Consider the following 71085-nt stretch of genomic DNA (forward strand, 5'->3'; position numbering starts at 1 on the left):
TTTCTTCTATTCCATATAACTCTTACTACTTTTCCTCATCCTGTTCCGTGGGCCAAGACCTCCAACTCTGCGTTGAACAGCAGCAGTTCAGAGGGCATCCTTAGTCTGTTACTAACATGAAAAAAGTTCTCTAAGATTTCTTGATTAAGTATATTGACTATTGTGGATTTGGAGGAGAGAGGCAGAGAGGGTATATCAATTTAAAGAGTGTTTTTCTATTCCTAGTCTTTTTAGAATTTTTCAAATAATACCTAAGTTTTAAGCTTTATCAAATACTCGTCTTCAGGTTTTGAGATAGTCATTGTGGTTTTTCTCCACGGATGTGGTCAGCCCATTGTCGGATCTGCTGATAAACAATTATTACCTTTCTGAGATAAACTCTACATGACGATAAAGTTTGTTTCTTACAGTTCAAGGCTGGAGTTTTGCATAATTATATATAGATTCTTTCTTGGCCATTGTCTACCTCAGTGCTTTTTTAATAATAACTTTACAATCTTATATATGCACCAGCAACATTTGAAAGTTTCAGCTACTCTACATCCTTTTCGACTCTTGATATGGTCAGTCTTTTTTTTTTTTTTTTTTGGTCTTTTAAGGCTGCACCAGCAACATGTGGAGGTTCCCAGCTAAGGGTCGAATGAGAGCTGCAGCTGCCAGCCTACACCACAGCCACAGCAACGCAGGATCCAAGACATATCTTCTACCTACATCACAGCTTACAGCAACACCAGATCCTTAACGCAATGAGCAAAGCCAGGGCTTGAACCTGCGTCCTCATGGATCCTAGTTGGGTTTGTTTCCACTAAGCCACAACAGGAAACTCCTCCTCAGTGCTTCTTGAACTTTGGGGTTTAAAGTCATCTGAGAGTCTTGTTAAAATGCAGATTCTGACTCAGAAGGTAAAGGGAGGTACCTAAGAGTTTGTATTTTTTTTTAATCTTTTATTTATATATATATATTTTCTACTGTACAACATGGTGACCCAGTTACACTTACATGTATACATTCTTTTTTCTCACATTACATGTTCCATCATAAATAACTTGACAGAGTTTCCAGTGCTACACGGCAGGATCCCACTGCTAATCCATCCCGAAGGCAACATTCTGCATCTATTTACCCCAAGCTCCCAGTCCCTCCCAGTCCCTCCCTCTCCCCCTTGGCAACCACAAGCCTATTCTCCAAGTCCATGAGTTTCTTTTCTGTGGAAGGTTCCTTTGTGCCATATATTATATTCCAGATATAAGTGATATCATATGGTATTTGTCTTTCTCTTTCTGACTTACCTCACTCAGGATGAGAGTCTCTAGTTCTATTTATGTTGCTGAAAATGGCATTATTTTGCTCTTTTTATGGCTGAGTAGTATTCCACTGTGTATTTATACCACATCTTCCTAATCCAATCATCCATCAGTGGACATTTGGGTTGATTCCATGTCTTGGCTATTGCGAATAGTGCTGCAATGAATATGTGGATGCATGTGTATTTTCAAGGAGAGTTTTGTCCAGATATATGCCCAAGAGTGGGATTGCTGGGTCATGTGGTAGTTCTATGTATATTTTTCTAAAGTACCTCCATACTGTTCTCCATAGTGGTTGTACCAGCTTACATTCCCACCAAAAGTGCAGGAGGGTTCCCTTTTCTCCATACCCACCCCACATTTGTTATTTGTTGACTTATTAATGATGGCCATTCCGACTGGTGTGAGGTGGTATCTCATTGTAGTTTTGATTTGCCTTTCTCTAATAATCAGTGATGTTGAGCATTGTTTCAAGGGTTTGTTGGCCATCTGTATATCTTCCTTGGAGAAATGTCTATTCAGGTCCTTTGCCCATTTTTCATTTGGGTTGTTGGCTTTTTTTGCTGTTGAGTTGTATAAGTTGTTTGTATATTTTAGAGATTAGGCCCTTGTCAGGTGCATCATTTGAAACTATTTTCTCCCATTCTGTAAGCTGTCTTTTTCTTTTCTTTTTGGTTTCCTTTGCTGCACAAAAGCTTGTCAGTTTGACTGGGTCCCATTGGTTTATTTTTGCTTTTGTTTCTGTTGCCTTGGGAGAGAGTTTGCATTTCTTACAAGCTCTGGGGACAGTGGTGCTGCTGACCTTGGACCACACTGCGTAAGGCTCTATTGCGGATCCCAACGTAGCTCTGCAAACTCCAAATTCCAGAGAAAGGCTTGTGATTAGCTCAGTACTGATTTTTGTGCCAGACTGAGGCCAGTGTGTCTGGATGACCCTTGATAACATATCTATCTCAGGCCAATCGTTGCGGCCAAGGTACCTGGTACAGGTCATAGCCCTTTGGCTTGGTTATTAAGGGTTCAAACTCTAGCTCTGCCAGAAGCAAGTTACTTTATGCCTCTGAATCTGCCTCCTCCTGTGAAAACGAGACGTAACAAAATACCTTTTCTACTGGATTATCATCAAGCTTAAATGAATTAACACCTGTGACGTGGTTCTGGAATCCAGTTCCAATGTGGGGCGGTAGCAGGGGGAAGGGACTATTTCTACACATCACTGCAGCTCTCTGGATACCAGCCGGGTGTCCTACCACCAGTGTTCTGACACTACCTGCCTGCAGAGCACATTCCACAGGTTAGGGATTCAGTCCCACAAGACCATTGTCCACTTCGGGGACCAGCCGCAAGTCCAGGCTGTTACCTGTACTTCTGACCCACTAACTATGAGTCTGAGGTTTCCATGACCCTATCCTTGGGTTCAGTTAACTTTCTAGAGTGGCTCGCAGAGCTCAGAAAATCTGCTCACTCACTAGACTACTGATTTATTACAGTGGATTTTAAAGGCCACAAATCAATAGCCAGATAAAGAGATACACAGGGTGAGGTCTCAAACCAAGAAGCTCCTGTTCTCCTGGTGCATGGGGCCCGGAGCATTAGCACAGGGAAGTGTCCTGGTTCCCCAACCTGGAAGCTCTAGAAACTCCTTCCCTTTTGGGTTTTTATGGAAGCTTCATCACACAAGCGTGACTGATTAACTCATTGGCCAGTGGTGATTGATTCAACCTCTAGCCTCTTCCCAGAAATGAGGGGATGGAGACTCAGAGTTCCAACCCTCTTTTTTTCTGGTTGTTTTCTCTGGCAACCAGCACCCATCCTCAGGTGACTTCCAAAAGTCACCTCATTAACATAAGCTCAGTTGTTTTTCATAACAAGCCACCCTGGAGTTCCCATTGCGGCTCAGCGGTAAGGAAACCAACTAGTAACCATGAGGATGCACGTTCGATCCCTTGCCTCCCTCAGTGGGTTAAGGATCTGGAGTTGCTGTGAGCTGTGGTGTGGGTCACAGACACAGCTCAGATCTGGCATTGCTGTGGCTGTGGTGTAGACCAGCAGCTACAGCTCCGATTCAACCCCTAACCTGGGAACCTCCATATGTCACAGGTGAGGCCCTAAAAATAAATAAACAAACAAACAAATAAATAAATAACAAGCTACTCATTTCACCTTTATGAATCTGAAGAATTTTTAGGAACAGAGGACAACATATCACATAGCATAACAAGAGATGTTCCCACTGCTTTTATCCTTCAGGAAATTCCAAAGGTACAGGGAATTGTTGAACCAGAAATTACAGACAAAAGTCAAATATATATGAGAAATATATCTGAATGACCAAACACATACTTCTTACAAATCACAATATCACAAATGTGATGGGCCTGTTACAGTGCTTGGCATTTAGTAAGCAGTTAATGTTGAAGATGGAGTTGGGGCAGATTCCCTTAGAATGAGCTCCTGGAGGGAAGCTCAGTGAATGATGTCTCAGATGACCAGTCCAAGTCAGAATCATACTGGTGTAAGCATCTTAAATGGGCACCAAAAAGAACCTATTTAGAAGTAAGGAAACCCTGGGAGTTCCCGTCGTGGCGCAGCGGTTAACGAATCCGACTAGGAACCACGAGGTTGCAGGTTCAATCCCTGGCCTTGCTCAGTGGGTTGACGATCCGGCGTTGCCGTGAGCTGTGGTGTAGGTTGCAGACACCGCTCGGATCCTGCGTTGCTGTGGCTCTGGTGTAGGCTGGCGGCCGCAGCTCCGATTGGACCCCTAGCCTGGGAATCTCCATATGCCACAGGAGCGGCCCAAGAAATGGCAAAAAGACAAAAAGACAAAAAAAAAAGAAGTAAGAAAACCCTCACTTATCTATTCTTTTTCTCATATGTGATGGAGAAACCTGGGGCAAAGTTGAAAACCTGGGATAAGTCCAGTCAAGCGCTCTAGGGCAAACATGACGGAGGTGGCAGAACCAGAACCTCAGATACTCAGAACCACAGGTGAAGGAAGAAGTGGAGCCAGGAGCGGCCTCTGGTCACAGCCTCTCTAGGGCTGGGTGTGCCCTGAATTCAAAAAAAGTGTAGCTTCATTACCTGGATGTCGGAGTAGGGAATTAAAAAAAAAGAAAGAAAGAAAGAAAGAAGGAGTTCCCATCGTGCACAGGGGAAACGAATCCGACTAAGAACCATGAGGTTGCAGGTTCCATCCCTGGCCTCACTCAGTGGGTTAAGAATCAAGACATTGCCATGAACTGTGGTGTAGGTGGCAGACGTGGCTCTCAGATCTGATGTTGCTGTGTCGTAGGCTGGCAGCTGCAGCTCCAATTGGACCCCTAGCCTGGGAACCTCCACATGCTGCAGATGTGGCTCTAAAAAAGCAAAAACAAGAAAGGAGGGAGGGAAGGAAGGAAGGAAGGAAGGAAGGAAGGAAGGAGGGAAATATATTCTAATTCACGGAAGAACAAAAATCTAAACTAATGAGAATTGCTGTGTAGATTATCTTTAATTTGGGACTAGGGGGCTATCACCAGTGAAGAGTATCTTGGTAAATTCTCTCCCTCCCACCCCCATTAGAAAGAAGACTTAAGAGCTAATTATCCTCATCATGACAATAAAGCCATTACCATGCCCTCACAGCAGTCTCTTTGTATAGGGATTCTGAGACTGGGTGAGTGGCCCGAAGAACCAAGCAGAAATAGCAATGAATGCACAAGTCAAGGTGCCCACCCTGCAGATGTAAAGGCTTCCTATTCCGGTCTTGGCTCAGTCAATGACTTTGACCTTTGGAAAATCACCCCCATTTGCGTGCTGCTTCTACCCCCTGAGCATCACCTTGTTCCTCATAGGAAAGGGGACCAACTTCGGGTACTTTCTTCTAACTCTTGGGAAAGCAATGACCTCATACCTTTGGGCTCAGTGAAAACCATGAGCTCTAGAAACAGGAAGACCCTGATTCATATCCTGACTCATGTGTTAGTTGTGTGATCTTCGGGAGGTTTACTTAATCTCCTTGAGCTTCCAGATTCCTGGTTTGAAAACTGGGGACAAGAACCCACCTTAGAATACTGTTATCAAAAATAAATAAGGGCGTTCCTGCCATGGTGCAGTGGCATAATTCGTTTCTGCCAGGCACGCTGTGAGTCAAGTTGTCAGTCTGAATTTTTTTTTCAGTTTCACAAGAAAACAGACCAGTACACTGACATGCTCTAGGAATTTTGTTTTTACTCTTTAAATCCTGAGTGGCTGTGAGAGTCCAGGCTGTGGTGGTTGGAATGGGACACCTCCTCTGCTCTAGACTCAGGCCTCAGATCCTAGCCTGGGAACTTCCATATGCTGCAGGTGCAGCCATAAAAAGACAAAGAAAAGAAAAGGAAAAAAAGGTAGTTCCCTGGTGGCCTAGCAGTTAAGGATTAAGCATTGTCACTGCTGTGGTGCCAGTTCAATTTCTGGCCCTGGGAATTTCCACATGCCATGGGTGTGGCCAAAACCCCACGAAAACCCAAAGCAAACAAACCAAAAAACACATGAAAAAATGACCCCTTTCCACAAGGGAAGATACTACCTGGAGAAGTGCCACCCTAAGAACGTCAATTACAGAACAGTCTGAAGGAGACTAAAAATCAGTATTTTTCAGAGTTCCTGTCATGGGTCAGTGGTAACGAATCCAACTAATACCCATGAGGACGTGAGTCCCTGGCTTTGCTCAGTGGGTTAAAGATCCGGCATTGCCATGAGCTGTGGTGTAGGTTGCAGACGAGACTTGGATCCGGCGTTGCCGTGGGTGTGGTGTAGGCCAGCGTCTACAGCTCTGATTCGAACCCTAGCCTGGGAACCTCCATATGCCAAGGGTGCGGCCCTAGAAAGAAGAAAAAAAAGAAAAGAAAAGTAATTTAGCACAAATCTCTGCTGAGAGAGCTCCTAACATTTCCCTCCCAGGAAGAGGGCAGTTCAATCCAGCAGGAAGGAGGGAGAGGCAGGAGGCAGCCATAAGCAGAGACAGATAAACATGTGAGAAGCTTAAGGAAGCACTAATTCCATAGAACAGCAATAACCGTGACTAAGTGGATGCATACTAGAGTGTGTATGAGATTGTTTTTCAGACATCAAAACTTGGAGGAAAACCAGTACAGGAAGTAAGAGTAATCATAGTTTGGCCTCATGACCAGCTGTAACTCCCTTGGACACAGACATGATAATGAACATAGTCAGCAATCAGCCAACCGATGTCAGGTGTCTACCTTGAAGGGAGGGAAAGGATGGGACGTGCGGGTGAGCGTGGCAGGTGTGCGGGTGAGCCTGGTGGGTGGTACGGGGAGGAACAGAGCTCAATCTTCCTTCTCCACAGTGGAAAATTAGAGGACCATGCCCCAAACTCATGTTATTTACAAAAAATGAAGGTGAACACCAAAATAAAAAGGACAAACGGGGACACGAGGGAGCGGAACGAGGCAGGGCTCTGTTCTCTCCGCGGTGATAAGCATTATAGATCTGCTTGACCATATGGGCAGGTGCAGTTCATAAAAAACAACTTAAAATGTGAATATAAAAAGTTTCAAATTTCAAAGAATCTGTTGAATAAAGCTTGCTGTCAACTTTCTGTACTAAGATGGCATCACACTTTTTTTTTTCCCCCTTCTTTTCAGCCACACTTGTGGCATACGGAAGTTTCTGGGCCAGGGATGGCATCCAAGCTGCAGCTGTGACCTCCACCACAGCTGTAGCAATGCTGGATCCTTAACCCACTGCACCAGGCTGGGGACTGAACCTGTGCGTTAATAGTGACTCGAGCCACTGCAGAGACAATACCAGATCCTTAACCCACTGCCCCACAGCAGAAACTCCCATCATATGCATTTATTATCACACATTTTTATTCTTTTGCAAGGGTTTTCTACAGTTTTAGAAGTATGACACTCATAAAACTCATTAAAGCAACAATGACCTGAATGCATTAATACTTGTTCAAACGGAAATGTTCCCTATTTAATAACTATTAGCTTTTAATTATACAATAATCACCTTAGAAAGTTTCAGAAATCTTTCGCTATTATATAAAAACTCTTTCTCAAAAAAAGGGTAAAAGGCATTTTGGGAATTATGAAATTATTTTGTGAAGGATTAGTAGTGTATAATTCTAGGAGATGGTTCCTATCAACCAACAAAATACATTTAACATTTCAAAAATAAGCTAGTAATTATTGTCTCCCAAGATTCAAATGTGAATGAAGAGACTTTATTATAATTAATAATGCATGTCTTATTTCTAAGAATTGACATATTTTGCATATATGTATTTAGAAAGATTTATTTTTTTAAAGGGAAAACATTGATGAGTCCACAAATGACAGTACAGGGAGGAAAAATGCTCTTTGCCATTAGTAAAATCTGTGACGTACTATCTGTAATCCTCTCTTTTCTATCTTTAAGACGGCAATTTAAAGAAAATCAAAAATAGACAAAAAATGGTCAGAGAGCTGAATGTTAGGAGGCAGAACTGAGTCTCTGTAGGTTATATTTCCTTGGGGTGCTGCTTATTTTCCAGGGAAGGACTGTGGGTGTGCCGGGCTGGAAAGGGAAGCCCCAGGCCCCACGGAGCCAGATCTCAGCGCAGGCCACCGCTGCAGGAGTGGAGAGCAAGGTGGAACTTGGCGTTGTCTGGCCTGCGTCCCGTGGGGGCTCTTCTTTGGGGACTTCCAGAAATGACAGTATGTGTGCAAGCAGAAGACAGTAAGCAAAGCTCCAGTGCTCTAAAGGACCCCAAAGGGGGACAGCAGAAAAACCTGGGCTACCGCCATCAATGGATCCTCTTTGACTGCAAAGGTCTGGTGATACGTGGGTTACAATAAAATATATGAATCCAGGCTGTTCATTCAACAAGTTTTTATTGAGCACCTACTCTGTGCCCAGCACTGCATCAGGTGCCATGGAGAATACAAGAGAAGTACAAGATATGGTTATCCGCCCTCAAAGAACTTACAAAACGAGAGGCAGAAGTCAGATGTACATGGGACTCAGGCAGCATGTGATGTGTACAAAGAGTGCAAGTTCAGACAATGCAGTGGCCAAGAGACCACTGAGATCCGCAGGGGCTGGGAACAGTCTCCCAGAGCGGGGGCGGGGCGGGCATTGGCAGAGCGCCCGGAATGGGTAACTGCTAGGCTGCAAGGTAACTGCCTGGAGCAGGAGGTTGCGTTAAACTGTGCACACGAAGGGAGCCTGGACAGACTCTGGGACTTGGGTTGGGCCCATGGACAGTGACCAACACTTTGATCCCTCTTGATGGGAAGACCTGGTGGGTTGTTGGGGTTGCTGGCTGCCTTCCTCTCTTCAGCCGGCACAGCCCTGTCTTGCCCTCCCCAGCCCCTCTCCCGGGAAAATGGAACCTGGGCGTTGAGTGGGGCCAGTGCGGAAGCTTAATACCCTGCTGGTACCCTGATCAGGGCTAGCAAGGCAGGGGCGGTCTTGCCTGACTGGATATTCACCCTGGTGCTTTTTTATATAAACTAATCAACTATCGAATATTCTGGATTCTTTTAAAAACTTTCCTCAGGAGGACCAGCACAGAGAGATAATTTATTGATCACTGATCACAACTACCCTAATGCCACATGTATCCAGATCCTTCCTCTTAAACCACAGGTGGCTTCAGGGAGTCCCACCTCCTCGTGCTAGAAACCTCACATGCTCAGCTTGGGTCCCAGAGAAGCAGGGACTCCTCTCTGGACCTTCTGAGCAGATGCTTTTCACTAGCCCCAGGCACCTTAAACGGCCTGGGAAGTCTCAGTGGACTGCCACTCAGTTCATGTCCAACATTTCCATGTGCCTTTAACTCTGAGTCAGGGCGGCAGCAGGTGTGTTTAAAGGGCCAGGGAAGGCAGGTAAAGAAGCAGATTTGGGCAAAGGGGAAGTCATGGGATTGGAGGACAGAAAAATGGCCTTGGGTGTACCAAGACCAAAGACCAGTTTGGTCTTTCCCAAGAACAGGGGGGCAAGAAAATGCTGCCTTGCCTCTGCTCGCCAAGGAGAGGCTGAGGCTGGGTTGAAGGCAGTGGGCAGGAGGGAGGAGCCCTCATGGACTTCAGGGTTGGAAGTCCGCACAGGAACCTCCGGAGGCGGGAGAAGAGGGCTGGACAGAGGGAATAGCACTGGGTGAGGTCCCAAGGGGGCCACAGCCACAAGGAGGGAGTGGCGGCCGACTGGGGGTTCCTCCCCTCGCCTGCTCGAGGTGCTCCGTTGGCCTCTCCTCCCCCGTCAGAGCCCAGAGACCTGAGGCATCGGTGGGGGTGGGGCCGGGAGCAGAGTCGGGGCTCAGGGTCTCAGCAGGAGGCGTGTTCCCGGCCACCTGAGCCACAGGAAGGGGAGCAGGCGCCGGGTGAAGGTGGCCTTGAAGGTATAGATGAGTTCTTGCGACTCTGCGTTGGTGAAAGTCACGGTGCCCCCTTCGTAATCCAGGGCGATGCCCACCCTCCGGGGCCGCTGTGCCGGGAAGAGCTCGGCCTCGGGTCTGGTGTTGGCCCAGATGCCGGAGGAGGAGAGGCGCAGCGCCCACACGCCGTCCTCCGGCCGCAGGGAGAGGTCCCCCTTCCTCTTCACCGAGTCTCTGGCCACCCCCACCATGCAGCTTTCCAGAACTTCCTCCTCCTCCTCCTCCTCCTCTTCCTCTTCATCCCCCAGCGATTCCTCGTCCTCATCCGTTCCCCAGTCGTCGTATCCGTCCCCGTAGCCGAATCCGGCCCCGTAGCCGGCCTCCTCTTCCTCCTCCTCCTCTTCCCCCTCTTCCTCCTCGTCCCCCTCCTCTTCATCCTCGGACCAGCCCTCCCGCTCCACCTCCACCTCCCAGTAGACCTTGCCCCACGTGAAGCCCTTACTGCCCAGCACCCCCGGCTCACATTCAAATTGCTGGGGGTGCAGGTAAGAGCTCTGGTACAGGCCGCTGTAGGTCACGCACTTCCAGTCCTCCGACAGCTGCAGGTACCCGCTGGCCGACTGGGGATCGAGGGTGACGCTCACTGTGGGGACAGGGAAGTAAGGATGGGTGTCACCAGTGAGCCGGGAGGGGACCCCCGTCTCTGCGGTGCCCACAGCAGGGCTCCCACACTGCATGGTCCAAGGGGTGCACTCCACACCTGCGTCAGAGTGAACCGGCCTCTCAGGGGTACAAGGTGCCTGCCCGGCGGCAGAGGCAGAGGGAGCACGGCTGCGGGGCCTGGGGCAGGGCAGCCTCTGCTTCAATACAGGAGCCACGGGATGGGGCAGAGAGGGAATTCAGTCCCAGGGAAAAGGGCTGGAGGTCTTGGGAGCGCTGGGACGCAGGTTTGATCCCTGGCCCCGCACAGTGGGTTAAGGATCCGGCGCTGTGGCAGCTGTGGCTGAGTTCACAATTGCAGCTGGGACCTGATCCCTGGCCCCCGAACTCCATATGCTGCTGGGCAGCCAAAAAAGAAAAAAAAAAAAACGACCTCTGGGGACAAAATAACCAAAAACGGGGTGGGAAGGGTCAGACTATCAAAAGGAGGCCGCTACTGCAGACCAGAGAGAGCAGACTGGTCAGAAAGTCCAAGGTGGGCCTCAGAGGCGCAGCAGGGAAATTGTGTCAAAGAGGACAGGCTTCGGAGTTCCCGTCGTGGCTCAGTGGTTAACGAATCTGACTAGGAACCATGAGGTTGCGGTTCGATCCCTGGCCTTGCTCAGTGGGTTAAGGATCCGGCATTGCCATGAGCTGTGGTGTAGGTCGCAGATGCAGATCGGATCCTGTGTTGCTGTGGCTCTGGTGTAGGCTGGCGGCTACAGCTCCAATTAGACCCCTAGCCTGGGAACCTCCATATGCTGCTCCGGAGTGGCCCAAGAAATGGCAAAAAGACAAAAAAAAAAAAAAGAGGACAGGCTTCCTGGGGGCAGCAAGCCTCGGTGGGGGGAGCATCGCTTCCGTGAGGCAAGTCTGGGGACACCCTTCGGATACTCACCTGTCTTATATTCTAAGTCTCTCAGCAGCTTCCCTGCGGAGAAAGGAAGGACAGAAATGACCCCCAAGCCCAGCAAATTTCTGAACCCGTTTCTTATTCAGACGGTATTCATTTCGTGACAAGGATCCATCCCCACGAACCCAAGAAAAAACAGCTAGGGGACCTCAGAGAAGTGAGGTCAGGGAATCAGACAGTAAGGAGGCAGGTCCCTCTTCCTGAAGCGGCACCCCATCTCCCGCCCCCCCTGGCCAGCGCCCTCCCAACCCCTACCTTGGAATTCTCGCAGGCCTCGCTGCAGAGACAGGAGTTTATCTGAGAATTCTCCTGTCCTCTTTTTAACCACCCGAGCAATGGGTTTCCCAATCCAGAACTTCTTCCGTGGATATCTGAGAAGATGCCACATAGATATAACCTGTTGGTGCTTTTTACATTTCTTTCAATTCTCACAACAATTATGACAATTATGAACAGGGAGGAAAAGGTATGACTTTTTTTCTTTTTTTTCTTTTTAGGGCCACACCTGCAGCATATGGAGGTTCCCAGGCTAGGGGTCGAAGTGGAGCTGTAGCCACCAGCCTACGCCACAGCTACAGCACCACCAGATCTAAGCTGCGACTGTGACCTATACTGCAGCTCACAGCAACGCTGGATCCTTAACCCACTGAGTGAGACCAGGGATTGAACCCGCATCCTCATGGATACTAGTCAGGTTCGTTACCAGTGAGCCACAACAGGAGCTTCCAGAAAGCTATGATCATAACAATTAACAGAAAGGAAAACAGAGACTCGGAGACACTCTGAACTGCCCAAGGCCGACCAGGACTTAGGACCAGCAGACTCAACATCCAGAGCGCTTTTGTCTACCAAGGTATGTTCTCACACCACCCTGTCCCGGCTCAGGCAAGAATAGTGGGCCCAGGAGCTGGGGTCACGCAAAGAACGGACTCCGGTGGAGAGCAGGTCTCCAGTTGTCAAGGATGTGCTCTTGCTTCCCAGGAGGGAAGGTCATGAACCTGGGGATGCGGATACCTCTGGCCCCACGTCACACGCCATTAATTCAGATGGACTGTAGTCAAGAAACAGGGGAGGAGACAGAGGGACAGGAGAACGAAGTGCACCATTGAAAGCAAGTTCTTTTACCTGGTTAAGAAGTCTCTGGTATCCTGGAAGGGGAGAAAGCACAAGCATCAATGGGAATCCGAGACTTCATTCATATGCACCAACACTATCAGGGAAGGGGACGCGGCGATGAGGAAAACAAATGCAGTTTTTCCTTATGATGCTGACATTCTAGTGACAGCAATGGATAAAGCAAGAAAACAAAATAAAATAATCATGACAGAGCAAAAGGGGGGTGGGAGAGGCAGGGGATGACGACAGGGCCAACTTCTCTGAGAGAATGACACTTGCACCGAGATTTAAAGGACAAGCCGCTGGCTGGGTGAAGAATGGGAGGAAGGCAAGGTGGAAAAGCAGGCAGGGGCCAAATCATGCAGGGCTGGGTGGGCATAGCTCGGAGGTCAAATTCTGTCCCATGTTTGGGAGAAAGCCACCAAAGGGTTTCAAAGTTGGGGAATGATATGTGTGATCTGTTTTATGTGTGGCTGAGACGGCAAAGTATCCCCCAGGATCCATTTTCCCCTTCTTCCTTTTTTGGCCACCCTATGGCATATGGAATTCCCGGGCCAGAGATCAGTTCCAAGCCAAAGCTGCAACTGCAAGGCTGCATCCTTAACCTACTGTGCCAGGCTGTGGACCGAACCTGTGTCCCAGTGCTCCACAAACATCACTGATCTGTTGCGCCACAGTGGGAACTCCTCCCTTTCTTCCATTTTTGGGGGTCTTTTTAGGGCCACATCCACGGCATATGGAAGTTCCCAGGCTAGGGATCGAATTGGAGCTGCAGCCACTGGCCTATGCCACAGCCACAACAGCAACCTGGGATCTGAGCCAAGTCGGCGACCTACACCACAGCTCAGAGCAATGCCAGATCCTTAACCCACTGAGTGAGGCCAGGGATGGAACCTGCGTCCTCATGGATGCTAGTCAGATTCGCTTCTGCAGCGCCACGATGGGAACTCCCCCTTTCTTCCTTTTAATGGCAGAACCTGTGGAGTAACAGCTGGGCAGAGGGCCACCCAGCAAAAGACTACATTTCCCAGATTCTCTTGTAACCAGGTCTGGTCCTGTGACTAAGCTCCAGCCAATGTAACATGAAAGGAAGGAATGACTATGAGGTCACATCCTCTGAAAAAAGAAACTGCTTTCTACTTCCTCTTTTCCCTTGGCTCAGTCCTGGATACAGTGGTGGGGAGCTCAACCGTGATGACACAGTTGGGGACAACATCCCCTGGGGTTAGGGAAACAACCAGGTGGAAGTAACTGGCTCTCTGGATGACCTCACGGACAGCTGCCCTGCCGGCTCTAGACCCCTCAGGTCCCAGCTGCTGTTACTGGGAGAGAAAGAACTTGTTTGATACAGAAGCAAGCCCAAATCCTAGGTAATAGACTAAAGGAGGCAATGCCAACACGGGGCGGGGGAGGCGGCAGTCTGGAGGCTTGAGACAATGATGGCCTTGACCGGAGCAGTACAGGGAAGTCAAGGAAGCAAGCAGCACACTCCGGTGTGTTTGAGACAGACTCGGCTGGGCATTCTGATGAAGGACAGTCAAGGACAGCCCATGGTTTGAGCAGCAGGGAGGATGGTGGGATCCGGGTGACAGGACAAGGAGGCACAGGGAGCAGGTTTTTGGGAGATGCTCGATAGCTCCCTTTTGTGAGTCTAAGCCTCCATAAGAGTCTATATTAATTTCTGCCTTCCTCTCACTCATCCCACAAATATTAATTGCTTCCCGTGTGTCAGGCATACTCTAGAAGCCTGGAATAAGGGCAGTGAAAAACGAGAAAAAGACACAAATCCTTAGCAAGGGGAGCAGAGAGTAAACAGTCAACATAACAAATGCATTATATTATGCCATTAAGGGATGAGTGCTGTAGGAAGAAGAAGGTAGTGGGGGGCGGGTACTGGGTGAAGAGGGTAGGGGTGGTGTGGCCCCTTTGAGAGAGTGAGATTGGGGAAACAAATGGAATCATCAAATTGTGGCGATGTGTCAGCAAGTCTCAGGAAGAAGGCGGGGCTCTGCTCAGGGGGAGGCCATCCCCACCCCCAACATGAAGCAACTGCCCAGAGACTGGTCGTGAGTTGCTGGCAAATCCGTCTAATCTGTCCCTCAAAACAAGTACGTCCAGGCCAGCTTCAGAGGACACAGTGTCAAATCTTGGGACGGTGTATGCGAACAACTCTGTCGAGACAGGTGACATAAAAGCGCGAACAAATGGGCAGTGGGCGGGGGTGGCTAGGAAGCCGAGAGGGCATATCACATGATGCAGGAGTTGCTAGAACAGAGAGGGAATGAATGAGAGGGTTGACGGCTGTGAGCCGCCCAGAGAGGGAGGGACCTGGAGCACCAGTGCAGGAACCCTTCTCCTAAAGGCGCAGAAGGGGAGCCCGGGGAGTCCCAGGCGACCTGCAGCCACACACACAGGAGAGAGAAGCAACCTGCCCAAGGCTCCCAGAGGGCCTCGCACCCCTGAGACTCTGGGGCTGTGGGGAGAGGCAGTCAGAGCAGAGTGGCTGGGGCAGGAATCACAGCAAGGCCGGGTATGAACTGAGAGGCACTCTCGAAGGTTCTTCCACGGTGTGAATGACCGACACTGAATAGGCAGAGGTGTGACCTGCCACCCGACCCTGCAAGGCCTGCGTGAGGCTGAACCCCGGGGGATCCAGAGGGGCTCTCCTATCCCCTAGTTCCCGCTAACATCTTCCTGATGTTCCTGGTCCAGAAATCTTTCCTTTTCTATCATCTTTGTCAAAAGGCCTCTGTTTTTCTCTTGTCCTGCTGCTCCTCCCTCTCGCCTGTATTTCTCTACCAGACTTTTGGATTAGGGCCCCTATCTTACCAGGGCCTCGTTTTTACTGTTCACTGGCGGTCAAATAATCTCTGGGAATTTTTTTTTTTTTTTTTTTTGCTTTTTAGGTCCACAGCCTCAGCATAAATAAATTCCCAGGCTAGGGGCCGAATCGGAGCTATAGCTGCCGGCCTACACCACAGCCACAGCAACGCCAGATCCAAGCAGTGTCTGCGACCTACACCACAGCTCACAGCAACACCGGATTCTTAAGCCACTGAGCAAGGCCAGGGATCGAACCCACATCCTCATGGATACTAGTTGGGTTTGTTCCACGATGGGAACTCCATCTCTGGGAAAATCTTCACAATTCAGGAGTTAGCTGCCCAGTTCCCTTGCAGCAGAAGCAAACCCAAAACAGAGGCAAAACCCAGCAGCAGCACCATTTCCTGTACTGGCTCTAAGCAGATACCCACTTCCTCTCCCTCACAGCCCCGGGCACGCCTCCAGTCTGAGTGGTCTCGGGGGCACTGAAGGCCGGGCCTCTGCTGGCCCACAGAGCTCTTCTGGGTGGACTGGGGCGAGGCTCCCCTCTGGGCAGACACAACTGGATCCTGGCCCCACAGCACCCCAGCTGTGTCCCCCTCTGTTCCATCAACAAGTGCAGAGTCATAGGGTGGGGGGGGAGGGTGTGGGGGTGGGAAAAGGGTTCACATCCCTGAAGGGGAAGGAGGGGGTGGCGGGAGGAGGCAGCAAGTGACCCAGTCAGAGTCTGAGAGAGAAATTCAAGGGAACAGAACAACATTGGGAGGAAAGGAGGGAGCCAGAGAGCCATTCTGGACAAAGTGAGAGAAACGATGAGCCAGAGCCAGGAGGCCAGGGAGTCAGGACACCCGGGCTGGAGCTCTGACTCCTGATTTGCCCCACAGGCCAGGACAAACCCTTTCACCTTCCAAGCCTCAGGGAACTTCTGCAGCAGGAGCCAGACCAGAGTTCTCTGTCCCTGCCAGTCGAAGGATGGGTCGGAATCCACACGATGGAGAGGCAGGCAGAGGCTACCTGTGTGGCGCATGTACCTGGGGGACTCGCCATCTCTCCCCGGTGTCCTGCTATCGACTTGCCCTGCCACTGGCCAGGGACAGCACTTCCCTGGAGGAGATCCGGGGCTGCACTGTGGCTGACAGTCAGGCCCAGCCCCCTGCAACCATGCAGGTGGAGAAGTTCATCGCTCAGTTTTCCTCCTGGCCGGCGGGGAGCGGAAAGATGGAGCATGTCCCCCTCCCAGGGCTGCTGAGCCCTGTCCAAGGCAGCACGACTCCTCTGGGAGGCTCCGAGAGGAAGGACCTGTGGCGTCATTTCAACTTGGCAACCCGTCCTCCAGCCCATGTCCCTCCAGAGGCACCCTGTCTGCTCTCCTCCTTATTCTCCCAGGGAAAAGCTCGGTTACCAGCTGCCCAGTTCCTCCTGACCCTCTAGGTCCTTGAGAGAAGCTGCTGTTGAGCTGTTCCTCAGCCAGCCCCGCCCCCAGAGGCTTCTTCACCTCCAGAACCAAAAAACGCTTCCCCTGGACCAGTGTCTGCCAGGGACTTGTTAAAAGACAGGCTCGTGATGGCAGAGATGAAGGTAGAGGACAGAAAAGAAGATACGAACAGCATTCCCTTCCGTTTCTACACCACTTCTCAATACATTTTTTCTTTTTCTTATTTAGGGCTGTACCTGCGGCATATGAAAGTTCCTGGGCTAGGGGTTGAATTGGAGCCATATCTGTGACCTACACCGCAGCTCAAGACAATACTGAATCCTTAACCCACTGAGCGAGGCCAGGGATTGAACCCACATCCTCATGGACACTATGTCAGGTGCTTAAGCCCCTGAGCCACAGTGGGACCTCCACTTTTCAGTATTTTAAATACTTTCCTGTAGAAATTGTACTTTTTGGAGTGATGCATGCCCGTTATCTCACTGTGTGCTCATGCAACCCTTGCAGTAAGTGGTGGGGACAAGGATTATCATCTCCATGCTCCAGATGAGAAAACTGAGGCCCCGCGAGGAAGTGACTCTCCAAGGTCCCGAAAGTGAGTGGCAGGACCAAGACCTGCCTCCTGGTCTCACGGCTCCCTGCCCCAGGGCGGTCTCTCACCTGCATGAGCTCTGCAGCCGGCTGCTGCGCCTTGCCCTCCAGCTCAGAGATGACCTGCGCCAGCCGGGCAAGCTCCCCGACGCCCCTGGTCTTGTACTTCTCCCTGCCCTCTGTGACCTCCTGCTCCAGCTTCGCCAGCTGGTCCAGCAGGTGCTGCTCCCGCTCCCACAGGAACTGGTGGCCCTGTTCAAACGCAGCCAGGATGCGCTGCCTCTGGTCCTGGAGCTTCTTCTGCAGGGGTGGGAAGGGGGAAGAAGGGGGTGATGCCTCCGCTCCGGGGTGGAAGATCCCTACAGGATCTGGTGTTAGGGGTGCACAGGCCAGCTCTTTGCCCTGAGCTATACCCCCATTAGGGCTGGAAGGGGCTTTAAAGCCCTCCTGCCACAACCTCCTTTCTGTAAAGAAGATACGCTCGGTCAGTCAGTTCCCTCAGGCACCATGGGACTAGAACCCTGACTTTTCCTGCCATTATTTATAAACCGGGATGCTCTGGGGTCCTCTGAGGAACTCTGTGAGCCAACGCAGTTTTCCCTCCTTGATGCCAAGTGCTGTGTGTCACCTCTTCCGGGAAGGTTTCCTTGATTAACTTCACCCAAGCCTGACCGATCCTCTCTTCAGCACCCATTTCCATTGTGTATAAAATATCTCTGCCATGTTGGACTATATCCTGTTCCCTGTACAATATCTATACTCAGAGACCGTGTCCTTTCTTGACTCTGGAGCTCCCTGCCGAGTCCAGGCTGGGAGCTGGTCGGTGTCCTCACACACTGAGGGCCTGGAGGCCCTCCTAGGGCTTGGCCGTCTCCCAGGGCCTAACTGCTCACTGCCAGGACTGGGCCCAATATCCTTCCACCCTCCAATGCCCACTTCCCCAACAGGCTTTCCCCCAAAAAACTGCAGTGCTCTTATCAGTTCTTACCCTCCTGATCCCCTCTATTCAGCACCCGCATGCTGCCTCCGTTCCTAATGACCAAGCAGCAGGGGCGCAGGCTCACTAGACACAGCGCCCTCAGAGCTGGCTGGGCCTGCCTAGCCCACCCCTGCCAGTTCCTACCCTGGAGCCAGCCCCCTCCTTCCAACCCCTCTGGCTCCCCTTCACTCTCAGGAACCATGTCTTTCTCCCTCTCTTTGAAAGGAGGAACGAAGCCAGGCCTTCCTCAGTGTCCTACCCTCTAGCTCTGTGGGCAGACATGGCCCTGCAGCTGAGGTGAGTCGCAGAAGGAGAAGGGCCTTAGGTGACATCTGGGCAGTCCACTCACTTGCCGAAGGAGGGAGCAGGCCAAAGCCAAAGAGCCCAGCCTGGCAGGGCTTGGGCCAAAACCTGGGTTTCCCAGCTGCCAGTCCAGTCGGGGCTCCCTCTCCCGGGGCGCTTGGTGCCCCCCAGCTGGGTCTCCACCAGCTCAGGAGCTCCTGCTCCGCTTGGCCAAGCGCCTGCTTGGGGCTCTCCCTCAACAGCCTCACTTACCAGCTCAGCCAGGATATCAGCTTCTCCCTTGGCCTGAAAGCCCTGAATTTTGTCTCTGTCTCTCCTTAGGGTACTCAGGTGGTTCAGGATTTTCTCCTGCAGAAAGACAAGCAGTGGGGAAAGGTGGACGCTCTGGGCCAGGGAAGGAGGGAGGACTCGGGCCGAGTCCTCAGCCAGCGAGGAGCCTTCCAAGGGGTCAGAGCCGGGCCTCGCCTCCGGCTGGGTGCCAAGCGGAGCATCCCCCCGCGGGGGTGAGTGGGTGAGTGGGGCTTACCCTGTGGGGCTGGGCGGCCTTCTCCACCAGGACGGCCGTGTGGGGCCTGTGCTCCCGGGACTCGCGGCACATGACGCACAGCAGCTTGCCATCGTCCTCGCAGTAGTAGTGCAGTTTCTCCTGGTGTCGCTCGCACAGCCTCGTGTCCTGCTGCTCCCGGGCCACCTCCCCCGGCTGCCGGCCCGTGTCCACCTTCAGCCGCTCGATGTTCTCCACCAGGCTGGCCAGCTGCCACACAGGCCTGATATTCTCCTTTGTAAAAGGTTTCTTGCACAGGGGGCAGACGGGGCGGCCCCCCGAGACGGGGTGGATGTCGGTGGTACAGCTGCGGCAGAAGACGTGACCGCAGTCAATGGTCACCGGGTCCCGCAGGTAATCAAGGCAGATGGAGCAGGTCACCTCCTCTTCCAGGCTCCGCAGTGGCGCTGACGTGGCCATGGTGTCCTGAGCTCAGAGGGGTCCCTGTTCACTGTCGGGGACTTCTCCTCCTTGGAGACCAGACACGGAGTCAAGAGGACGCACAGCAGAGGGGGGAAGAATGTGGCAGCCTTGCACAAGGCTGCCGGCCTCAGTGATCAGTCAATCTACAGACACCTAGCAGCTTCTACAAGGCTCACAGAGGGCCAGAGCAAAAGGACCTATGGATCCTCAAGACCAACCCCCTCATTTAATGGATGAAGAACCTGAGGCCCAGAGAGGGGAGCTTGGTGGAAGGGAGAGCAGGGCCGCCACCGGCCCATGCTGTGCTGCTGGGAAAGCACCCCTAACTCAAGACCCTCTCCTTCCACCTGTTTGCAAATGGCTCTAAGGTACCAATTACGGTGGAACAAGACACGAGATAACCACCTGCTGGAAAACTGTCACAGTATACAAATCTACAAGGTCTCCTACGTGCATGGTGCTGCCCCACTTGTGCAGTGCATGGACTGCGCAACCGCATGGGAGCCCTGACAGAGTCAAGAGGCTCCTCTGCTTGCCCTCAAGATTTCAGGCCTCAAGGACTAAGCGTATTGAGGTTCTTTACCAAGACACAAGAAGCATCTAGAGTCGGAGTTCTGGTGTCCTCTTTTATACATTCTCTTGGTCTTTGCTGAGGTTTTAGCTTAGTCTCTTCCCCTAGCAAGCTGGTCTCTACCTAGACTCAGCCTGCAGGCAGAGCCCAGGCTGGCCACACGGGACTCCTTCTCAGCTGTGACCCCCCAGTGCCGCTGGCCTGACTGCTCTACTGCTTACAAGGGCGACTGAGACCAACATGAGAGGCACCCTCAGGCTGGTGACTGTGCAGGGTTGATGAGGGCTTGGCCCTCAGAGGGAGCAGAGAAGCTGAGCACATAGAGGACTTTAGAACTGTTTACCCTGGCAGCCTGGGCGCGCTTCCTGCCTGAGGTTAGGGAGCCTCAGCACACCTAGCTGCCTCCTGCCCTGACAAGACAGAACTCATTTAAGTCCTCGGAGCCTCAGGTCACCCATCCATAAAATGGGGAGAGTGATACGTACCTTCAAGGGTTTCTAAGCGGGTTGAGTAAACGAATTATGTTGAAAATACTAAGCATAAGCGCGGCACAGAGGGGAATGGAGGAGAGAACCTGGAATCCTTGGTTCCCAAATCCAGTAAGTAGTCAAAGCACAGGGAGAGCAAGAGCAGAGATTTAAAGTGGCAGCAAAAGAGGAAGTGAAGAGGAATCACCACAGTGAGACACGCGCTCCAGAGTTAATGCCAACAAGAGCCCTGTGGGGCGGGGCGGGGAACCTGGCTCTGCCCTGGACCCACGGAGGAACCCATGGAGGGACCCACGGAGGACCCGGGGAAGGCAACGGGAGCAGTCACTAGGTAGACAGTCGGCAAACAGGACACACAGGCAACCGTGAGGCTGCAATGAAACCTTTGGAACCACCGGCAAATCAATACAATTACTGATTTTGTACGTGAAAGTCCATTACAACAGGGTTCAGTGGCCTTTGAGTTCTTTCCCTGCAGCCACATGAGTGAGCCAGAAATAACGCCCCCAAGAGAACACACCACACAGGAATACAAAGTCTGCTTCTTGAGGATCTGAGCCATATAAAAAGCACTTTATAAAATGAAAGTACTGTGCAAACGTAAGGGATTTTACTGCCGACAATTCCAACCAGAACCGCCAATGGATTTAGAAATGAGTGATTTAAGAGAAGTAACGTGTGTGGAAGAGACTGTAGGTACAAAGTTCAAATGAAAGAATTAAGGAATTTAATTGGTAAATGAAGGTAATAAGAGTTTTTCGAATGTTAATAAGGCGAGTAAAAAATCCTAGGGCATGCCTGGTCCAACTCCCTGGTCTGAGTGTTGAGGAAGTGAGCCTGACCCAGCACCCTGAGGGTGGCACAGGGTTGGGACAGGTTGGCCACGGTGCTGGTGATGCCCACGGGCATTGGAGCCCTGCACCAACTCACTCTGCTGAGGGGCTTGGAAGTTCAAAAGCTGAGGGTATTTGTCTCTTTTGTTGCTGTAGGTGGATGGCACATGCTACCTTTGGGGCTGGGAATTTAATGACTGGATGAAAAAAAAAGGGCTCGGGAGAGCTCAGCTACAGCTCCCCATTCACACGAGCAGGCGCCTCATCACTTGGAGCAGGTGTTCTTAACCCCTGGGGTCTATGCTGGGCCTTCATGGGTCTTTAAACCCCCAAACTATAGCAAAATGGTCACATACGTAGTAGAGGAACAAACCTGTCTAAGGGTTTCAGAAGAGCACTGGTGAGTAAGTGTAGGAGGGATAACAGAATTAGAAAAACACCATCTTGCAGCCCCCATTATAATAAGACAAGGATCATCAACGGATGCCAAAACCATGACATTAGGGGACAGGATGGTCCCACGGTGCCAAAGTACCACCAGCAGTTACTTCCTAATGTGCCCTTGATAAGGGAGCAATCTGGTGATGGCTTAGCCAGTGCCCAAATCCAGCAGCCCGAACAGAGGGACAAACCAGCCTGTGTTTCCCATTGTGGCGCCACATGAATCGCACAACATCACCTTTGAGGCAGTCCTGCCCAAAATGTCTGATGTGACAAGCCTTTCTTCCTAACTTCCAGTTTATGGAAAATACGAGGGATACAGGAATGAGCTAAATCACATCATCAGGAAACAAACAGATAAATCCAGAATACAAGGTATTCCACAAGACAAATGGCCTGGTCTTCTAAAAAGTCAATGTCATGAAAAATAAAACAGGACTGTTCTTTTTTTTTTTTTTGTCTTTTGTCCTTTTAGGGCTGCATGTGCGGCATATGGAGGTTCCCAGGCTAGGGGTCTAATCAGAGCTACAGCTGCCGGCCTACGCCAGAGCCACAGCAACACCAGATCCGAGCCATGTCTGCTACCTACACCACAGTTCACAGCAATGCCAGGTCCTTTACCCACTGAGTGAGACCAGGGATCAAACCACAACTTCATGGTTCCTAGTCTGATGTGTTTCCACTGCACCACAATGGGAACTCCAAAACAGGACTGTTCTTGATTTAAGACTAAAGCAGGAGTTCCCTGGTGGCCTAGCAGTTAAAGATCTGGCGTTGTCACTGCTGTGGCTTGGGTCACCTCTGTGGCACAGTTTTGATCCCTGGCCAGGGAACTGCATGGCACAAGCGTGGCTAAAAAATAAAAATAAAAGACTAAAGAGAAACAATAACCAAATGCAAATACTCTGACTGCACTCACTTTTTTTAAAAAGCTATAAAAACTGGGGGAGTTCCTGTTGTAGTTCAGTGGGTTAAGAACCCAACTAGTATACATGAGAAAGGGGGTTCAATCCCTCCCCTTGCTCAGTGGGTTAAAGGTCCAGCATTGCTGCAAGCTGCAGGGTGGGTCGAAGGTGTGGCTTGGATCCTGTGTTGCTGTGGCTGTAGTTTAGGCCGGCAGGTGCAGCTCCTCTGATCGGACCCTTAGCCCAGGAACGTTCATATGCTGCAGGTGCGACCCTAAGAAGGAAAAAAAAAAAAAAACTGTTTGGGGACCCTTGGAGGAAATTTGACAAAAGACTGGGTATTGGATCATATTAAGAAATTATTATTGATTTCTAAATAGTATTTATTGAAGTTATGTACAAGAATGTCCATATTTTTAGGCATGCATGCCATAGTATTTAGGACTGCATAACTACGACTTCCTTTCAAATGGTTTAACAAAACAAAATAAAAAAAAAAGAGAAATTTTCTGAGGAGGGGGCTAGAGTTTTCCATCTTTCTCAAAAGAATCTGTACAAGGGTCTGTACCTACTGAAGATGTTGAAAATCACCAATAGGGAGACGATGGTGCTTGACACTTGCTGAATAAATGAATGGATTCCGAGGAATGGAAGGCAATGCTAATTGCATATGCATTTGTTTGAGAGTCTGCTGAAACTAACAAACAAAACAGAGTACGTTTCTATGTTCAACCCCACTGCTCGGTGACACAGGCTCCATCTTGCACATATTTCAAATACTGAAGATGACTAACTATGGCACTGCTGATTATACATAAGACCGAGGCGTAAATCTGTGGGTGGACTCCAGGTTCAAGATGGGGTCAAACCCAACAGCCAGGTGACTGACACCTTCTTGGTGACCGCATTTATGTAGGACCCACCCTAGCTGCCACTGACACTCTTATGGTATTTAATGCTTAGGACACTCTTCTGAGAAAACTGAGGCTCAGGGAGGGAAGCGATTTGCCCAAGAGCATGTGGCTAGGAAGCAGCGTGGTGCTGATACCTCGGCCCAACCCATGACGCTCTCTTCTCTACCCAGGCCAGCGGTAAAACGGGGTGTAATACCAGCTCCTTTGTCAGGAAGCTCGGATGAGGTCATCTCAATGGAAGGGCATTGGAAGCTGAAGAGCGCTGACAAAAGTGAAAGGGCAGGGTTACTGCTGACACCCAACAAAAGCGCCCTTGCCTTAGGCCAGGCACGGGCAAACCTGACCAACTCACCCCACACCCAGCACTTTCAAGCCGACACAAACCTGACCCTCTCACCCAAAAGCCCTCCCGACTTACCACGTTCCCCGTGATCCTGCTCTTTCTGTCATCTGTGCCTTCGGCGTATCCTGATGAGCTCAACAGGTTTCCACAACAGGGGGTAAAACTAGCATTCTCTTCTCCACTCCTGGCTCTCAGGTGCACAGAAACCACAGAAAGCCAGAGCTAGAATAATCCACCTCTACTCCCTTCGCCCAAATGAGAACTCTGAAATCTGAGGAAGACACTTCATGAATTACCTACCTTGTACCAGAGGCCACACAGCCCTGCTCTGGGGTGGACAGGTTTTCTGTCCTTTCAATAAGCTGGAACCTGGTTGTGATTCCACAGAGCCAGGCAGACCTGGAGACACTCCTGACCCTTCTGAGTTCCTCTGCCCCACAATCCACCTGTCCCTACAACACCTTGGATCTCATAAACACCTACTCTGCTTATGTCAAGAGACTGGCCAAGGTGGCACCACATAGACGCACGAATGGGACACATTTCAGGACGAGGATGCCATGCACAAGTCTTGGCTGTGAGAACCACTGGGAGCTGCAAAAACTAGCTGAGGGAAGCACTGCCCACGCCTTGGAAGGGACAGACATTACACGCCTCACTCATCCCTGCCCCGGCCCTGGTCCAGGGAGAAAGGATCCAACTCTAGCCCCTGCTTCAGAACAGTTGCCACCTCCGCCCTAGTGGAGACTAAACCTTCCTGCTACTTTCCGTGGCTTCTGATGCCCCATGTCTTCCTCCCTGCCTCCTGCTGCCTTGGCCTCCTACATGCCACAGAAAGGGACCCCAGAAGACACCAAATCCCAGAAGTGGACTCCGCGGCCCAGAGAGGTCAGTGGAGGGGCCTGATTTGCACCCCGGCCTCCAGGCTGCTTCTCAAGTCCACGCGTGCATCTCCAAACAAAGCCCTTTTTCCTTGGAATCCCAAAGCACGTAGCTAGGGCTCTGTGCCCTGTGGGGACCCCATTTAAGAGCTCTTGGGGCTCCAGATTAAGGCTCATTTCTTAATCTGAAATAAGCAAATTCTCCTAGAAGCAAACTTCCATGAGACACCTCTAACAAGCCCGGAGAGGACAGAACTCAGGGCGAAAAGCAAGTGATCTGGACCTGGATACAGAGGAGTGGCCATGCCCTGACAGCACCAAAGGCCCAGATGCCCCGGGCTGTGGCTGTGGGCTGGGTACCAGGCAGTCTCGGGGGACACTGATTCAGTGGACAGTGAATTGCTTTTCCCCCACAGGTAAGCATCAGACCACTGGGGCCAGAGTGGGACATGGAGGTTCCTGGGAGGTAGATGGGACAGGTTTTAAAGTGCCGCCAAGGCTTTTAAGTAGCAGGATGTCAAAATTCATTTAAGAGCTAATAGATACTTCTTGCTGGCTGTCTACTATGTGCCAGGCCCTGAGGATACAGCATGGAACAAAACTGGAAAGTCCCTGCCCTCCCAGGGCTTACATCGAGTGATGTAATCAAGTGATCTTTGGAAGCTGAAATCAGAGCTAACTGGAGGGACTATACAGCCCTCAAGGAGTTCCTGGTCTGCTTAAACCTCTTCTCTCCCCGCTTAGTGTTCCAGCCATCATGGCCTTCCTTTAGCCCCTCACACACACCCCACCACGTGTTAAAATGCAAGTATGCTCCTGTTGATTAACCTCCTCCATCTGGTGAATTCCTGTGCTCCAGAGAGGTCAGTGGAGGGGCCTGATTTGCACCCTGGCCTCCAGGCTGCTTCTCAAGTCCACGCATGCATCTCCAAACAAAGCCCTTTTAGGAGCAGGACGCATCCTCAACTTGCCTAGATCAAGTCAAACTGTTTCCAAAACTACCCATGCTCTGTGAGGCCCCAGATAATCTAGGCCCAGCCCTTGTCTCCAGGCTCATTTCCTGCTACTCCCCACCTCAAATTCAAGTCCACAGCCAAACCAAAACCCTCTCCAAGCTTCAAAAAGTGCCATGTTCTTCCCTGCCTGAGTCCTCTGAAAATTCTGTGCCCTCTGCACAGAACACTGTTTCTTTCCCGCTTAGTAAACTTTTCCAGCTTGACGTCTCGGCTGAGAGCCGAATCCTCGGGCAAATCTTTCCTGACCTTCCAGACTGAGTCCATAAACTCGCTCCTTATACAGCCCCCAACACCCCTACCAAGCGTGGGATACATCTCTACAATCGTGAGTCCTGACTTGTAATTTCAGCTTATGGAACATCAGCTCTTCCCACCATGTTTGGATAGAGGCTGTGTCCACCTTATCCCCAGAATCCAGCACAGTGCCCCATACAGAAGAAACAATAAAAACTGTCTAAGGAAGTGAATAAAGCACAAGCACAAAGCATCTGACACCTGCAAAATGCTTACCAAGTGTCTGCTCCAATGAGTCCAAGAAATCTCAGCCACTAGCCTTTCCCCTCAAGCAAGACGGCAAAGTACTAGAGTGATATTGGCTCCTTCCCCTTCTTTAGTTTTATGTTAGGTATGCATCCGTGAACAAAATAGTTTCATTTTCCTGATTTTGAGCATTTCAAATGAATGCAATCATACTGCAATTTGGGAGGTGGGAGGGGCTATTAGCAGCATGTCTGTGAGGTTCGTTCATATGACTGTGAGTTGATTTTGTTCATTTTCATTGCTTTATGACTATAGAATTCTACCTTTTTTTTTTTTTTTTTTTTTTTAGGGCTGCATATGGAAGTTCCCAGGCTAGGGGTCGAATCAGAGCTGTAGCTGCCAGCCTAGGCCACAGCCACAGCCACACCAGATCCGAGCCATGTCTGCGACCTACACTGCAGCTCACAGCAACACCAGATCCTTAACCCACTGAGAGGGGCCAGGGATGGAACCTGCGTCTTCATGGATACTAGTCGAGTTGGTTACCACTGAGCCACAATGGGAACTCCCTAAAATTCTACTTCTGATGTAGCTTACTTCTGATGGTCTCCTGAGTTGTTTCCAGTTTGGGACAATTATAATTACAAACACTGCTCCGTGAACACCTCTGCTCGCGTACCCTAGTACATGAGCAGGACGCATCCTCAACTTGACTGTTTCCCAAGCGGCTGTACCAATGTATGTCCCCACCAGCAGGCTCTGAGCACCCACGTTGCTCCACGACCTCACCAACACCCGATACTGTCATCTTTTACAATTCCTGCCATTGTGACTGTAGTTAATGATACTGTATTGCATATTTGCAAGCAGCTAGGAGAGTAGGTCATGAAAGCTTTCAACACAAGAAGAACAATTTTTATAACTACGTATGGTGACAGAGAGTAACAGGACTATTGTGATCATTTTGCAATATATACAAATATCAAACCATTATATTGTATATCTGAAACTAGTATGTCATTATACCTCAGTTGAAAACAATTATATAATAGATGTTTTACATTCTAAAAAAAAACCCTGCCAATCTGGTGAATAGGAAATAGAATCTCATTTTGCATGTGTGTGTGTTTAACTCTTTTAAAAAATAATAAAAAGAAACAGCATGAGAGAGTCCCACTAACAGGCCAGGCAATCAATCCTACAACAGCAGATGAGATACGGTGCTTCCTGCTCCAACTGGTAAGTGTTGTAAATGTTTATCTTTTGAGGAGCTGGGAGGGCTCCACCCAGCTTCCATTCTTCCTTCCTTTGCCAGCTTTACCCAGTTGCTTCCCAAGGACAATGTGCTGGGGGTGGAACTCTCTCAGCTCCCCCTGCCCCGCATCAGGGATGAGAACATGACTCAGGTGCAGCCAGTCACAAGGAGACCTAGTTGGGACACAGGGGAAGAAAGATGCCTGAGAACTTTTTCTAGAGAACTTGCAAGAAGTGAGGTCATGCGATTTGGAGCTGCTGGAGCTGCTAGCCAGAGGGTTAGCCTGTTTGAGAATGTAGCCAATCCAGGGATGAAGGGAAAGAAACTAGGTCCTCAAGGCATTTTATGACACCTGCAGCAAGCTGTGCTGGAAGCTAGCCTATCCTTGAACTTTCTGTCCCAAGAACCAACAAATGCCCTTTCTGCCCAGTCAGCTTGTCTGAAACCCCTGCCCCAAAGTCCTGCAAGAAACATTAGAGGAAGTTATTGAAGGTTACTAGGCTGAAATATACAAAGAGCTAGTAAGGAAAATCAGCCTTTTTATCCAGACAGTCTTGTGGCAAAGACACCAAGGTGCAGTTCGGTCTTCCCTCTGGGCCCTGCAGGTAGAACACAACCTGCAAGGACCACAGACTCCAACCTGCTTTCAGCCACCACAGTCCCTCCCCACAGCACCCAGACATTGTCAGTGAGGAAACAAGCAGAATCTTCTTCCACCCTAACTGTCATTCTAACCAAAGCCCAAAGTGACAAGTGCTGGGTTAGGATGAAAACTCAAGATTATCACCCAGCCTCAGCTATTCTGCTGTGCAGCCCAGGGCTAGATTCTTGACCTCTCTGTGTTTCAATACCATCATGAAGTACCGGGGGTGGGAGGTAATATATAGGCTATTCACAGGACGGATTGAAATAAAGTTCCGGCAAAGTGCACCAGCATGTTTACTGGGCAATCTAAAGTTGCTGCTGTGATCAACAGCCATGAAATCTCTGGATCAGGCATCCCAGTTTTATCGTGCCTTTTTTTTTTTTTTTTTTTGATAATTGGCTACCAGACAGGAAAGGCCAGTTTACCAAACACAGTTTCTTCGCGATCATAAACAGAGTTAGTGAAATCAACATCTATGTGTTAGTGAGAGGGAAAGAATCTAACCATTCATTCCCCTGAGGAAGGAGCGCCCTAAGCCACCAGCTAGGGAGTTACCGCTTTACATCAAATTTGTCATTACGTGTTTGCATCTCTGAAATGTGATCAATGGGCATGCCATAATTTAACTAGCAGAATGTTTCTTCCAATATAATCATAAAATAATTGATGACCTCTTAGACGTGGTGAAATGCAGCCTATCTTGTACAAAGTGCTGACAGGGTCATCTACCACATGGGACTCATCTGTCATTCTCCTGCTTCAAAACTCCCGAGCTTAAAACTGCATGGCAGGGCACACAGGCCCCTATAATCTGGCCCCCACTTACTCGTCCAGCCCTGAATCCTGTTTCAGCCTAATGCTGGATACACTGAAGCAGAATGACAGCCCCTTTTTCACTGCCTCCCCCCCCCACTCCCCTCCCCTTGTTCTTGTACATGAGTTTCTCAGTCCCAGCTCATCCTTGAAAGCTGGAATCAGACATGCCCCCTTCTCTGCGAGGTCCTTCCTGTGCCCAGTTCACCTCTGCGCTGAAGGAATGCCTCTGTCGGGAAGCTCCTGCAGACCCTGCGTTTCCATTACAGCACGACCACCCCACTTCTTAACTGACAGCTTTACCCATCCTTCTCCCAACAAGAACGTGAACCCAAGGGTCACGGCTCACTGAACTTTTCATATCTCCAGCATTAGGCGTTTGCACAGTGTAGGGGTTATCGCGTTCGCCTCATATCTCCAGTGCTGGGCACAAAGTCTGTAAATGTTTGTGAGGCTGAATGTTACCCCATGAGTCCAGAGCCCCATATCTTCTTCATTCTCCCCAACCACACTCCCCTCCCCCCTCTACAATCTCACTTCAGCAGGAGGCACCAAGGGCTCCCCTTAGATTAGACAGTCTTGGCCACAAATACTACCCAGATCACCTCCCTCCACACACAGCTTTGGGAGAAAGGTCACTGCATTTCTGCAAAGGTGGTAAGTTTTAATTCGCCCTGGATGCCAGCCAAACTAAGGCTTTGTTTTCCAAAACCAATTTCTTCCCATTCTCCATGTCTTTTCTATTCTGACCCTAGGAGGTGGGTTGGGGGTGGGAGTGGGGTGGAGGGTGGGGTGGGAGGAAGGGTCTTAAGTCTGAAGTCACCCCATGAAGCCTCAATTAAGATAATGGGCTCTCTTCTGCAGGTCACAGTGACTTCCCAGTTTGTATCCAGCCTATCACTTCCTTTGCAGGAAGTGACATTTTAGATGTCACCTACTGCTCCTGGGCCTCGGTTTCCTTTCCACTTAAAAAGGTAAGAAGAACAAGATCTTGTCAGGTTTGCCTGGCTGTCTGAAGTTCAAGTGAGGTCATGTAACTGAAATTGTTCAAAAGCAAACAGCTCTATAAAAATACACGCTAGAAAGGAGCACAGGAACTAACTTAGCACTCCCCGTGGCTAAAGCGGCAACAGAATGAAGTAGTATCAGATTATAACCCAAAGTATAAAATAAATATCCCCAAGTTCATACTGATAAGAATAAATGACTTCTCCCATGCAGAAGAATTCCAAATAGTATAGTATGGAGCTGCCCTTAAAGAGGGAGGAACATACTCCCCACTCCTTAGGTGTGGGCTGCACATAGTTTGTCTGCTCTGCAGAGATACAGTATTGGGGCGGGGGGCGGGGGATAGGGTAACTTCACCCTGGAGAAGCCTGGCAAACACTGTCTCAGCCAGATGATCAAGACCAACGTCAAATCATAAAGCTTGTTCCCTGGATGTGAAGTGATGAAAACAGCAATCTACCTCTGTGGTCTTTCTCCCAGTAACCCACAAACCCGTCTTAGGGGACAAACAACAGAATCCAACAGAGGGGCATCCTATAATATACGGAGCAGGTGTTCCTCAAAACTTTCCTGATCTCAAAAACAAAGTCTGAGAAACTGCCACAGCCAAGGTAAATGTAAAGAGATTTAACGGGAATATGGTAACCAGGGTGGGATCATGAAACAGAAAAAGTACTCAGGTAAAAACTAAGGAAATCTGAATATGTTACGTATGTTGGCCAAACTTAATGGGTCAACAGAGGTTCACTAACTGTAACAAATGTTCCCTATTTAAGCACGATGTTAATAAATGAATGGGGAAAGGGTTTAGGGTATATGGGAACTCTACTATCACCATTTTTCTGTAAATCTAAAAATGTTCTTAAAAATAATCTATTTTTTAAAAAGGGGAATTTGAGAAACAGTAAAAAAGTACATCTATTTATTTTTGCTTTTCAGGGTGGCACCTCCGGCACATGGAAGCTTTCAGGCTAGGGGTCCAATCCGAGCTGCAGCTGCCGGCCTACACCACAGCCACAGCAACACCATATTCGAGCCCTGTCTGCAACCTACACTGGATCCTTAACCCACTGAATGAGGCCAGGGATGGAACCCGCATCCTCATGGATACCAGTAGGATTCTCAACCTACTCAGCCATAACGGGGAATTCTGTTAAGTCTATTTTAAACTTGAGGTGGGGGGATTACAATTTTTAGCGCAGGCACAGTCCCTGACACTGGTATTTGTTGTATGCATGACGGAATGACACTCTCTCGAAGCGCATACAAATTGTCGTGGTGTCAAAATCGAGAATGTACTGGGACTTTGTAAGTCTTGGCCCGCATTTGGTCCACAAAAATAAATTTTCATACTTTTCTAAGGCCATATAGGGTGAAAAGCAGCAGGGAAAATGCTGCTGTGCTAATCGGGTGAATGCACAACTTCAAGTGTACGTGGTTAAACCGGTTTATTCTGATCAAAACCAAAAAACCGTGACTTTGGTCCTGGAGCCAGACTGGCCGTCTACTCGGCTCCAAGCAGTGAGACTGTCATCTGGGCCCCGCTTACTTCTGGCTGTGGAGACAAGAATGGATTGGTGCCTGAGTTTGACACGGAAAGCGAGGAAGAACCCACGAGGAAGGAGCGAATGGAGGCCCAAGCAAGCAGGAGGATTAAGCCGGGAGGGAAGACGCAGCGAACTTCACCCTTCTCCCGAGCCTGCCCCGCTCGGCCCGGCCTCGTTCCGTTCGCGCTGCCACGTTCGGTCGCCTGGACCCCGGGGTGTGACGGCTGCTTTGCCGCATTTCTCACCAGGTCTGCGCTACTCACCAGCCCGCAGCTCCCGGCTACGAATCCTGGGCCAGGGTCGCTTCTTCCCCGCGGCGGTCAGTTCCGGGTCGGGCTGCTCTGCCGGCACCCAGCGTAACCGCGAGTCCCGGCCCGGTAATCTCCCGGCTCTTCGGAGCCCTCCACCGAGATTTCCCCCGGACCAGCGCCCGGATTGGCCCCTGCCGAACGCCGCCTCCCAATAGGAGCTTTAGTCCTGTTAACGTCACGAGTCACTGGGCGAATCCCCCGGCCGCCGCTGGGGCAGAGAAAAGGAAACTGAAAGCGTGCCAAGCCGAGGCTTCGCGGCTGCTGCAGCCTGGAGATTGGCTCGTGGTGCGCACTCCTGCGCCACAGGGCGGAAGGAAGTCCAGGTTTGAGGCCTAATGAGACTCCTTTGTAGGACTCTGTGATGCCAGAATCCCTACCCTCCTCCCGATTCCCGCCTGGGTCTGGACCAGGGTCAGAGGCTGCTTGACTGCGAAGTGGCGCTTGCCAGGCGCTCAACATTAAATAGGATTTTCTGCCCCCAGCATGGCCTAAATTTGCTTCCTGGACCAGGTAGGATGTTAAGCAAACAGATAGTCTGAGGGGGCTATTTGAGAAAATTAACTACCGTTTCCGAAGTGCCTGCGATGAATACGGCGCTTTACATGAAATATCTTTAAACCAGGAAGGCATTTTTGTCCCTATTCGACAGAAAAAACTGAGGTTCCATGAGCTCAGGGGTCTGAGTTGTTTCCTTCCGTGGTGCTGGATCTAGAAACCACAAAGCCGAAAAGCAGACAAGATCCTGGGGCGGGGGGTGGGGGGACGGCGACGGGGGGGAGCTTCCTAGAGGCTCCTGTGCATCCTCACCACCTAAGATCCGGGAACCTGAGTATGCCAAGTGTCACAGGCCTCTTGCCCGAGGCCATTGCTCTGTGCAGTCGTTGCTGTGTCCCAGGCATCGCCGCAGGAAAATTCTCCAGTCTCCCTGGACCAGCGAAGCAGTCTCTATGTTCACCACATCCTAGGCCCTCCAGCTACCTGCCCCTGCAGTTGGTGTTTTGGAAGAAATGTTTAAAAGACTCCTTAAATGACTTCATGCAACTAATTTGTCTTCTCCCTGCCCCTAGGAGGTACATCCCCACTCTCAGGCCATTTTGTACTTCCAGACACAGGTCTTTTCCCCTGTTTAAAATTATCTGATGGGAGTTCCCACTGTGGTTCAGCCTGTTATGAACCTGACTAGTATCCATGAGGATGCCGGTTTGATCCCTGGCCTCGCATGTTGCCGTGAGCTGGGGCGAGGAGGGGCGGGCACAAGGATAGTTGGGGGTTGTACACAGGAGTGCCCTACTTAACTCTCAGCCTTCGCTCTTGCCACAAAGCCCCTGTTCTTCATCCCCTGCGGTCTAGCCCCCCTCCCATGACTGCCCCCTTCTTGTCGGTCTTGTCCCTGCTCCACTGGCATCTCAGAAAGGCCTTCCTCTACCATCCAGCCTAACTCAGTTCTCCATAAAGCATCATTCTCTTTCACTTTCTTTGTACATTAGTCCTTTGAAAGCATCTTGTTCATTTCTTTGTCAATGCGTTTGTACTTCCCACTCACCACTGGTACCCCACCAAGGTCAGCCCCATGAGGGTGGAGACATCACCTGTCTTCCCTGCACAGACTCATTCAATAAATGCATATTGAATGAATGGGCTCTACTTGGGCATTTCTGGAAGCCTTCTAAAGTCCTGTGGCCCTGCTTGGCTGCAGTGTCAATTATGTACTCCCCTCTCCTACCATACTGCACCTTCACTGATACAGCTCTCAAGCCCAAGTGAGAGGAGTGGGGACTCCAAGGCTGGGTGCTCAGACTTAGTGCCCCTGAGTTTCTGAAAGCAGAGCCAAAAGTCCTTCCTCCAGCTCTCCAGCCCAATGTCTGTACCAGCTGGAGACCAGAGCATCACCTGGGGCTGGTTATGAGTTTGGCTTTCAAGCCCGTGTTTGGCTCTACATAGGCTGGAATCCTCTCCTCTGCCACTTTCTGTGTGACTCTGGGATGTTTCTCAGCCTCTTTGTGCCATAGATTCTTCCTCTGAAAATCAGGGATAATAATTATATCCACTTCATAGAATTGTTGTGAGGATTAAATGAAATAATACGTGTAAGGCCTTTGAAATTGACTAGCCCAAAGGGTATGATGTAATTACTTGCATTTAAAATGAGAATCTTAAATCAAGCAAGAAAATTTAGTAGCTATGTTCCTGCTATTTAGCATATTTATTGAGTTAAAATATGGCATTCAGAAATCTCAAGGTCTTAATGTTAGAGTGCTTGGAGAGAGGCCTCCAGACAAAAATACTTAAAAATACGGATCTCCCATTGGCAAAGATGCAAAGAATTTGTTTGACCCTTTCATGTGAAAAACACCATGCTATCAGGGCCAGAATAAATGACTATCTCTAACGGGAAAGGTAAAAGTTACAATGAACTGAACTGCATTTTAAGTCTATATGTCTGTTTTCTAGCAAAGGTTTGACTGATTCAGAAATAACTGTGTGCTACTAAGAATTGACTGCTTTTGTGTTAAGACCTGGCAGCAGGCTAAAAAATAACAGTCCTTTTTAAAAGGAAGAAAGGCATTTTGAGTGCTAACAGCATGAACTGCTGGGTTTTGAACGAAAAGGAGGCAAAGCCTGAGGCAATCTCATATGGCTTGGGTTGTTCTTTAAAACTGAGTTCCTGCCATGGCTCAGTGGTTAACGAACCTATCTAGTATCCATGAGCTTGCGGGTTCCATCCCTGGCCTCGATCAGATCCAGCTTTGCCATGAGCTGTGGTTTAGGTCGCAGATGCAGCTCGGATCCTGCGTTTCTATGGCTGTGGTGTAGACCGGCAGCTACAGCTCTGATTCAGCCCCTAGCCCGGGAACCTCCATATGCTGAAGGTGCAGCCCTAAATAGACAGAAGACAATAAAATAAAGTAAAATAAAATAGTTTGTATTCCAAATTTAGGGACCTTTATATAAATGTCTTTTAGTTCAAAGGTTAGTGAAAATATACTCTATAGTAAACAACGAGAAAGTAAAATTTTAACTTTAAAGTGAAGAATTCTAAACCTTATGTGGTGACGTGCAGTTATCCTAGAGTGAGAAGGGAAATACTATCATGGCATTTTAAAAAATTATTATGGAATTTTTCAAACAAACCTACACAAAAGTAGAGAAAATATAATGAACCACTTGGCCTCAATGATTGTCACATGTTATGTTTCATCTCTTCCCTTCCCCACTTTCTTTTTTAACTGGAGTTTTTAAAGCAAGCCACAGATATCTTTCACTTCATCATAAATACTTCCACATGCTTTCCTAACACATAGGGACTTTGTTTGCTTATGTAACTAAAATACTATTATCGCACCAAGCAAAATTTTTCATATAATTATTCAATATTTTCATAATATCATTTAGTATCCATACCATATTCAAATTCCTTGATTTTCTCAAAGATGTCTTTTTCCCCCCTTTTTATGTCTGCATCTGCAGCATATGGAAGTTCTCCCAGCCAGAGGTTGAATCAGAGCTGCCGCTTCCAGCCTACGCCACAGCAACTCTAGTTCCTAAGTGCCATCTGTGACCTATGTTGCAGTTAGTGGCAATGCCTGATCCTTAACCCACTGACGGAGGCCAGGAATTGAACCTGCATCCTCAGAGACACTATGTTGGGTTCTTAACCTGCTGAGCCACAAGAGGAACTCCTCAAAGATGTCTTTTTGGCATTGAGTTGTCTGAATCCAGATGCAAATAAAATCCATGCTATTAAAGAAAAAATCCTGAACTTGGACATAAACAAAATGATGACTGTGTGTCCTTTTTTATATTACACTGGAACATTTTCCAACAGGCCCACAAAAGAATTTATCTCATTCTCTAGAGCAGCTTTACCTTGACTTATTATTTTAGGATATTTAGCATAGTCTTTAAGGTTGGTGTGAATTTATAGAGAAGTGATAGAGATGCGGATAATTCTTGGTCAATAACAATGGAAATGAATATTGGTGTTACTCCACTGGGAGAGGACTCTTGAAAACTTGGACTTCTGATTTCCCCGGCTTCACCCCATGCTTATTTTGCTGATTTTACTTTGTAAGTGCTTGCTACGTTGCATTATGTAATATACGTTATGTAATAAACCATAATTATGAACATAACTTTTGGTTCTTACGAATCCTTCTAGTGAATCATCAAGGCTGAGGGTGCTCTTCTGGACCCCCATCACAGCATCTTTGTCTGTGAAGTCTAAGTGACACCCTTCCATGAAGGAAGGAGCCCAATAAAATTGACTTAGCATCAATTAGCTAGCTACCCCCTCTCAGGAATGATGCTATATTGGGACCTCAGAGTTGACCTAGAGGTGGAGAATTCACCAATGGTGGAAGTTTTGGGGTATGGAATTCCTTTTGTTTTTTTTTTTTTTTTTTTAATGGCCGTACCTGTGGCATATGAAAGTTTCTGGGCTAGGGGTCAGATTGGAGCTGCAGCTGCAGGTCTGCATCACAGCCACAGCAACACTGGATCTGAGCTTGCGGCAATGCCAGATCCGTAACCCACTGAGCAAGGCCAGGGATTGAACCCGTGTCCTCATGGACACTATGTCGGGTATTTAACCTGCTGAGCCACAGTGGGAACTTCCTGGAAGTCCATTTTTATTGAGCCTTGTGTAACCTCCATCCTTGCCACATGGTTATTTTGTACATGGACCTATTGATCAGGCAGCACAGTGATTGAAATCTACAGAATGGATCAATGTAATGCACATTAGCATGCACTTACCAGAATTGACCTCTGTCAAAATTAAGCTCTTATTCCCCTAGCTGTTGAGAGGCTTGGTGACCAAAAGTTCATAGCTCTCCCTTCAAAGATTGCCCTCTACTAAAGAGAGCTCCCTTGGCTTAAGATTATACCCCCTTCTCAAGGGCTTCTTGCATGTCACAACTGGTCTGCATGGGGTTATAAAGACCTAGTGTCTTTGTCCCAGTGATGCTATAGGGCCATTCTAGCTCCTTAGCTCCTTATAAGGTAGACTGAAGTCTTTGCTGTGACTCTATCACAGCTCAATGTCTCGCTCTGCCTAGTCCTTCTTCCTTCACTTCCTCCAGGTGTTGATATGGGAGTACTCCCTATTAACTTCCTTCACATTAATCCCTGTCCTAAAGTCTGCTATTCAGGGGATCACATCTGCAAAAGAGTCCAGCAGAAGTGGAGTCTGAGAAGGTAGCCCCTAAAATGGAGTTTGGGAGCTTTACTAACCACTTGCTGGCTGTCCTCATTACTGGTGGTAGGTGGAAATTATTGATAGTCTTCACCATAGGTGGGAAGGCTATTGTTAAAATTTCCAGCACCGGAGTTCCCGTCGTGGCGCAGTGGTTAACGAATCCGACTAGGAACCATGAGGTTGCGGGTTTGATCCCTGGCCTTGTTCAGTGGGTTAAGGATCTGGCATTGCCATGAGCTCTGGTGTAGGTTGCAGACGCGGCTCGGATCCTGCGTTGCTGTGGCTGTGGTATAGGCTGGCAGCTACAGCTCCAATTGGACCCCTAGCCTGGGAACTTCCACATGCCTTGGGAGCAGCCCAAGAAATGGCAAAAAGACAAAAAAAAAAAAATTTCCAGCATCGGTAAACTGGGGTGAAGAACCAGAACAAGAAAATGCACTGGAGATTCAGCATATGAGTCATTTGACAAATACAGGGGAAATATAATATTTTTAAACAAATGGAATTGAATGACTGTATCTGAAAGCAATTACTCTATTGGGGAAATATAATTAAAAGCTGAGGATAATAAATCAGTGGTTAAAGACTAAGTGTAAAATCCAGAGGACCTCCTTGGAACATAGAGAAACTCTTAGCTCCTACAGCAGGAAGGAAGAAAACGCTGAACACCAGACCCAGCACCTAATTATAAGAGAAGCAGAGCTCTAGAGGAGGTTGAATTCTCAGCACCTACCCGGTGTGTTATGTCAAATTTGGAGCCATGTTTGGGAAATAATAGAATCCTGAGTTATAGGATGGGGACTATGTGGGCCAGCACACTAAAAAATCCTGACTACTGAGGTTCCTCTGCATTCTCTGGGCCTAGAGAAATGGCCCACTCCTTCTAATCATGAACTGTCCTCAGTAGTGGGTTGAGTGGTGGTCCCCAAAGGCTCTGTCTACATGTGAATTCCTAGAACCTATTAACTGAGTTGGGAAAAGAGTCTCTGCAGATGTAACTAAGCATCTTGAGATAAGACCCTTCTGGATTATCAGGGTGGACCCTAGATCTAATGACAAATGTCCTTATGAGAAACACACAGAAAAAGAAGAGACCACGTGAAGACAGAGACAGAGCTCAGAGTAACGCAGAGTAATGCAGTCAAGGAATGCCTAGAGTCTAAAGAAACTGGAATAGACATGGAACAGAGTCTCCCCTAGAGCCTCTGGAAAGAGTGGCCTCTGCCAGTACCTTGATTTTATTCTGATTTCGGCCTTCAGAACTATGAGAGAATACATTTGTGGCTTTAAGCTACCTAATAGTAATTTGTTACAGGAGCTCTCAGAAGCTGATATGTGCCCCCTTACCCAAAGGCAATGCAGTGACCTTTGCCTTTCCATATAGTGGGTACTCCCCTCGGGACCAAGGGCCAACTTCTCTTCCTGCCCATTAGATCAATAACTATGGTTATCAAAAAATATTGAGTTGGAGAATTATGGACCTGCTAAGGGAAGAAAGGTATTTATTCCCAAAGAGCTGAAGGATCTGGCCAAGGTGTACCAAGAGCCAGAAAAGTATACATGGAACTGGATTCTGGGGTTGCTGGATCAAGAGAACAGAGCAGAACACAAGGTGGGAAATGGAATATTTATTGATATGGGAGAATTCTTCTGGCAATCAGGATGAACATGCTGAGAAATCTGAGGAACCATGCGAACATGCTGCCAGAAAGGCTCTGAGAAGCTCGGAGGCAGTGATTGCCAACATACGCAATGTAGAAACGCCAGATTTGCTGTGGCAGATGCACAACGAAGCCATCAAAAGCCTCAGAGAAGTGGACCCATTGGAGTGGATATACTGGATAAGTCCACTGTGATCCTCATTACTGTGGAGTGACTTGCGCTTCCTGATAAGGTTTTATAGAGCCCAAATTATTGTTTCTGTAATTTTGTCTTCTAGTTTAGAATAAACTGTGATGTAGCAACCCAACACATATGCTTTTTTTTTAACATTTTAAAAATTATGGCTAATATACATATAATATCTATTATTTTAACCACATGTAAGTATGGAATTTCACAATGCTGTGTACTATTTCCAAAATTTTTTCATCTCCCCCCCACCCCCAACATAAACTCTGTTGATGGCAACTCTTCCTTCCCCCATTCCCAGGCCCTGGTAACCTCGATTCTACTTTCTGTTTCTATGACGATGCCTGTTCTAGGTACTTCGTGTAATTGGAATCACACATTTGTCCTTTTGTATCTGGCTTATCTCCCTGAGCATAATGTTTTCAAGGTCCATCCTGTTGAAGCATAGATCAAAATTTCATTCCTTTTTATGGCTGAATACTATATATATGCCACATTTTATTTAATCCATTTAAGAAAATTTAGGTTAGATTTGCTACTAAGTATAAATTCTTTTTGATGCTATTGAAAATAGAATTGCTTTCTTAATTTCCTTTCTGGAATGCTCATTGTTGGTGTATAGAACACAACTGATTTTAGTGTGTTGAGCTTGCAACTTTGCTGAATTAATTATAATTTAATATTTTCTTGTGTATTTTCTTTGGGATATTTGTGGGAATATTTGGGATTTTCTCTATACACGATCATGCCATTTGCAGATAGAGATTGTTTTGTGTCTTTTTTTCCAATTTAGATGACTTTTATTTATTTTTCTTGTTTAATAGCTCTGGTTAGAACTTCCAGTACAATGTGGGATGGCAACAGTGAAAGGGGAATTCTTGTCCTTTCCTGATCTTAGGGAGAAAGCTGTCTGTCACTGTTGAGTAGAATGTTAGCCATGGTTTATCATGGAGGTGAATTCTAGTTCTAGTTCTAGTTTTCTGAGACTGTCTATCACGAGAGTGTGTTAGATTTTGTCAAATTCCTTTTGTGTGTCAAGTGAGATGATTATGTTTTATTTTTTCCTTTCACCCTATTAATGTATTACATTGACAATTTTTCTTATGTGGGACCAATCTCATCTTCCTGGGATCAATCCCACTTGGTTATGGTGAACGATCTTTTTAATATCTTGTTAAATTAGGTTAGCTAAATTTTGTTGAAGTTTTTGCATCTGCAGTAATAAAAGATACTGGGGAGTTCTTGTTGTGGCTCAGCAGTTAATGAACCCAACTAGCATCCTTGAGGACATGGGTTCCATCCCTGGCCTTGCTCAGTGGGTTAAGGATCCGGCATTGCCATGAGCTGTGGTATAAGTCACAGACTCAGCTTGGATCCTGCATTGCTGTGGCTCTGGTGTAGACCAGAGGCTCTGATTAGACCCCTAGCCTGGGAACTCCATATGCTGCAGGCATGGTCCTAAAAAGACAAGAAAAAAAAGAAAAGATAGTGGGCTGTCATTTTCTTTTCTTGTGATGTCTTTCTCTGGATTTGGCATCTGGGTAGTTAATGCTGGCCTCATAAAATGAGTTAGGAAGTGTTACCTCATGTGATGATGAATTTTACGTATCAGCCTGACTGACTGAGCCATGAAGTTCATAAATATTTGGTCAAACATTATCCTGGGTGTTAACAGTGTGGATGTTTTGGGAAGAGAAAAACATTTAAATTGGTAGACTGAGTAAAGTCGATTACCCACTCTAAAATGGGTGAAGATGAAGATCTGAATAGAGCAAAATGAATGTTTCTTCTCTGAATGAGAGAGAATTCCTTTACCTGTTTTTGAGCTAGGACATTGGCTGTTTCCAGTCTTGGACCTGAACTGAAACATCAGTCCTTCCTGAGTCTTGAACCCGCTTGCCTGAGGACTGGAACTACACCATTGGTTATGCTGGTTCTCAGGCCTTTGGGCTTAGCCTTAAACTACACAATCAGTTCTCCTGAGCCTCCAGCCTGTCAACTCACCCTTGCAGATTTGGGGACCTGTCAGCCTTCATAATCACACAATCCAGTTCCTTAAAAGAAATAAATAAATGAATGGATGAATAAACACACACACACACACACACACGCATGAATAAAGTGTGTGGTGGAGTAGGAGGTGGAGTGAATGACTGTAGATGAAAAGATGAAAGAAGAGCTAGCTAGTAACTGTTGAGGCTGAATACTTGGGGTCATATCCCCTATGTCTCCTAGAGCATCATTTCTTGCTCTTGGTACTATTGATGTTTTACTGTATAGGGATTATCCTGTGCATTGGAGCTCAGCAACCTCCCTAGTCTCTACCCACTAGATGCCAGTAGCCCTCTTTCCTCCAGTGTGACAATCAAAATTGTTTCCAGACATTGCCAGGTGTTGGGAGATGGCATTAGAGGCTTCCGAGGGGCAAAGACTTTGGGCTTCAAGGTAATGAGCCTAAAAACTTGTCTGGTCTTGCAGCAGAAGGGATATAAGTTCCATGCAAAAATGTTTTTCACAACTGCTTGATCTTTTTCATCTTTTGTGCTCTTATTTGGTTTGGGGATTCAGATTTGTTCCCATGGGTTGGTTGGTTATATGTGACCTTGCACTTTGCCAACACGCAAGCCTAATCTGAGTTAAAAAATAAGGGGATGCCTGGCATCGCATGAAGAGTCACTAAGGCCTTACCCTCTAGGGAAAGCATCAAAGAATTCTGGGATACCAATGGCTACGGCTGTCCAGATTGGTGGAACTCCGGTGGTCCATGACCTGCCCCAGAGGCTGGGGTCGGGGTGTGGTGGAGCCTTTGGAATTTTCAAAAGGGCAAAAGCAAATGCATAGCGAAAATAGCAGAAGCACCGAACTCCGGTTGGGTAAACTCCCAGGACAAAGGGTAAAATCTCTGCCTTTAACTCTGAGAAACCAGAAGCCGGCCTAGGAGCTTGAGTGCCCCGCGTTGCCAGGCAACAACAGGCCTCACCGCCCAGGGGCGGCCTCGGGGACCTGGTCCAAGGGAGAGTCGCCATCTTGGACGATTGGTCTTGGCTGTTGCCTCACTGCCTCTCTCTGATTTGTGAAGTGGGCCTATCAGCATCTTTGTGCCCTGCCTCACAGGCTTGTTGAGGATCACAACACGGTACTGACAAATTATTTTAAAAGCTTTTGTAGCTGCTGATCCCCCTGGAGCCACTGGGCCTTCCTTCTCCCCAGCCGACCTGGGCACGAGGGGCTCAGACGGTGGCCTCGCGGGTCCCCAAGCAACGGCTACAGCCCTTAGGCTGCTTGGTAGAGACCTTTCCGGAGGGTACAGGGGGCCGGACTGAGGGGCTGGGGTCCCAGAGGCGCTGGCAGGGCTTGGTTCGCCTAGAGGGGCCTGGCACGTGTCGCAGAGGCCCCAGCAGATCCTACTGACCGGGGCCTCTTCCGTGACTCCTTGAGGTCCGGCGGCCCAAGTGAGTTCGGGGCTGGATATGACGGGCTGAGGTTGGGGGTGGACCAGGCGCTGTGACAACGGGTCCACTGCAGAGGAGAGAGAAACAAAAGGGTCAAAGCAGGGGTCCCTGTGCAGCTCAGGATGGCAGCTAAAAATGATGTATTAACTCGGATTTCTTGGTATGGAAATAATAACGAGCATTCCATAGGGTATCTTCCCTTGCAAAATGATTTTCATTTTTTTAACCTGATCTCATCAGATCCTTTCCACAGTCCTCTGAAATGTGGGGTTTATTATTATCATCCTCCTTTAAGGGGGTGATGGTGGTGGTGGCGGTGGGGAGCTTCAAGGCTGGGTGAATGCCAAACAATGCCCTATGAACAGCTCTCCAGTGGTGCCCCTTGGCCTTTCCACAGTTTAACATAATATCTTAAGAATACTGTCTTCCAATCCATTTATAGCATATGTCACCATTTATGTAGATCTTCTTTCATGTTTTTAAAATTTTTTTTAGTTTATGGCATAGAGCTCTTACACATATTTATACCTATTTCATGTTTTGTGGTACTGTTGTAAATGGTACTTTCATTTTGTTTTGTTTGTTTGTTTTAATTTTATGGCCATATCTGCAGCATATGGAAGTTCTTGGGGATGGAATCTGAGCCACAGCGACTGAAGCAGCAACAACTGGATTTTTGACCCATATGCCACAATGGAAACTCCTAAAAATTACTGTTTTTTTAAACTTTCAATCTCCAGTTGTCATTTATTTGGGTGTATTAACAAACAAATTTTAAAATATTTACCCTGTATTCTGTGGCTTTGTTAATAAACTCATTTATTAGTTCTGCTTACTTTTTGTAGAATCTCTGACATTTTCTTTTCCCCCACAATTTTACTGAGATACAATTGATATAAAACATAGTATGTTTAAAGTGTATAACATGTTTATTTGAAACACTTATAAATTACGATATAACTACCTTTGTGTTATCTAACACCACTATCACATCATTGCTATTTATTTTTGTGATGAGAACCTATACTGCAGCTCACGGCAACAGCGGATACTCAACCCATTGAGAGAGGCCAGGGATTGAACCTGCAACCTCATGGTTACCAGTCAGATTCGTTTCCGCTGCACCACAACGGGAACCCCTCCAACATGATTTCAAGTTTGTCTATTTTTTTTAAAAACCAATTTGACAGTCTTTTTTAATGGGTGTATTTAGACTATTTATTGAATGTAATTATTAATATTGTTGAACTTGGGTCCACCATTTTATTATTTCTATTTTGTATCCTATATTTTTACTCTTCTACTTCATTTTTCCTGCCTTCTTTTGATCTATCCTAATATTTTTTAATATTCTGAGTTAATTTTCCTATTAGCTTTTGGCTGTATCTCTTCATATTATTATTATTTTGGTGGTGGTCTCTGGGTTACAATATACTTACCTTACACTTAAAAACCTACTTAAAGTTAAAAGTTAGCAACTTCAAGTAAAATGTAGAAGCCTTATGACTATATAGGCTGCTTTCCCTATAGTTGTCTTATGTGTTACCTCTTCATACATCATCTTTCTAACAATATTATAATTTTTGCTTCCAACAGTCCTACATATTTTAAAGAACTTGTGAGATATAAAGTAGACTACTAGCTCAACGGAAACGAATCTGACTAGTATCCATGAGGATGCAGGTTCAATCCCTGGCCTCGCTCAGTGGGTTAAGGATCCTGCGTTGCCCTGAGCTGTAGTGTAGGTCACAGATGCAGCTCCGATTGGACCCCTAGCCTGGGAACCGACATATGTCATGGGTGCAGCGCTAAAAAGCCAAAAAAAAAAAAAAACAACAACAAGAAAACAGACTACTGTATTTATCCAAATGTTTACCATTTCTCTCGCTCTTTCTTCTAGTCTGTTGCTGTTCCTGAAGTTCCAAATGCCCCTTTGGAATTTCACATCAGCCTGAAAAACTTCCATTAGCTGTTCGTTTGGGGCAGGTTTGTTGGTGACAATTCTGTCAGTTTTTCTTCATCTGAAAATATTTATATTTTGCTTTTCTTTCTGAAGAATGTTTTACTGGTATAGAACTCTGGATTAATTGTTGTTGTTGTTTTTCCCAGCACTTACAGATGTTTTCCCCACTGTCTGTTGGCCTCTATGGTTTCTAATGAGAAATTTGCCAACATCTGAAACAGTCTTCCCCTCATTGTGGTATTATTTTTTTCTGATTGCTTTCAAGATTTTTTTTCTTCATCTTAGATTTGTAGCAGTTTTATTATGATGTATCTGGGGGTAGTCTTCCTTAAAATTATTCTCTCTGGCATTTGCTGAGCTTCTTGAACCTATAATCTATGTCTTTTCCATATTTGAGACATTTTCAGCCATTTTTTTTCTCTAATTTTTTTTTCCTTTATCAATTCATTTCCCTTCTCTGGGAATTTAGTGACAAGAATGTTAGAACTTGAGATATTTCATAGGTCACTGAGTTTCTGCTTTTTTAAAAAATTTTTTTCTCTCTATTATTAAGATTTGATTATTTTTATTTATTGCAGTCTTCAAATTCACTGGCTTTTTTTTTCTATCATCTATATTCTGCTGTTAAGGCCATGCAATGATATTGTATTATTTAATTCAGTCACCACATATGGGAGGTGGGAATAAAAGAGAATGAAGTGTCTTGGGTAATAGGATGGTTGTTGGTACTTCTCACTGAGGTACAGGAACAATGAGGAAAATAATGCATTTGGAGATGTGAATTTGAAGTGCAAGCAGCATATTCAAGTGGTGATGGATGCAATAGGCCTTCATAGCTCCCTAGAATTTGCACTCCTGGGTAGAGGTCAGGGTTAGTGATAAAGTTACTGTGATTTAAATCAGTGTTTTTCAAAGTCTAGATTATAATACCTTGCATTATGACATCAAATTTGTGGGTTATAATCAGAATTTCAAAAATGGCCTACTATAAAAAAATCAGCATATTACACATAATAAAAAGTAAATGATATTTAATGACATGCTTTCATGTGTATGCATGTGCATGTATATTAGACTGCGATGTAAATGCATTTCTTGCTGTGATGTTTCAAAATATGTTTGAAAACCATTAGTTTAAACCACAATGATGAAGTTTCTCAGACAGTGTATGAATAACAGACCGATGGACCCCTAGCCTGGTTTATAGTAAGCTAACTCTCATGTTCTTAGATGAGTTTTTAAATATACCCCTAATTTTTTGTAATTCTTGTTTTCTACTCTTGTAATATTTATAGCAAATATTTTTTTATTGAGCTGATCTACTAAGAGGGAGGGAAATTCCTTAGACTTTATTGGGGATTTATTTTCCCATAATTCTCTAGAATAGCCCCCACTTATTTACATCTATAAGTAGCCTTGAAAATGTTTATAGCAAAGCGAGCTACCTGAAACTAATACCCATGTACCGTTGCAGACTGGAATCTGTTGTGACCAGTGCTCTGGAAGGAACTTTGGATTTGGAGGAAAAAGGTTGGGAGCCGTCTAAAACATAAAAACTATTATCTCATGGGTTCCATCTCGATGTTGATGAAACTCACAGTTTCTGTTCTTCCTTCATGTCTTCTTAGAAAGTCACTCTGCAGGGCGTGAGCATAGCTGTCATGGCTGCTGCCTCCCCGCTGAGAAACCTGGAGGACGAGGTGCTGTGCTCTATCTGTCTTGACTACTTGAGAGACCCCGTAACCATTGACTGTGGTCATGTCTTCTGCTACCACTGCATCATGAAGGTCTGTGAATCTGCTAGGCAGCCATTGCATTGCTCTCTCTGCAAGACAGCCTTTAAGACAGAGAGTATCCGCCACGTGTGGCAGATGGCCAGCCTAGTGGAGAGCATCTGGAGGATGAAAGCAGATGAGGAGAGACAGCCCAGAGAGGAAAGACAACATGAACAAAGAGCAGAGGAGCTGTGCAGTCAACATTTGGAGAAGCTGCATTACTACTGCAAGGACGACCAGCAGATACTGTGTGTGATGTGTCGGGAGTCCCGGGAGCACAGGCACCATGCTGCGGTCCTCCTGGAGAAGGCTGCACAGCCTCATCGGGTGAGAATCTTGCTGGACCCCAGCTCTGCTCTTGTAGCCAAAAAAGGTCTGTGGTACTTTCAGGATAAGGTCCAAATTTTTTAAATAAACACTTTATTAAGGTATGATTGACACGTAAAGAGCTGTTCATATTTACTGTATACAACTCAGTGAGTTTGGGGATTAGTATTCACCCGTGAAACCATCACTGCCATCAAGGCCACAGGCACATCCATCACCTCGAAAAGTTTCCCCCCACCTGCTTTATAATTATTATTATTTTGTGTGTGTGTTTGTGTGTGTGCGTGAGAGAGGGAGATAAGAACACTTACATAAGATCTATCTTGTTAGCAGATTTTAATTATGTAATACAGTATTGCTGTCTATAAGCTGTAGAGTAGGTCTTCAGAACTTATTTATCTTGCATAACTGAAACTATTACCCTTTGGCCATCATTTCCCCCTTTCCCTTGCCTCCAGCTGCTGGCAACCACCATTCTGCTCTCTGCTTCTGCATGTTTGACTGTTTTTAGATTCCTCATATAAGGGAGATGAATACACTATTTGTCTTTTGTGTCTGGCACATTTCACTTGGCATACCTCCAGGTCCGTCTATGAAGTCGCAAATGGCAGGATTTCCTTCTTCGTTAAGGCTGAGTGATATTTCATTGGATGTATATACCACATTGTTTTTTTTTCCATTCACCCATTGGACATTTAGGTTGTTTCCATGTCTTGGCTACTGAGGATAATGCTGCAGTGAACATGGGAGTGCAGGTGTCTCTGAGATCCTGATTTCAATTCCTTTGGATAAATACTTAGAAGTGGGATTGTTCGATCCTATGGAAGTTCTATTTTTAATTTTTTGAGAAACATCCAAAGAGTTTTTCATAATGACTGTGCTGTTTCCATTCCTGTCAATAGTGCACCAGGATTTCCTTTGCTTCACATCTTCACCAATATTTGTTATCTTTCCTTTTTTAAAAAATAATAGCCATTCTAACAGTATAAGGTGAAGGTCCAGATACTTAAGCATGGAGAATTCTTGTCAACGTATTATCCTTTGAATTTAGATAATAAAACTGGTTTGTTTTCAGGGTTCCCTGGTGGCTCAGCAGGTTAAAGACTCAGTGTGTCACTGCTGTACTTGGGTTGCTGCCGTGGCATGGGTTCAGTCCTTGGCCCTGGAACTTCTGCATGCCATGGGCACGGCCCAAAAGAAAAAGAGAAAAAAAAATGGTTTGTTTTCATATCATTTATAAGAGCAAGTCTGCCGTGATGTTTTAGTTTGAGGCGTTTGATCAGGTCTCAGGCAGCAGCCTAGAATACCAACACTCTTTTTTTTTTTCGTCTTTTGTTGGGCCACACCCATGGCCTATGGAGGTCCCCAGGCTAGGGGTCGAATCGGAGCTATAGCCACTGGCCTACACCACAGCCACAGCAATGCCAGAACCGAGCCGCATCTGCAGCCTACACCACAGCTCATGGCAACACCCGATCCTTAACCCACTGAGTGAGGCCATTGATACTAGTCAGATTCGTTTTTGCTGAGCCATGATGAGAACTCCTAGAATACTAGCACTCTTGGTAGTCCTCTTGATATATAGCTTCAAATTGTGTGTTTTTAGCATGAAAATGTTGTAAAAATATTTTTTAGAATATTGCATCTTGTATAAATTTTCTTTCAGAATTTAATCTCAGGGAAAATTTTTTTTTTCTGACGTACTAGTATATTTCCTCCTGCAAGCTAAAGAATTATGTGATTCATTGTTTTCCTCTTCTCCTTGGTTGCCAGGAATCTTAAAACCAATTTAGTCATTCTCTCAATGATTGGAGTTAATAGATATACTTTGCCCTTCACTTTTCGTGTTGATTTTCTTTACTTCTCTGTTATCAATTAAATTTAAAATAAGTTGTCTATATTTGCAGTAGAAAGAGACAATGTAAATATAAATAAAAACTCTACTATAGGAGTATCTGCTGTGGCACAATGGGATTAAGGGCATCTCTGCAGTGCCAGGATGCAGATTTGATGCCCAGCCTGGCACAGTGGGTTAAAGGATCTGGCGTTGCTGTAGCTGTGGTGTAGGTCGCAACTGTGGCTTGGATCTGATCCCTGGCCAGGGAACTCCATATGCCAGGGGCAGCAAAAAAAAAAGAAACAAAAGGAAAATGATGAGGTCAAACACTGATTTCACTGATTTTTGATCTCTGTTATTGAGGGCATTTTCGTTTTCATCTTGAGATTATTCATGTTTATTTCCACAGGGTAAAATTCTGAATCATCTGAAGGTCCTGAAGGGAGACAGGGACAGGATTCAGAATCTTCAGTCTACGGGAGAAGATGAGATTCAGGCTCTGCTGGTAAGAGAAGTCTCAAGTGAATGTACTGTGTACACGTGCGGGGTGGGGGGTGGGAGTGTGTGTATGGGCTGGGAGGGGGGGCGCAGGGATATTGAAGGATGGGGAGAGGGAAGGTGTGATGGATGGGATCCTTGTTCTGAATTCATCCCCAGATCTCACAAATGTTCTGGTGTTTCCTAGCCTGTCATCTTTCTCTTTCTGCCTTTAGGCAAAATTCCAGAACCACAGGCAAGACATAGCATCTGTGTTTGAGCAAGGCCATCGGTTCCTGAGAGAAAGGGAGCAGTACCTGTTGGAGTGTCTGGAGGGGATGGAACAAGAGCTCACTGAAGGCAGGAACAGCCATGTCACCAAGGGCTCCGAGGAGGTCATCCGGCTTGGGACCCTGATTACTGAGTTAGAGAATAAGGCTCGGCAGCCAGCACTTGAACTTCTGCAGGTGAGGGACCAACTAAATGGTGCCTGAGTCCTCTGGCTCCAGGCTACAGTGTGGCCCCTCCATTAGCATGAGATAGGGACAAGGAGTCAGGAGAGACAAGGTTTTATTCTCATGTATTGAATTCCTTGATAAGTTAATCAGTAAACCAATAGGCTTTAAGTCCCAAATTGCAATGGGCCAGGGACTGTAATATGCACAGATCATACAATGAGGTAGGAGAAGCTATACATTTATAATCACGATAAATAGTTCAGACTGAAACCACAGGAACTCCGGAATAGGCTAGGATTTAGTCAGGAAAGCTTTCACAAAATTAGCGGTCCTTAAGGGTAAGCTTAAAGAAAATGTAAAGATTTGAATTAGCAAGAAGGAGGAATTGAACATTCTGTTTGGTGGAGGTGCATTGGTTAAAATGAAGTAAATGAATGTGATAATAAGCTTAATGAGTGTGATAATAAAATGATGGGTGAAGGTGCAGAGGAAGATGGTTTGGAAGATGTGAAGGTGACATAGAGTGAAAGGGGCTACCTTTCTGGAGGCATCAGCCTAAGTGAGGAAGACCTTTCAGGGGAAGATGAGGTAGGGAAGATGAGGCCAGCCGAGTAGAGGCCTCCCAAGCCAGGCTGAGACTTCAGTCTCATCTTGATAGACAATAAGATTCTTAACAGATTAAGGAAGGCCCCTGGGAGTTCCCACTGTGGTACAATGGGTTAAGAATCCCACTGCAGTTCCTTGGGTTGCTTCGGAGGTAAGGGTTTGATCCCCAGCCTGGCACAGTGGGTTAAAGGATTTGGCATTGCCACAGCTGCAGCATAGGTCACAGCCGTGGCTTGGATTCACTCCCTGGCCTGAGAACTTCCATATGCTGCGAATGCAGCCATTAAAAAAGAAAGAAGAAGAAAAGAAAAAGGAAGGTCCTGGAGGGACTAGTCTAGAACTCAAATGGAGAAAAAGAAGGGGAAACATATGCCCTCATAAATGGATATTATAGGGGAGCACAGAATAGGACCAGGCCCTGTACAGAATAATTCTCTGTATGGTCTCCCCTGTTCCCCAGCAAGCTCATTGTAGGGAATGGTGTTGGCTCCTGGGAACCTTGTTTCCATGACAGTCTGTGTTCTCTTCCTTTCCAGGACCCAAGTGACATAATAAACAGGTAAGCATTGCCTTTTTTTTTTTTTTTTTTAAATCACTTAGGTGTCCCTTTGTTTTTAGTTTCTGTCACCTTATTGAAATCTGGCAAGGGCGGGAAAGGGATTCTTGGGAGGAAGAGAGGTTCTTTTAGAATGGATAAGTTGAAAGATATTCCATGGAATGGGGGAAGGAGTTCTGGAAAAATTATGGTCATGGAACTTAGGATGGTAATGGGATAGGGAGAAGGGAAATGGGAAGAGATTATGGGAGGGTATTAGAGAAAATTTAGCATACGTGTTTGTTTATCAAACTCAATTTCTTTTTGTTCTTTCTATTCCTACTTGGTTCCCTACCGCCTCTCCTGGCACAGCTTCCCTCATATGCTGTACAGCACGTTTCATCATTGCATTGTCCTCCATGCTCCATAGTGATGGTTTCCTGCTCTCTGCCTGAACATAAGAAGTGGACTCTCGGAGTTCACGTCGTGGCGCAGCGGAAACAAAGCCGACTAGGAACCATGAGGTTGCAGGTTCGATCCCTGGCCTCTCTCAGTGGCTTTAGGATCCGGTGTTGCTGTGAGCTGTGGTGTAGGTCGCAGACAAGGCTCGAATCTGGTGTTGCTGTGGCTCTGATGTAGGCCAGCAGCTATAGCTCTGATTAGACCCCTCGCCTGGGAACCGCCATATGCTGCGGATACAGTCCTAAAAAGACAAAAGACAAAAAAAAAAAAAAAAAAAGAAGTGAACTCTCATATGGGTCATAGGGATAATGGTTTCTGTGATAGTTTGACAGGAATTATACCTGCCTAATATCAGAAGCTTTGAACAGAGATACAAGGCTGGTATTTTACTAAGAACACAGTTCATCCCAGAGACATCCAGGATTATCGGCCTATACTTAACATTTACTGTGGAGCAGGAGCAGTTACTGGGTAGAAAGGAGGATGATGAGACTCTGGCTGGGGAGACTAGACAGAGATAATTACAGATGAGTAGTCATTCAGTAAAGGAGAGTGATGCCGAATGGATGGTACTTCTTGCCCCAGAGTAATGTGTCTAATGTTAGTAAAATTATTCTAGTGTTTTTTTGATTAGTGTCTGCATGCTATTTAACTTTTTACCCTTTAACTCTCAACCTTTCTGTGTTCTGTCTTTTTTTCTTTCTTTCTTTCTTTCTTTCTTTCTTTCTTTCTTTCTTTCTTTCTTTCTTTTTTTGCATTGGTTTGGTGGTTTTTCTTTTTTTCGGTTTTTTTTTTTCTTTTTTCTTAGGGCCACATCTGAGACATATGGAGGTTCCCAGGCTAGGGGTCGAATTGGAGCTACAGCTGCTGGCCTACACCACAGCCACAGCAACTCCAGATCTGAGCCACCTCTGCGACCTACACCACAGCTCACGGCAATGCTGGATCCTTAACCCACTGGGTGAGGCCAGGGATCAAACCCACAACCTCATGGTTCCTAGTCAGATTCGTTTCCCCTGCACCACAACAGGAAGTCCGGGGCGGGTTTTTTTGTTTTTTGTTTTTTGTTTGTCTTTTGTCTTTTTAGGGCCATAAATTTTTGTTTTCTTTTTAAATAAATTCATTCTGACACTTTTAAATTGGAATGTTTACTATTTATAGTGCCTGGAAAATCACCATTTTCACTTATATTTTTAAAAGTATTTGCATAGTTTGCCTAATAATGTCCTTAAATTTAATTTCTTTGTATCTGAATATATTTGTTTTGTGTATTTCTACTTTTGACTCCTCTACTTGCCTCTCTCTTCTTTTTTTCTATTTTAAATAATTTTTTTTTGTTTTTGTGTGTATGTCTATGAGCCCTGCTTTTGTCATATGCCATAATTTCTATGATATTTTCATTGTTTTCTAGATATTTTGTTTGAATTTGCTTTGCTATTTAACATAAAATTTGTTTAAGAAAGAGGATACCTGGAAGTTCTCATTGTGGCTTAGTGGGTTAAGAACCCCAGAAGTGTCCATGAGGATGTGGGTTCAATCCCTGGCCTCGCTCAATGGGTTAAGGATCCAGCACTGTCACAAGCTGCAGTGAGATGTGACTCAGATCTGGCGTTGCTGTGGCTGTGGTACAGGCTGGCAGCTGCAGCTCCAATTTGACCCTAGCCTGGGAACTTCCATATGCTGCAAGTGAGGCCCTAAAAAGAGAAAGAAAGCAAGCAAGAAAGGAAGGAAGGAAGGAAGAGGATATCTGTTAGTGATGCTGGTGGTTTTTTCCTAATAATTGTATGTTTTGTAGTTTTTAAATCTTGTGATCAGACAAGTTTGTTGCTATTCCTACCATTTGGGACATTATCGATGCTTTTTGTGTTGTATGCTGTAAATTCTTGGACAATTCCAAACATTTGAAAAGGAAGGTACATTCTCTGTGTTCTTGGAATAAGATTTGATATAGCTCTATGAGGTTTTCCTTAGTAATTTTGTCATTTAGATATTTTGTATTGGTACTTATTTTTTGACTTTTTTTATGGCCACACATGTGGCACATGGAAGTTCCCAGACCAGTGATTGAATCCGAGCCACCTACACTGCAGATAGGACAACATCACCCACTGCGATCGGGCTAAAGATCCAACTCACACCTCTGCGGCTACTCTGCACTCAGATTCTTAACCCACTGCCCTACAGTGGGAACTCATTTTTTGACCTCTTGATATGTTATGAACTAAAGAAATCACTCAAAGATTCTTATTAGCAATGAGTTTTTACCTATTTTTCTTTATTATAGTTTTTGCTTTTTATATTTTGATGCTTTTTTTCTGTATGACCATTAAAGGAGAGTTACATCTTAATTGTGGATTATAATCTTAGTAACTAAAATATCCTCTGTTGTCTAACTTAATTTTTTTGCCTTGAATTCAGTCCTGTTTGATAAAAAGATCAAGACCTCAGATGTCTTTCATTTTGTATTTAGCTCATATATCTCTGTCCAGCTGTACTTTAATTTTAAATTTAAAGCTTTTTAGGAGTTCCCGTCATGGTTCAATGGAAGTGAACTTGACTAGTATCCATGAGGAAGCAAGTTCGATCCCTGGCCTTGCTCAGTGGGTTAAGGATCCAGTGTTGCCATGAGCTGTGGTGTAGATCACAGAAGCAGCTCGGATCCTGCGTTGCTATGGCTGTGGTGTAGGCCCACAGCTACAGCTCCAATTGGACCCCTAGCCTGGGAACCTCCATATGCCTCGGGTATAGCCCTAAAAAAATTTTAAGCTTTTTAAAAATATATATTCATAGCTTAATTTTAATTTGTCTAGTTTATATGCTCAGGTAATTTCTTCAGGTGTCATAGTATTAGTAGCATATTTCGAAGACTTTCAAAGGCAGAAAATGGCTTGCTTTCTTTTTTAGCATTGCTATAAATGATATATTGGTGGGTAGAGAATCCTGGGACCATGGCCCTTTCTTCAGAACTCTGTTAATCTACGCTTTGACCCTAATGTTGAAACTGACCCTTGAAAATGCAGCTTTTACTCTGCATCCCTTTGGTCCTTTGTTGGGTGTTTGTGTCTGTGCAGGTGGTGAGGGTGGAAATCACACCTTTCTTTCACTAGTTCTCACTGTGACTTCATCTCTAGATATCCCCGGAAGAAGTTCTGGATTGAAAAGCCTATCAGTCCTGCAATCAAAAAGCGGGCAGAAGAATTTTCAGATAAACTTCTTTCTCTAGAGAAAGGACTCAGAGGATTCCATGGTAAAGGAGGGGGTTTCTGAGCCTGGAAAGCCTTTCTTTCCCTATAATGTTTCCTTGGTTTTGATTGTGGCCATGGCTTCTCAGAATTCCTGGCTCTTGTACGTGTTATTCACACCAAACAGGGACATTGGGGAGGGACTCTGAGTCCAATCCAGGGAGTCTTGCCACGTGATAGTCTAAAACTATTATCAAGAGTAAAATAGAATCATGGTCAGTAGGCCTCAGGGTTGGTAAAAAGATATTTCATATCAAAAGAGAGGTAAAAGACTGTTGGGAGGCTATGGAACACAGCATGGCATTTCCTCAAAACATTAAAAATGTAATTACTGTATAATCTGGCATTCCCACTTCCCAAAGAATTGAAAGCAGACTCTCAAAGAGATATTTGCACATTCATGTTCATAGCAGCATTATGCACAGTAACCAGCAAGTAGAAGCAACCCAAATGTCCATCAGTGGATGAATGGATACACAAAATGGGGCATAGACAGACAGTGGAATATTATTCAGCCTAAGAAGGATGGAAATTCTGACACATATATTACAATATGGATGAACCTTGAGGACATTATGCTAAGTGGAATGAGCCAGTTGCAGAGACAAATACTGTATGATCCCATTTATATGAGGCCTCTAAAGTAGTCAAATCCATAGGAATGAAAAGTAGAACAGTGGTTGCCAGAGGTTGGAAGGAGTGGGAAAATGAGGGCCTGTTGTTTAATGGGTATAGAGTTTCAGGCTTTGTTGGGGGTTTTTTTGCTTTTTTTTTTTTTAGGGCCACATCCATGGCATATGGAGGTTCGAAGTCTAGGGGTCGAATCAGAGCTGCAGCTGCCAGCCTACACCACAGCCACAGCAACGTGGGATCCAAGTCTCATCTGCTACCTACTCCACAGCTCATGGCAACATTGGATCTTTAACTCACTGAGCAGAGCCAAGGATAGAACCCACATCCTCATGGATACTGGTCAGATTCATTTCCACTGAGCCACCATGGGAACTCCCTAGAGTTTCAGTTTTGAAGAATGGAAAAGTTCTGGAATTTTTTTGCACAACAGCATAAACATACTTAACATTAAAATATGGTACACTTAAAAACTGTAAAGGTAGTGACTGTGGGGTTTTTTTTTTTTACCACAGTTAAAAACTTCTAAAGTTTTTTAAATCCTGGGAGAATTAATCTAAAAGAGGTATCTTTGAGAATGGAAAGAAACAATGTGATTTAGGACTAGAAGTTTAGGACTTAGTTTAAAAACAGGAAATATGCCCAAATGTACTCTGTAATGAAGCACCACATGGGCTCAGCAGATGCTGGCCTGGATACCTCCTTCAGACCGGATAACCTAGTAGGTCTAAACCTACTTTAGACGTGAACCACTTCAGACTGGATAACTCTGGGTGGCTCCTGAACTGATTTCTTTATTTCGCTTGAGCTTTTGTGGTACCCTGTCATCTTTTAAAGTTATATTAGCCAACAGTGAGAGAATTTGACCCAGAAGATGTGGTTAGCAGAATTGCTTACTGGCTTTTTCTTCTTTTACTCTAGGAAAATTGATGAGGGATCTGGAATATAAGACAAGTGAGTATCTGGAGAGGACAGTGGCTGAAGCTTGCTTCAGAGTAAAGTCTTCAAACTGCAGCTTTCCTGTGAGGCTCCATTAGTTCTGGGTCAGGAAGACTGTGACTATTTTTTTCCAGATTCTTCATCCCGAGAATTCAAATTTCAAAACCGCAAACCTTTCCCCAGATTTCCCCAGCTGCAGTGATCCCGGTCCTTATCTTTTTTTCCTCTGAAGTCTCAATCACACTGTCTGTGCCCTTGAATTTTCCCTCTGCGTTCTCTTTATTTTCTAGACATGGTTGCTAATAGTATGAGCATGAGATCAAAAGCAGTCTCTGTGCTGGTCCCCTGAGGAGTCTCCCACCCTTGGCATAAAAGCCCCCAGAACCTGGAATAAATCTCATTTGATGGCTTTTGTGATGCCACAGCTTTGTCTCCTTGTCCCCACAGTGAGGATCAGCCTGAATTCCCAGACAGCCAATGGCTACCTCTCAGTGTCTCCGAATGGAAAGAGTATGATATTCACTGGCTTGTGGATGAACAAATACCAACACGGGCAGCGATTTGACCCGGAGCCTGGTGTGCTGGGCAGTAGGGGCTTCACGTGGGGCAAAGTGTATTGGGAAGTGAAAGTGGATAGGATATGGTGGGGGGCAGAGGAGGAAGAAGAAGCAATGAAGTACAGGGGTGAAACCAGAGGTGTGTTTGGCAGTTATCTTGGTGGATTCATAGGCATCACTGATGGGTATAGTTCTCCTGGATACAGAGATGAGAATGAGGAGCTGGAGGAGGAATGGTCTCAGGAAAATGGAATATGGCCAAAATTCTGCCTGGTGGGAGTGGCAAGAGAGTCCGTGGTGAGACGAGGATTTCTCAACTTCACCCCCGAGGAGGGATTCTGGACTCTGCAGCTGTCCTCAGCTGGGGTCTGTATATGTACCAGCCTGGAGCCTTTCCAGATCCTGTCCTACTGTCCGAGGCAGATTGGCGTTGCTCTGGATTATGATGGTGGGAAGGTAGCCTTTACCAATGCCAGAACTCACGAGTTTATCTATGAGTTCTCCTCTTCCTTCAATGGGAGAATTTTCCCTTTCCTGTGGCTTAACTGCATGAGATCCAGACTTACGCTGAGACCCTGAGAGAAGACCTCATGGGCACAGCCCGAGGTTTCTTCCTTTATCCTTTGTTCCTTTACATCATGCCCAGCTCTCTACCTCAGCTAGATGGTCCTGCTGGGTTGCTAAAGGCACTTCGGTGACTGGAGCATTATGGTAGCGTCAGGAGTCTCTCATCCTCACTGCTTTGTCTCTAAAATGGAAATAGTAATATATGATCTGCTTTCTCTGCGGGGGAATGGTTGAAACATCTTTAATGTACTTATTAAACTGTGTGTTATTATTAATCTTTCTATTCTGTTGCCTTTGATTGATTCTTCACCTGCCACTGAGACAAAGTTATGAGCACGAATGACTGTATCATAGGATTGCAGGCCCTGCCACTAAGAGTAATTGATTACAACATCCATGTCAATTTCTAAAGCACCTTTTCTGTCACATCATTTCTGCTGCCATCCTTCTAAGCAGCTGAGCAAACAGTAACTCTTTTGTAATTCTGAAACTTGAGTATCTGGAATGGAAATTGGTTTAGTTCTTTCTGCTCCGTTCTGATCATATTTGCAATAAGAAGGGAGGAAGGGAAGTTATATACGGTTCCTATGTATATAAATCTTTGGAAGTCACTGGTCCTGAAACAAGTTTTTGTCAGCTGTGTTTTGCGATGGGAAAGATAGATTCTTAATGTTAAATTTGTAGTCTTAGCTATAAGCAGCAGAAAACAAATCAGGCTAATTTTAGGAAAAAAGGGAAATGCATTAAAAGTTCCTGGGTATGGAGAGCACAAGGAGAGAAGGATATGTGTGCCCACCTGCTTGCAGTTTCTGGAGGTCCTGCCACGTTGCCATAGAGAGCTGGGAGTCAGTGTGGGAGCTGCAGTAAGAGGGAGAAGGAGGTGGGGGTGGAGAGCGGATCGTCACTACATAAACGGAACACATGCGTGAGAACAAGCTAGGCAATAGTGGAGCTGAGCTGGTGGGGAGCAGAGGAGGAGGAAGCAATGCACACGGATGGGGGTGGAGTCAGGGGTGTTCTTGGCAGTAGCCATCTTGGTGGATTCAGAGACCCAGCTGATGGCCATAGTTCTTCTGGATATAGAGATGAAGATGAAGAGTTGAGGAAGGAATAGTCTCAGGAAGTTAGTAGATAGAACAGACCCTAGTTCTTTATGTAGCGAACTCCTAAAGAAAAATATGGCATAAGTGCACCAGAAATTGCCAGAGTATAGGGTGCCTCCCTGGGCTGCAGCAACGAAAAAGATTTGGAAAGTATGTTTTCCGCTTCTGGTTTTTTTGGTTTTGGTTTTGGTTTTTTTGTCTTCCTAGGGCTGCACCCGTGGCATATAGAGGTTCCCAGGCTAGGGGTCTAATCAGAGCTGTAGCCGCCAGCGTATGCCAGAGCCACAGCAATGCAGGGCATCTGCAACCTACACCACCTCTCATGGCAACGCCGGATCCTTAACCCAGTGAACGAGGCCAGGGATCAAACCGGAGTCCTCATGGATGCCAGTCGGGTTCATGAACCGCTGAGCCACAATAGGAACTCCCTTCAGCTTCTGTTTTAAGAGGTGGTCTCATCAAGACTCATGTAGTTTAACATTTTTAGGACATGGGAGCAGATGCTAGTTGCCCAAAAGGAGCTTAAACTCCTGGATTCATGAGATGTGGGGAAATTTGCTCGGATAGTTCAGTTGTATAAGAATGTTTTGTTGAAAAAAATATGACGAAGCAGTACAAGATTCCTATATCCTCCATCTGTATCTATCAATACCAGCAGGTACAAGTAGATTTCTGACATAAGTTCAGATCCTCATTACAGCAGGAGCAAGCAATTTGCAACCAGATTTTTTTCTACATGGTGAGTGGCCAAAGATTTTAACTATTATAGTCTCAGTCCATGTTTGACTTTTAAGGCTGAAAGGAACAAATTTTATGGGCTAAGGATACAGATCGTTCCAATGATTTTGGTTAGAAATAAATGTGAAACTAAATACAAGAAATTACTAAAGAACAGGGTCAGAATTTAGCAAGATAATGGTGAAACTGTTCCTCTATAGAATATTTTTTAAGACAAAGATTAATGTTAATGGGATACTTATTAGATAAATAGGAAAAAAAAAATTCCAGAAAAAAGAAGCCTAAAAAAGAAATTACGTCTGATTGCTAGAGCCATAGTTCACAGCAGCTCAGAGCCAATTGCCTGTTTCAAGTGTCAACATTCTAGTCTTCAAAAAATAAATCAAAAGCCATTTTCTTCTGTTGTATATATTTTGTGAAGAATTTATATTTTATATTGGCTTGTATTGGTTTACTGCAGAAAAAAATTTGCTGTGTATATTTCTCTTTGAAAAGAAGACAGTAGAATTTCTCCTTTGAAAGAGAGGTTATAACAGATGTGCCAATGAAATACTTAACTCTAACATGATTATTATGAAGAGAATAGATGCATTTCCACTGTTAGTAGAAATAATACAATTTCTTTTTTTATTACTCAGTGAATTTTATTACCTTCATAGTTGCGCAACAGTCATCACAACCAAATTTTATAGCATTTCCATTCCAAACCCCCAGCACATCCCCCCACCCCCCCAACCTGTGTTATTTGGAAACTGCAAGTTTTTCAAAATCTGTGAGTCAGTATCTGTTCTGCAAAGAAGTTCAGTCTGTCCTTTTTTTAGATACCACATGTAAGTGATAGCATTTGATGTTGGTGTCTCACTGCCTGACTGACTTCACTTAGCGTGATAATTTCTAGGTCCATCCATGTTGCCTCAAATACCGTTATTTCTTTCCTTTTAACGGCTGAGTAATATTCCATTGTGTATATGTACCACATCTTCTTGATCCATTCCTCTGTCAATGGACATTTAGCTTGTTTCCATGTCTTGGCTATTGTATATAGTGTTGCAATGAACATTAGAGTACATGTGTCTTTTCGAGTCATGGTTTTCTCTGGATAGATGCCCAGGAGTAGGACTGCAGGATCAAATGGTAATTCTATTTTTAGTTTTCTGAGGAATCTCCATACTGTTTTCCACAGTGGCTGCACCAATTCACATTCCCACCAACAGTGTAATAGGGTTCCCTTTTCTCCACATCCTCTCTAGCATTTATTGTTTGTAGACTTTTTTTTTTTTTTTTTTTTGGTCTTTTGTCCTTTTAGGGCTGAACCAGCAGAATATGGAGGTTCCCAGGCTAGGGGTCAAATCGGAGCTACAGCTGCTGGCCTACTCCAGAGCCACAGCAATGCTAGATCCAAGCCTCATCTGTGACCTACACCACAGCTCACAGCAATGCCAGATCCTTAACCCAGTGGGCAAGGCCAGAGGTCGAATCCGCAACCTCATGATTCCTAGTCAGATTCATTTCCTCTGCACCACGACGGGAACTCCTGTTTGTAGACTTTTTGATGATGGCCATTCTGGCTGGTGTAAGGTGGTTTTGATTTGCATTTCTCTAATAATGAGTGATGTTGAACATCTTTTCATGTGTTTTTTGTCCATCAGTATGTCTTCTTTGGAGAATTGTCTGTTTAGAGGAGAATTGTCTGTTTAGATCTTCTGCTCGTTTGTTTTTTTGGTATCGAGCTGTAGAAGCTGTTTATAAACTTTGGAGATTAATCCCTTGCCAGTTGCTTCATTTGCAAATATTTTCTCACATTCTGTGTGTTGTCTTTTCATTTTGCTTAGGGATTCCTTTAATAAAATTTCATATTAACCTTTCATCATGATTTTTACCTATCACAAACGAAAATCTTGAAACATTATATTTTCTGTCAAACTCATTGTAGCAGGTAACTTTCTGGAGTCGTTGAAACTAATGATTAAGAAATATCATTTGGTTTTATGTTCTGATTTAAAGTGTGCATAATGCTTTAGAAAATGAAAACACAAAACACCCAAACTTATGGATGCCATGAAACCAGCACTAAGAGGGAAGTTTATAGCTGTAAGTGCTTATACTAAAAAGAAGAAATAGGTGTTCCCTGGTGGCCTACAAGTTAAGAACTTGGTGTTGTCACTGCTGTGGTTTGGGTTTGATCCCTGGCCCAAGAACTTCCATATGCCATGGGCATGGCCAAAAAATAAAAAAAAAAGAAATATCTTAAATTAACAGCCTAATTTTACAACTTAAGGAATTAGAAAAAGATGAGCAAATTAAAACCAAAGATGGTAAAAGAAAAGAAGTAATAAAGATTAGAGCAGAGATAGAGAATAGAAAAACAATAGAGAAAATCAGTGAAACCAAAGGAGGTTCTTTGAAATGATGATTGAGGAAATGGACAAACTTTTAGCTACATTAATGAAGAAAAAATGAGAGAAAACTCATGTAACTAAAATCAGAAAACAAGGGACACTAGGGCTGATTTCACAGAAATTAAAAAAATTGTAAAAGCATACTATGAACAAGTATACCAACAAATGAGGTAGCCTAGAGGAAATTGATAGATTCCTAGGAACACACAACTTAATGAAGACTGAATCACAAAGAAACAAAATCTGAACAGATCTGTAACTATTAAGGAGATTTAATCAGTGATTTAAAACTTCCCAAAAAAGAAAAGACTAATACTATATGGCTTTACTGGTAAATTCTATACAATATTTAAAGAATTAGCACCACTCCTCCTCAAACTCTTGCAAGAAACCTAAGAGGAGAGAACACACCCAAACTTATTCTATAAGGCCAGCATTACCTTAAAACCAAAGCCAGACAATATAAGAAAACTATAGACAATACTCCTCATGAATATTGATGCAAAAATTTTCAACAAAATACTAGGAAACAATTCAATAGCACATTCAAAAGATTATGCACCATGATTAAGTTGGATTTATTCCTGCAATGGAACGCAATTCCTCCAATGATGGTTCAGCATGCTGAAATCAACCACATTTACAGAAAGACAACAACAAAACCCCCGTGTTTATCTCAATGAATAGAGAAAAAGCATTTAACAAAATTCAACACCCTTTCATGATAAAAAAAAAAAAGAAAAAACACTAAGAATAGTAGGAAACTTCAGCATAATAAAGGCCATTTATGAAAAGTGTGCAGCTAATATCATAAAGGCCTGCCTTGACGATATTGCAGGTTTGGCTCCAGACCACAGCAATAAAGCAAATATTGCGATAAAGAGAGTCTAATTTTTTTTTTTAGTCTAACTAATTTTTTGGTTTCCCAGTGCATGTAAAAGTTATGTTTACACTATACTGTGTCTATTAAGTGTGCCTTAGGTCATGTACATACATTAATCAAGAATACTTTATTGCTAAAAAGTGCCCAGCCATCATGTGAGTCTTCAGTGAAGCATAATCTTTTTGCAATAGTAACATCAAAGATTATTGATCACAGATGGACCACCATAACAGATATAACAATAATAATAAATGTTTGAAATATTGTGAGAATTACCAAAATGTGACACAGACACATGAAGTGCAGAAATACTCTTGGAAAAATAGTGTCAACAGACTTGCTTAATGCAGGATTGCCACAAACCCTCAATTTATATATTAAAAAAATAAAAACAACAACAAAAAAACCTCAGTATTTGCCAAGTGCAAGAAAGTGTAGCAAAATTAAATGAGGAATGCCTGTACTTGATGGTGAGAGACTTAAAACTTTTGCTCTAAGATCAGGAACAAGACAAAGATGCCTGCTTTCACTATTTTGTTTAACACAGTACTGGCCATCTTAGCAGTGAGATTGGAAAAAGAAATAAAAGGAATCCAAATCAGAAAGTAAAAGTAAAATTACTTCTGTTCATAAGCGGCATTGTCTTATTTGTAGGAAACCCTAAAGGTTTCCCATGCACAAAAAATGCTCTTAGAACTAACAAATGAATTAAGCAAAATAACAGAATACAACATCAACACAGAAAAAATGGTAGTATTTCTATACACTAAAAATGAACAATCTGAAAATGAAATTAATAAAATGGTCCCATTTACTATATCATCAATAAAATAAAGTTAACCATGGAGGTAAAGAAAACTGAAAAACATGATTGAAAGAAATAGAAGACACAAATAGTCTATAGCCCCACCACCTTGAACGCACCCAATCTCGGTTGATCTTGGAAGCTAAGCAGGGTCAGGCCTTAGATGGGAGAAAATACAAGAAAATGGAAAGACACTCTGTGTTCATAGATTGGAAGACTTAATATTATTAAGACATCAGTACTACCCAAGGCAGTCTACATATTTAATGCAATCTCTATCAAAATTCCAACAGCAATTTTTTTTGGGGGGAGGGCAGAAACAGAAAAATCCATTCTCAAATTCATATGGATTATTAAGGGACTCAGAATAGCTAAAAACCATCCTGAGAAAGAATATCAAAATTGGAGTCTCAATTTCTGATTTCAAAACTTTGTATAAGGCTGCAGTCTCCAAACTGGTGTGGTATTAGCAGAAAGACAGATATACAGGCTAATGGAACAGAACAGAGAGCCCAGAAATAACTCTTGCATATATAGTTAAATGATTTTTGACAAGGGTGCCAAGACTATTCCATGTGGAAAGGACAGCCTTTCCACAAATAGTATGGGAAAACTGGATATGCACATAAAAAAGAATGAAGTTGGAGTGCTGCCTTACACCATATATATGCAAATTAACTCCAAATGGACCAAAGACCTAAACATAAGAACTTAAATTATAAAGCTCTTAGAAGAAAATATAAAAGAAATATTCATAATATTGAACCTGGCAATAACTTCACGGATATGACACCAAGAACACAGGCAACAGCAATAAAAATAGGTAAGTCAGACTACATTCAGATTTAAAGCTTCTTTGCCTCAAAAGATACAATCAACAGTGTGAAAAGCCAGCCTGTGGGATGGGAGAAAATATTTGCAAATCATATATCTGATGTTGATTGAAAAAATGCACAACTTAGGAGTTCCTGCTGTGGCACAGTGGGTTTTAAGGATCCTGAGCTGCCACAGCTGTGATGTAGGTTGCAGCTGTGGTTGGGATTGATCCCTGGCCCTGGAATTTCCATGTGCTGTGGGTGCAGTCAAAAAAGAAGAAAAAAAAAAAAAGCACATCTTAAAAGTCGAAAATTATTATTTATTTTGTGGACAAAACTAAGGACTTAAGCCCAGGACACATCATCTCAGATAACTCTGAGAGATGGCTCCGAAGAGGCAAGAGGGGGAGCCAGGATGCGTAGGAGTTTTTGGAATGAAGACCAGGTAGTCGGAACACTGGAATTCCTTGATTGACAGCCTAATATTCCTATAGTTTTTCTCTACGCTGCCATCACTTTCCCATTTGCACTAACTAGTGGGCCTATTTCCTTAATATTCTAGTTAATCTATAGCATTACTCATGTCTATATTCATATATTTTATTTCCAAGGGTCTTTCTTATTCCCTGATCATACAGAACGTTGTTCTTGTTTCATAAATGCCATGTTTTTTCTTACATCATCTAGATACTGTTGGTAATAGCGGTAGGGGGCCTATTAGGTGTCCAGGCTACCTGCTTTCATGATATCACGAACGTTTTCCTAGCTCAGTAGGGATTTTACATTTATCTTTATAATTTTTTGCTAAATATTAATTTCCCTCATGAATAGTGAAAGCCTCATAGAGATAGGGTTTTACTTTCACTTCTAATTTTATCTCCAGTGTCTAGCAGATCTGATTCAAAGGAGACCTTGAAATATACTCTGCATATGTGGACTTCGGTGTGGTTATGGGAGCCAAGTCACACTGCCCTGTGACATCCTCCTGAGCTCTGAGCCCAGTGGTCTCCTATCGTAGACCATTCTGGAACATGGACATAGTTCACTTATATGGGGTGCAGAGTCAGACCTGCCTACCTGATGGACAGGGAATCAGTGAAACAGGAATCAGCAGAACTCTGAGAGAAAACATCTCCGGGGTTCAGCTGAGCCCCACCATCTCTTTAACTTCTCTGACCATCCCTTTCCCTGATGTACAAAAGGTCCACATGGTGGGGGCCCCATAGGTTTGCCTTGAGGATGAAATTTGACCCTCTATGTAAATCACGTCGTATTCACCCCTAAGACGTTAAGTATTTCTCTATTCCTTGCTACCATGACACTGATTATAACATTTAGATTGTCTATGTTGCTTTTATAAACTGGAATTCAATGAACATATTTTGAAGCACATACATGATTGATATTCTTAGGATGAATTTCTACAAGAGAAATCTTCATGTGAAAATGTAAACCCATTTAAATTGCTGAGACATTTGCAAAACTGCCCTTTCAAAAGTTTGTACTAGTTTTCAATTTTATCAACCCTGTGATCGTATATTTTCCCTACCCTATGGCCAGTGGTCAACATGCCCCCACCATGGCAGTGACCAGAGCCAAGGGGTGACAAAGGCAGATCCTTAACCCACTGAGCCACCAGGGAACTCCTGCGTATATATATATTTATTTTTGTATATTATGACTTTTGACAGCTTTAAAAACCTTCAGACTGCTTTCCCAGGGTTAAAGCCCAGCCAGGAGCATGCCTTTGATATGCAAACTAACCAGTGGAGGGCCCTGCCTCCTCTGTGTGGCCTGAGTACCTGAGGCAATATTCTTCTGCCTTAAGGATCCCAGAGCCAGGTACCAGACACCTTAAGAGCACCCCAATAGCCCCAGCCCTGCTGAAACTATTCATACCAGCCAGTCTTCATCTGTGTACCCTGCCCTGCCTTGACCTTCCCAGGGAGACCTGGTCAAAATCGCAGATTTGTTTGTGGTTTTTTGCTTTTTTTTTTCCCTTGTTTTGGCCATATGGAAGTTCCCTGGGCCAGGGGTTGAGTCCCAGCCAGAGTTGAGACCTAAGCCACAGCTGCGCCTGGCTGGGAATGGAACCTACAGTGCTGATCCTGCTGGGCCACAGCGGGAACTCCTAAAGTTGTAGCCTTTATTTTCCTTTCATCTTTGCCAAGCTGATAGATTTTAATTTTTTGTTCTATTTCTTCTTCCAACATTCTCACTTTTGTTCCCAGTACATTACTAACATATTTGACATGTGCATTTCTTCTTTTCCAAATCATTTTCTAATAGTTTTTCATTATTTTCCAATTGAGATGTAGGAATTTTAAAATATTGAATTTAAGAAAGAAGGAAAATCAGCCTCCTAACCCCAGGGAACAAGTGGGAAACTTGCAGCCGGACCTCAGTGTTGTTTCAGGCTGTCCTGTTGCTCACAGCTCGGCCATGTTATTCTCCCCTTTGAAATAACCCATCTCACAAAACACCAATATCAGACAGGGACACGCTGAGACCATGATGACGGGACACATAGCAAGACCATGGCATCATTTTGTTGACGCCCAGAGCAAGACAGGGCACTGTGCTACTCACAAGGCAGTGAGCATCTCCCTGTCCTGGGTCACATGCTGGCTGCGACTTTACCGATTGCTGCTTTATCCTGGCTCTAGCCTGTCCTCCTTATAAATAAGGTTGATAAGGACACCCAGTCATCTAATTGACTGTGCTTCCTGGCAGTACTCGACTTAAGTCAATCCCTGTTTTCTTACTCGTCCCCCAAATTATCCGGCCAAAGCCCAATTCCTATAATAGATTCTTTCTAACTCCCTCATTCTAAGATGCCCTGTGGTTCCTCGTGGTGGGCACTCTCCCTGCTGCATCAACCAGTCAATACTGTGTGTTCAGCTAAGTGGGTTCCTGCTGGTCTTTGGGTGAAGAATATTGACACCTGCCCACCTTTGCCTGACACGTGTTTTTAGGTGTCCTTGAGTTTGATTATGGACAAATGGATGTGCATGCTTGTGAGTTTGTGGTTGCCACAGATAACTTCTATTTTTTCTTTAGGGTTTTTCGTCTTTGGGTCATGTAGAAAATTCTTTATCCTACAACTGTGAAAGTTTCATGTATCTTTTCCTCTAGATACAGATGATGAGGGGAGTGGGTCAAAGAGTGAAAGGGAGCAGAGAAACCTGAATTGGGGGGATGGACTGCGGAGGATCGAAAGGTAAGGAGTTCTGTGGTGGTGGATTCAAAGGTTACATCTGCTGCTTTATCATTTCATGATTATGTAGGGCTTACAAGGTATTTTATATTCGGGGTATTCAACAACTGCTTTCTTGTGGGCTAAGCAAAGGCTTGTGTGCTTGCTTCTGTTACCAGATGAATGAAAAGGACACCACGCATCTCAAGGTAATATAGTCAAGAATTAGCCCCAATGATGGGTGTTTTTGAATACCGTTGACCGTGAGATGGTAAATCATGTTTTGGATAACGTCTGTACACTCTAGACCTTAAAATACATATTAACTCAATTTTCTTGGGCATGCTGTATTTTCAGGATATGTCTTAAGACCCACCATAGACCAATCCATGGCTTCTATATGAAGATGGTTTTTTTTTTTTTTTTTCTTTTCTGGCTGCCCCAAGGCATATGGAGTTCCCAGGCCAGGGATCAGATGTGGGCCACAGCTGGGACCAACACCAGATCCTTTAACCCACCGTGCCGGCCAGGGATGGAACCTGTGTCCATGCACTGCAGAGACACCGCCGATCCCATTGTGTCACAGTGGGAACACCTGAGGTTAATTTTATGAATCACACAGTATCTTCCTGAGGTTTGAGAATGAAAACTAAAACACCCTAGATATGGCTCCATCAAAGAGGGTAGCTGAGCCACATATGGCTATTTAAGTTAAAATTGAAATTAATATTCGACTGCTCAGTGCCGCTAGTCTAATTTTAAGAGCTCAGTAACTATATGTAGCAGCACCTGCCGTAAGGACAGTGCAGATATGGAATAATTTCTTCATCGCAGAACATTCTGTTGAACAGCACTATTATTGATGTTTGGGGCCTCACATAAGGTGCATTAGACCCACTGAAAACCAAAGAGCAGGAGTTCTCCTTGTGGCTTAGCAGGTGAACTTGACTGGTATCCATGAGGTTTTGGGTTTAATCCCTGGCCTTGTTCAGGGTTAAGGATCTGGCATTGCCGTGAGTTATGGTGTAGGTCGCAGACTTGGCTTGGATCACACGTTACTGTGGCTGTCAAGTAGGCTGGCAGCTGTAGTTCCAGTTCGACCCCTAACCTGGGAACTGCCTTATGCCACACCAGTGACCAGAAAGAAAGAAACAAAGAAAAAAAGAAAAAACAAACCCACCAAAACCAAAGGGCAATATTGCTTCTCGCACAGATTATATCAGATGTCCTGGGTATGGATAAATACTAAGCTGGCATGAACAAAACCAAAATGGGTCATGAGTGAGCCTCTCTCCCGTCCCCTCAGGCACAAAGTGTTCCCAGTTCCAAAGGGAAACCCCTGTCCTCCAGCCCCCTTCCTAGAGCGACACACACTCTCTCTGGCATCAGATTTCTAGGGGCTGGTTCTCTGTTATAAGAGACAAGGGGGCGGGTGGAGGTTCCTGGTGTTTCAGTGGGTTAAGGATCTGGCATTGTGACTGTTGTGCCCAGGGTTGATCCCTGGCCTAGGAACTTCTGCATGCTTGTAGGCGTGGAGAAAGAAGAAAGAGAGAAAGAGAGAAAGAGGAAAGAAGGAAGGAAGGAAGAGAGGGAGGAAGAAACATCTGTGTTGATGTGAAGATTTGGGTCGTCTTGTGTGCCCTGCATCCCCTCTGTCAGGGGTGTGGCCGTAGTGCCCACATTATCACTCCCTGTGCCTCCAGGGTCATTGGTGCTTTGGTGGCTGCCAGTGCTGCTGGCATCACTGCCTGGTGGACCAGATAGTGGGCTCTTCCCTCATGTCGTGGGTCCCCTGAGTCACAGGGGGATGGGAATGTGGGGATCTAGGTACCTCTGCCACGTCCTGTGTGGTCAGGTTCTCTGGCTCTGTTGCTCTGAGTGGGGGGTTGGGGAGCCGAAGTCAGGGGTGTCTCAGAGGCTGGTGGGTTGGGGTCCCAGGACCCACTTCTGTGGCTGCCTAGTGACCTGGGGCCCTGGGCACCCCTGCTGCTGGAAGGCTAGCTGGTTCCTGTGTCACCTCGCAGCTATCCTGGGTGTTCTGGGGCTTCCAGCTCCGTGGCCACAGCTGGAGAACAGGGTCGCAGCCTCTGGCTCTGCTCCTCACTCAGTGCTGCCTCCTCTGCGTCACCCAGTCCACCCACCTTTTCCTGCACCCTGGTGCGCTGGGCAGGGCACCTTTGCTGCGGGGTGGGCGTTAAGTGGTTGGACACTGCAGCAAACAGACAGAGAAGCTTGCACCCCAACATCTGGGGCTGCCCCTGGGCACAGGCTGCCCCTGGGCACAGGCTTCTGTCTAGGGTCTCCTGATTCTGCGCAGCTGGAGCTGAGGCTGAGCTGCAGCCTGTGGGGCCCTGGGCTGCCTACCTGACCCGTGACCCCAAACCCTGGGTCGCCCTTATGGCCAGAGGAGAGTTTGGCATCCAGGACCACAGGTCCTGGAATTTCAAGATTGGAGGTGGAGGGAGCAGGCCTGGAGGATCCAGACAGCAGGGCCCTGCCTACCAGAAGGACAAAGGGGAAGAAGAGGCAGGATGCTGGGTCTTGAGTTCCAGGACTGGGGAGGCGGGGAGGGCACCCTCCAGGTTTCAACAGCTGGGGGTGGGAGGCCTGGACAGCTGTGTGTCCCTGGGGACAGTGTTGGGATCATGGGTCCTATAGGTCTTGGAGGGGGACTATTGTGTTCGAGTCTCAGGGAAATGTGAGGGGCACCACTGGGCCCAGATGCAGGGTGGGATCTCCTTGTCCCCACTGTGGTCTCCAGGCTCCACTCCACATCCTGTCCTCTGCTCTCCAGGAACCACCACCACGGCCACCAGCTGGGCGGCTCTTTTGCTGAAGCTCTGTGGCCAGTCTTTGTGCCACAGTGCTCCCCGCTGTCTGAGCTCCCAATGAGCCAGGGTCCCAGTAGCCCAGGGCTGTGTGCTGAGGACAGGCTGTCCCTTGACTGTCCCTGTCCCCAGCATCATGTGTGTGGGGGATGCGGTGGGGAAGGGGGTGGGGTGTTTCACTGGAAGAGGGGGATTCCTTGAATCGCCTCCACGCTCTCCTGTCTGCTCTGCCCTTCCTTCCGGGTGGGTCTGAGTTATAACAGTCCTGTAAGGACAGAAAAAGGCCTCACACTGAAGCAGCGTTTACCAGCCCAGCCCAGAGCGAAGGCCTGTGTGATTATCATCCAGGGGAAAAGCAGAGCCTTTTCCCAGCGCCCAGGCCAGAAGCCCCTGTGCCTCTCCCCACACACACCCCTCCCTCCCTGCACACATGTCCCCTGTGCTGACTCTCCCCCGGCCCTGCCCTCTGGTCCTTCCATCCCCACTCCCGTGCCTCCATCCCCGACTGTCACCATTTCCTCCCTCTCCTCACTTTCCCAGGAGACTCCCCATCTTCTTAGGCCTTTCCCCTGGGGACCTCCTCCTCCTGCTCCTCCTCCTTCTCTGTCTCCTAGGGATGGAGAGTCCAGAGTTGACTCCCTGGAGGAAGAGCCTACATCACTGTCAGCAGCAACAAGAAAAAGTTATAGGGACTTCAGGTTCAAGGTCCCATCCCAGGAGTCCGAGGGCACCCAGGGTGTTTGCAGAGTCCACCTGGACCTGGGAACCAGCTGTCAGGGCCTTGAGCTCTCATCCTCCCTGAGACCAAATTCCTTGGTCCTTTACAGACAATGAAAACGTCTGTGTCAGGTTGCATTTAGGGAAATCAATTCAGACTCTGAACTTGACACTAGCTGGGGCGCCACCTGGTGTGCACAGCCCTGACCCCGCTGCTGGGAGCCCAAGGAGACCCTGGGCAGGTGCCTGGTAAGGAAGTGAAAAGGGAGCTCAGGTCGCCTGTCATGAGCTCTGTGGCCACACGGGGGCGCCACAGCTCTACTTTCCTCTATTCAGCACAGCCTGGGGAAAGGATGCCCTGTGGTCTGAGGCAGAGATGCTGCCCTGGAGGCTGGACAACAGTGGGGGATGAAGATGCCTTCTGAGTAGCTCTGGGAACAGGCCCTCGGGGTCGGGCAGGGACTGGGGGAGAGGAGAGCCCTGGAGCCCTGCCCTGTGCCTGAGGGTTCCGGGTTTTCCACACTATTACTCCTCTCTTCATCCCTTGATAAACACACCCTGGAAAACTCAAATTAATGTTTCTTCCACTCCTTGTTTGCTTCTGATGGGTATTAAACTCTAGTGTAGTATATGTTCTCCTCTACTGCAGGAGGAATTTGGATAGGCCACTCAATATGTAAATTGGTGTCTTAAGTCTGAGAAGTTTTTCTCGAATTTTTAAAATCATTTCCTAGTCTGCATCATTTTTGAAACCTGAATGATTAACTTCTGGAATCTCTTGATTGATA

General features: G+C 46.0%; 2 protein-coding genes across 3 annotated transcripts; one reads left to right on the forward strand and one right to left on the reverse strand.

The window, feature by feature from the left end:
• Window positions 1–8159: 8159 nt before the first annotated feature.
• LOC125135089 (tripartite motif-containing protein 26) lies at window positions 8160–32029 on the reverse strand. The gene is made up of 8 exons (XM_047794769.1): window positions 31891–32029; window positions 19046–19533; window positions 18772–18867; window positions 17307–17537; window positions 12398–12420; window positions 11528–11643; window positions 11258–11290; window positions 8160–10303 (listed from the first exon to the last, which is right to left on the reverse strand). The coding sequence occupies exons 2-8, from the start codon at window positions 19481–19483 to the stop codon at window positions 9603–9605; spliced, it is 1638 nt and encodes a 545-aa protein (XP_047650725.1). The 5' UTR covers window positions 19484–19533; window positions 31891–32029; the 3' UTR covers window positions 8160–9602.
• LOC125135090 (tripartite motif-containing protein 26-like) lies at window positions 32025–57088 on the forward strand. 2 transcript variants are annotated; one of them, XM_047794770.1, is made up of 9 exons: window positions 32025–32448; window positions 45876–45931; window positions 46030–46503; window positions 48750–48845; window positions 49054–49284; window positions 50418–50440; window positions 54010–54125; window positions 55672–55704; window positions 56137–57088. In XM_047794770.1, exons 3-9 carry the CDS (start codon window positions 46063–46065, stop codon window positions 56823–56825), a joined length of 1629 nt encoding a protein of 542 aa, XP_047650726.1. In that variant the 5' UTR covers window positions 32025–32448; window positions 45876–45931; window positions 46030–46062; the 3' UTR covers window positions 56826–57088. The 2 variants fall into 2 exon arrangements, with proteins under 2 accessions (XP_047650726.1, XP_047650727.1); XM_047794771.1 differs by lacking the exon at window positions 32025–32448 and adding an exon at window positions 44346–44424.
• Window positions 57089–71085: the final 13997 nt, after the last annotated feature.

This window comes from Phacochoerus africanus, chromosome 9, assembly GCF_016906955.1.
Source record: "Phacochoerus africanus isolate WHEZ1 chromosome 9, ROS_Pafr_v1, whole genome shotgun sequence".
In the NCBI taxonomy this organism is placed as follows: Eukaryota; Metazoa; Chordata; class Mammalia; order Artiodactyla; family Suidae; genus Phacochoerus; species Phacochoerus africanus.

Bases quoted from the DNA above. Each gene is read 5' to 3' on its own strand.
- LOC125135090 (XM_047794770.1), top strand. From the start codon at position 46,063: ATGGCTGCTGCCTCCCCGCTGAGAAACCTGGAGGACGAGGTGCTGTGC. The intron at 54,126-55,671 runs GTAAAGGAGGGG...CTTTTACTCTAG, and splicing joins AGGACTCAGAGGATTCCATG to GAAAATTGATGAGGGATCTG. The intron at 55,705-56,136 runs GTGAGTATCTGG...TTGTCCCCACAG, and splicing joins GGATCTGGAATATAAGACAA to TGAGGATCAGCCTGAATTCC.
- LOC125135089 (XM_047794769.1), bottom strand. From the start codon at position 19,483: ATGGCCACGTCAGCGCCACTGCGGAGCCTGGAAGAGGAGGTGACCTGC. The intron at 12,421-17,306 runs GTGAGAGACCGC...CTCCCCTTCCAG, and splicing joins CGGCTGCAGAGCTCATGCAG to GATACCAGAGACTTCTTAAC. The intron at 11,291-11,527 runs GTAGGGGTTGGG...CTTTCTCCGCAG, and splicing joins AGGCCTGCGAGAATTCCAAG to GGAAGCTGCTGAGAGACTTA.